Genomic DNA, 60,948 nt, shown 5'->3' on the forward strand with positions numbered 1-60,948 from the left:
CAATGTAACAAATCTGCACATGTACCCCCTAAATCTAAAATAAAAGTTGAAATTAAAAAAAAAGAAATCATGAAAGTCCCTACTCTGTCAGATTCTTAGTTTTCAATGTACACAAACACACCAAATGAAAGTAAAGAGTCTGGGGTATTAAGATACAGTAATGGACGTGCTCAGTTAATATCCCCAGGACAGTTACGTGACATGTTCAGTACTTTTGCCAAGGGGGTAGAGCCTTAATCACAACAAAGTGGTGGGGTACTAAGCAGACAAAAATAAGATAGAGTAGGATTGTTTAGCAGTGCTGAGTCATGAATTTTTAGAGATACTAATCTTTTTTTTTTGCCATTCTTTACACTTGGCTGCTTTTGTACATAAATGGAGAAGATAGATGTGTAAGTTTATTCAGCCGTGAGTATTTGCTAGACTGTACAATCAAAAGGAAAGTGGGGCAAGAGATTTAAGATTGCTTGCAAAAGAGTTATTTGGAATATGAGCTATTTAATTTGAAGAGAGACATGAAGAAAGAGTAAATACTGGAGACTACTAAAAGATGTGAGAAAGCAGTAGGGGCATTAAGTTAAAAGTATCAATGTGTTAAAATGATATTTCCATGGAAGTGTGAGTAAGTTAGTCAGAAGAAATAAATATGGTAATTAATGAGTAGAATATATGAATTTGTGACTTTGGAAATTGAGGAGTTTCAGATGATGGGAAAGACTGTACTTTGGCAATAGGAACATAAAGTCGAGAAAAGTGGCAACAGAGATGAGGCAATAAAGGATTGAGAAGCAAATTTGTTGAGTGGTACAACAAAGCAGATGTCAATGCTAACAGATATGAAAGGATTTGGAGTGAGGCAGAAAACTGGGCCAGGAGGTACTAGTAATTAGTGACTGAGGGGGAAAGTTCAGAAAGTTTAGAGATGACACCAGTATTAGTCTTTTTTTCACACTGCTATAAAGAACTACTGGAGACTGAGTAATTTATAAAGGAAAAAGATTTAGTTGATTCACAATTCTGCATGGGTGGGGAGGCCTCAGAACTTACAATCATGGCAGAAGGCAAAGGGGAAGCAAGGGCCTTTTCATATAGCAGCAGGGGGAGAGAGAGAGAGAGAGACAGAGAGAGAGAGAGACAGCAAGGAAGTACCCCACTATAAAACCATTAGCTCTCATGGGAACTCACTCACTATCATGAGAACAGCATGTGGGATACCACCCCCATGGTCCAATTACCCCTCACCAGGTCCCTCTATTGACATGTAGGAATTACAATTTGAGATGAGATTTGGGTGGGGACACAGAGTCAAACGATATCATTCCACCCTGGTCTCTTCCAAATCTCATGTCCTTTTCACATTTCTAAACCAATCATGCCTTCCCAACAGTCCCCCAAAGTCTTAACACATTCCAGCATTAACTCGAAAGTTCAATTCCAAAGTCTCATCTGACAAAGCAAGTCCCTTCTGACCATGAGTTGTTAAAATCAAACAAGTTAGTTACTTCCAAAATACAATGGGGGTACAGGCATTGGGTAAATATTCTCATTCCAAATGGGAGAACTTGGCCAAACCAAAGGGGCTGCAGGCCCCATGCAAATCTGAAACCTGGCAGGGCACTTATTAAATCTTAAAGCACCAAAATAATCTCCTTTGATTCCATGTCTCACATCCAAAACACAATGATGCAAGAGGTGGGCTCCCAAGGCCTTGGGCTGCTCTGCCCCTGTGGCTTTGCAGAGTACAGCCCCCCGCAGCTTATTTCACAGGCTGGTGTTGAGTGCCTGCGACTTTTCTGGTGCACAATGCAAGCCGTCGGTGGATATACCATTCTGGGGGTCTAGAGGGTGGTGACCCTATTCTCACAGCTCCACTAGGCAGTCTCCCAGTGGGGACTCTGTGTGGAAGCTCCAACCCCATGTTTCCCTTCTGCATTGCCCTAGTAGAGATTCTCCATGAGGGCTCTGCTCCTGCAGCAGACTTCTGGCTGGTCATCAAGGCATTTCCATACATCCTCTGAAATTTAGGCAGAGGATCTCAAAGCTCAGCTCTTGTCTTCTGCACACCTGCAGCCCCAACACTTGGAAGCCACCGAGGCTTGGGGCTTGCATCATCTGAAGAAACAGCCCAAGATATACTTTGATCCCTTTTAGCCACTGCTGGAGCTGGAGTGACTGGGACACAAGGCGCCATGTCCCAAGGCTGCACAGAGTAGCAGGGCCCTGGGCCCAGCCCACAAAACCATTTTTCCCTCCTAGGCTTCCAGGCTTGTTATGGGAGGGGCTGCCATGAAGATCTCTGAAATGCTCTGGAGACATTTTTTCCCTTGTCTTGATTATTAACATTTGGCTCCTTGTTATGCAAATTTATGCAGCAGGCTTGAATTTCTCCCCAGAAAATGGATTTTTCTTTCCTATTGCATGGTCAGGCTGCAAATTTTCCAAATTTTATGGTCTGCTTCCCTTTTAAACATAAGTCCCAACTTCAAATAATCTCTTTGTGAACACATATGACTGTGTGCTTTCAGAAAAAGCCAGGTTATATCTTGAATACTTTGCTGCTTAGAAATTTCTTCCACCAGATACCCTAAGTCATCTCTCTCAAGTTTGAAGCTCCAGAGATCTCTAGGGCAGGGGCAAAATGCTGTCAGTTTCTTTGCTAAAGCATAACAAGAGTGACCCTTTTTCCAATTCCCAGTAAGTTCCTCATCTACATCTGAGACCACCTTCATTGTCCATATCACTATCAGCATTTTGGTCAAAACCATTCAACCAGTCCCCAGGAAGTTCCAAATTTTCCACACCTTTCTTTCTTCTTCTGAGCCTTCCCAACTATTCCAACCTCTGCCCGTTACCCAGTTCCAGTCTCTTCCACATTTTTAGGTATCTCTATCGCAGTGCCCCACTCCCAGTACCAATTTTCTGTATTAGTTTGTTTTTACACAGCTATAAAGAACTACTGGAAACTGGGTAATTTATAAAGGAAAGAGGTTTAATTGACTCACAGTTCTGCATGGCTGGGGAGGCCTCAGGAAATGTACTATCATAGCAGAAGGTGAAGGGGAAGCAAGGACTTTTTTCACATGGTGGCAGGAGAGAGAGAGAGAGGGTGTGAGAGAGAGAGAGAGAGAGGAAATGCCACACTTTAAAACCATCAGCTCTCATGAGAACTCAGTATCACAAGAACAGCATGGATTAAACTGCCCCCATGATGCAATCAACTCCCACCAGGTCCCTCCTTTGACATGTGGGGTTTACAATTCATGATGAGATTTGGATGAGGACACAGAGGCAAACCATAACAGCAGCAAACATTCTGGCAAGTGGTAATGTTGAAAAGAATGAGTTTTCAGGAAGGGGATTTTAAAGGAAGGAAAGAAACAGAATAATAATTTGAGAGAAAATATGAAGATCGGTAAGGACATTGATTCCATGTCCCAAGACGAGTGGGTGTATGTTAACAGACAATCTCAGTTTGAGAGGAGTATAGAGAAAGCAATATCCACAAAAGAGAGAGCAAAGTTTGCCTTATGTGAAGGAGTTTGTAATTTCTTGAGAAGAGGATGAAGATATAAGAAAGTTTGTTGCTCAATGACCATGGGTTCCAGAGATTTTGAGACAGAAGGAAGAATCTCATAGAGAAATAAGATTAAACATTATTGCTGGGCGCAGTAGCTCATGCCTGTAATCCCAGCACTTTGGGAGGCTGAGGTGGGCAGGTCACTTGATCCCAGGAGTTTGAGACCAGCCTGGGCAACACAGTGAGACCCCATCTCTACAAAAAGTGCAAAAATTAGCTGGGTATGGTGGCTTGCAGCTGTAGTCCTAGCTACTTGGGAGTAGGAGGTGAGAGGATCACCTGAACGTGGGAGGTTGAGGCTGAAGTAAGCCATGATCACACCACTGCTCTCCAGTCTGGGTAACAGATTGAGACCTTGCTTCAAAGTAATAATAATAGTAATAATAAATAAAATAAAGCATTATTGGATGAGAGCTTGGAAATGTATGATCTAGTAGATCTTGGACTTCCTTTAGTGACTGAAATCAACAGGGAAATGTTACACAAATGATGTTGGTCCAATAATGTCAAGTGTTAGAATGGAATCTTGGGTCTGGCAACGTAGCCCTCCAGGCTCGGGGGTGGTGGCAGGAGTATAGGTGACTGAAGGCAACGTTCTGCTATCTATTGGATAATCGTTGTAGCAGGAGCTCCAAACAACTGCTCTGCCAGGCTTCAGATTTAAGGCAAAGAAATAGTAGACTACGTAGGAGTATAGTAGAACTCTACTTACCAGAAACCCCAGGGCTTGAAGGGGGAAGGGTGAAGGCTGACTTGATGAGGCGATTGGCTAGATTGGATGGTGGATTCCACTAGTTTGGCAAGGGTGGCATGAGAATCAGATAGCAAAGTTTGTTTATAAAGAAGGAAAATGTTATACATTGTGTTAAAAGAATTTTCACCTACGTAATTAGTAATTAAACCATTTTTCAGACTTGATTCAGTCATCATGTATGACTTTTTCGTATTATATGTCTAGTAGATAATGGATCTAAGAATATTGTTTCAGGGCCTCATGTAGGATGTCTACAATATAAACATACTGTGCTTTCTTTGATGTATTTGCAATTCAGCTGAAATGATAAATCTAGACATAAATCAATAAATGTTAATTCCCATAAGATCCAACTGGGAATAAATGTGACCAGAAGCCAATCATTTTTGACTTTCTAATGACAAAAGTACATTAGTAAATGCTGAATGTCCAATTTTATAATTATGCCTTTAATGCTACAACTGCTAATTTAACAGTTATAACCTGAAAGTCCTTTTGGTACTCAAATACTCTGTGGTCATATTCTTCTTATTTTCTGAAGAAATAAGTCTGCTAGATACCATAACACCTAAAATTTACATTTAGAATGATGACACATTCTATTATTCTTAAATTGCCTTAAAGTCCAGTTCAATTCTAGCTTAGCTAGGACATGGAGAAGATAGTAAATCAAATAAATAATATTCTTATGATAATTTTCAAAGCTTTCCAGTTCTAGTTCGAAGTTAGTAGAGGCACTGCTTTGAAGAAATCAGCATGGCAGAAACTCTTTTTTTGAGAACAAAGAGTAATTATTTGGCCTGAACTCCTAATTCCTAACTTTTATACTGTAGTTTTAGGAAGATCTGATTTCAAAGAAATGACATACAATTGCATATCATGCCTCCCCTTGGATGACACTGCAGGAAGAAAGTCAGTAGGCCCTGTCTTCCCTCTTCCTTGCTTTTTTCCTTGCAACCACCTCCCCACCAGCTTCAGCAAGTACATCTTAATTTATTTTACATATTGCCTTCATCTTTGTTTATAGTAAAGGTTCAAATGTTAAAAGAGGTTAAGTCACTGCCAATAAAATAATTTAGAGAAAAAATATGTATTTTACTAATTAATAAAATTCAATAATATTTCCCCATATAAAATATTTTATAACTTATCATATGTCATCTCGTTCTTTCTAGTCTAAAATATCTTGTCTCCTCTTTTGTATTATATATGTAAAAATCTAAAAAAATTAAATCAAGGGATATTTAAGGTAGATTATTATCTCTGTCTAATACCAACTTAAATTTTGTATTTTATCTCATCTTATTTCTATGTCTTTTAAAAAGAAATATTTCTTAGGGAATAAAGAATGACAACAATTGGGCCGGGCACTGTGGCTCACACCTGTAATCCTAGCATTTTGGGAGGCTGACATGGGCAGATCACCTGAGGTCAGGAGTTCAAGACCAGCCTGGCCAACATGGTGAAACCCCCGTATCTACTAAAAATACAAAAAATTAGCCAGGTGTGGTGGTACATGCCTGTAGTTCCAGCTGCTCAGGAGGCTGAGATAGAAGAATTGCTTGAATGCGGGAGGTGGAGGTTGCAGTGAGCCAAGATCGTGCCATTGCACTCAAGCCTGGGCAACAGAGTGAGACTCTGTCTTGTGGGAAAAAAAAAAAAAAAAGAATGACAAAAATTGAGTGCCTTTTATAAAACAACAAAAATCCAAACTGATGGATATGAACAATATCCTGAAATTACAGGTTACCATTTGCTCTGCAATGAAGCATACTTGCAACAGTTTTATTTGATAAATTTTTTTGATATATAATTTTTGCTCTAAGACTTTTAAACTATACATTAGTCTAGAAAGCAAAAGAAAATATTAATAAATGGGGATAAAACAAAATCCAAGGCTAAAACAATCATTTGATTTTTCTCAGATCATCATTACCAAATAAATAATCACCATGTCTTCTGCTTGGTATGCAACTAAACAGATTTTTTTTTCTGATTGCTTGGAGAGATAACATCAATTCCTGAGATTTACAGGTTTGGATTTAGTTATACTGTCAGTGTAACATATGTCAACAGGAATTATTCAGTCTGCATGAGGGAATTTAGGAGGAGGCCTTGAGAGAGAATAACATGATCAAAGTGAAAAAGCATAGAGAACTGGCAGAACAATATTAATTATTTTATGACATATTTTTGGAGACTAATGGAAGGTAGAGTTGGATAAGTAATTTGAAGTCAAACAAGAAGGGCCTTGTATGTCATAAGTGGAGTTTGCAATTATTCGTAAGTAACTGACCTTACTAAACCTTATTTTTCTTAATTCTCATCGTTCTAAGGGTAAGCTGCCCTTTGATTAAAAAGTTTCTACCGATGCTCTTTGTCAAGTATGTATTTATTATTCTTAACATTTACAGGGAATTATTCAATGCACTTTGCATTTAATAATGTATTTAATGGCATTCTAGCTATCTATTACTGCATAACAAACTGCTGCAAACTTATAAGATTGGCCTAAAACAAAAAGCAAATTTACTCACAAACCTGTGATTTGGGCAGGGATTGACAGGATGGTGCTTCTCTAATCCACAAGCTTTCAGTTGAGGTGACTTGACTAGGACCGGAATATCTATTTTTAAGTTGGCTGACTCACATGGCTAGCAAGATGGTGCTGGCTGTTGGCTGGAAGATCAGATGAGGCTGTACAGTAGGAGCTGCAGTTCCACTGCACATGAGCCTCTCAACAGGGCTGTTTGGACTTTCTCTGATAGGAAGTATTCCAAGAGACAGGAAGTGGAAGCAGCCACAGTCTTTAAGATTTGGGGCCGGGCGGGAGGCCGAGGCGGGCGGATCACGAGGTCAGGAGATCGAGACCACGGTGAAACCCCGTCTCTACTAAAAAATACAAAAAATTAGCCGGGCGTGGTGGCGGGCGTCTGTAGTCCCAGCTACTCGGAGGCTGAGGCAGGAGAATGGCGTGAACCCGGGAGGCGGAGCTTGCAGTGAGCCGAGATTGCGCCACTGCACTCCAGCCCGGGCGACAGAGCGAGACTCTGTCTCAAAAAAAAAAAAAAAAAAAAAAAAGATTTGGGTCCAGAAACTGACATGGTATAGTTTGGATCACACAAGCTTGGATCATACCAGCTAGGGATTCAAGTATCTTCTGTCTTATTGCTTTACTATTCTTCAGTGGGCTGCTTTATCAACATGATCCGAGATGGCTCACCGCCAGGACATCTGTGTTCTACCCCTTGGGAAAAAGGGAAGAGGAAGTGACAAGCAACGAGATTCCTTTTAATGCTGTGACAAACAAGTGAACAAATTATTTCCACTCATATGGCATTGGCCAGAACTCAAACAAGTGTGGACCTAGAAAAAAGGAGGAAACTGTAGTGTTCCACTATTGTGTCATATACCTAGGCAGAACTTGGAGGGTTTTATTTATAAAAGGAAGAAATAGAGAGCAAATATTGGGGAATTATTTTTAGCAGCTTCTGAAATAGTAGTTAATCCCAACTTGATTGAGATTTAGTTTCTCTCTCAAAAGAATAAGGATTTAGGATGTAAATAAAATTCTATAAGAGAAACTGCATTACTTATACATTGAAATTGAGGGATGAGATTCATTACTGACTAATTTTTGACAATACATCTTGAGGAAATACTGTGATTCTGTGACAAAAAAAATTAATGTGCAGAAATGACACAGCCCCTAGTAAATTACTGTGATTTTGTTGATAACAGTGGACTAGGTAATGACGCAGAGTTTGAAGGAATACCTCAGAGAAACCTTTGTTGGTAGAGAGAAGACAATCACTAGGAGGAAAGAAGAGAGAAAATAAATCCATGTTAGAATTTTTAAATTAAACTAAAATATCTGAGTTCCAAAAGAATACCTAATATGAGGATGTTGAAAGGCTACACTTTAAAAGTTTCTGTCTTTGACCAAAGGAAGGAAGGAAGCTCTTCCTGGAAAAGGAAAGGCAATCCCAATGGCATCAGTTTAGGCCACAAAGGCAGAGAGAGCCATGATCCTGTTAAACTGGCATTCCACTCCATCTTCTGTAAATACCATGGCTTAAGATTCAGGCAGCAGATCTCTATTTTGGAAAAATAGATGTTCATCTTCTTAGTCGTTATACTGCTACTTTCAAATCAGCAATTGCTATGAGAGAAAAAGTGCCCCCAAAATACTGAGGTAATTTCTCTATTATGTCTTGGCCCCGTAATGCTTAAATGTCTCAGTAGTGCACTGCTGCCTTCCAACAAATTTTACAAATATTTTTCAAATATTTGTAGTGCGGCCAACAAGAGGGTTAAGCCAAAATAATGCAGTGCACCACTGATGGAGGAACTCCTATTCTTATGATTTTAAATAATGCATTTTTGAAAATGTGGAATATGACACGATGAATTGTCAGAATATTAGTTTGATTTGGTTCAATGAAAGTATAGACAGATTTCTATTGCTAGATAGATAACTGAAGCCATTGAAAAAGCAAATAGGGTAAAACATTAATGATTGATGAATTTAGATGATTCAACAATTGTTAAATGGGGATGTTTGTTCAAATATTCTATATGAATACTTATCATAACAGAACGCTGGTGGGAAAATGTATAATAGATAGAAAAGTAGGCTTTACCATCTTGCTGTTCTTTAGAACCCAATGTGGGTTAATACATAAATATATCACAGGAACCGGACATTTGCTCTGTTCACTTGCAACAGCACACAGTTTATTTTTTTATAGACAGAAGAAAAAACATGACTGTACAACTCAGTCTTTCCTTAACCTTATTCAGGCTCAATCTTTGCATCAGAAATTTGTGGTGTGATACCATAGGAAATCTGCAACATTGCCTATTAGACCTTTATGACAAAAAATATTTGTAAGTCCAATTCAATATAATAATAAGACATCTGAGCTTGGTTCAAGGTAAAGTTTCTCTTTCCCTCCAACACTGATCTCCTGAAATGGAAGATGGAGTGGGAATAGGGGATATGGTGGACTCTTCTTTTATCCCTGGCAGCTTTTCCCACTCACTGTCCCCTCCAACTTATTATGGCCCTCAACTCCTTTGGGGCCATAGTAGAAGAAGAAAAGTTAGGGTGATACATTTGTGGATAGTTATTAAAACAACTCAGCCCTTTGGAACCTGGTGCTTTCACTGCATTCCAATGCCTTGCTGACTGTTCTTTTTCTAATTAGAATATGCTGCCTTTTGGACAATGTACTTTTTAGTTGGGCTTCAAGACAATTTATCTCTCCTTTGTCTCTGACTATTTTCTCTGCCTGTTTCTCTTTATGTTTTTCTTTAATTTCTCCTAGTCATAAGCCAGACAGGTCTGGTGAAATAAATATCAAGGCTTCCATGTAATCTCTTTTTTTTTCTTAGAAAGAAACATTTAGTACAGATTTAATGAACAGAGCCATGTCTGTGTTAGAAGTGGCAGAGAGACAAGATGGTGGATCTCTGAGCCATTATCCCTCAGTCTCAGGGCTTACATACCCCACAGGAGGGGTGGTTCAGAAGGGATGTGTAGGACAGTTGAAGTACAATAACTTCAAGGTTGTTTAACCTAAGGACAGGATTGATGGTAAGTACCTGCTCTTACACAAGGAGCAATAGATAACCCAGAAATCTTAGAGGCCTTCCTGCAGTTAATCAGAAGCCAACAAGGCAGTTTAGCTTCCAAGACGGAGTTACTTTGGCCTCCACATTCCACCCATCTAGTCCAGCTCTTACAATCTCACACGCCCTCCTCTTCTAAGATGATCCCTGAAACTTTAGGGAAGGTGCTTGATACTATATAGCTTTAGCAGCAGCGTGTTGGCAATGAAAAACGAATCGGGGCCCAGTGAGATTCCAAATGGGTGAGATTCACAGGCTCTGTTGAATCATCTCTAGGAAACCATGACTTCCATTTTCTTGGAAGAAGTAAAACAATGAGAGATACATAACAATAATAATTTGAATGGTAGAAATACTATGCACAGAGGATTACAATAAAGAGAGAATTTGTATGCCAGAATAACAACAAAAAGGAACCCATTCCATTAAGGAGCCAACTTAAAGCCTTACAAGGAAAATTAAAACCTTGTTCTTCTTTAGAGACTTGTTGCAGCCAGGAAATAATTCAGTCAGGATTTAGCCCAGATTGTAGACAGATAATAAAAATTCAGAAACAGTGGTCACGGCTAGAATCTAAATTTTTCTTTCTCCAGTTTTCCCATTTCTACCAATAATAAATGAAAGCAGGCCAATTTATTTGCAAAATAAATTTTGGTCTCATTATATTTGCCCTGGTCATTTGCATGAAGTACAGCAAGAATAGTGATCAGCCATTTAGAAGTCTTTTAAGTTGGTTCCGATGGAACTTTTATAAGGAGTTTTAGATTTGACTTTGTGTGTGTGTGTGTGTGTGTGTGTGTGTGTGTGTGTGGGATGGAGTCTCCTTCTGTTGCCCAGGCTGGAGTGCAGTGGCACAATCTCAGCTCACTGCATGCTCTGCCTCCTGGGTTCACACCATTCTCCTACCTCAGCCTCCTGAGTAGCTGGGACTACAGGCGCCCGCCACCATGTCCAGCTAATTTTTTTGTATTTTTAGTAGAGACGGGGTTTCTGGCCCTCGATCTCATGACCTTGTGATCTGCTCTCCTTGGCCTCCCAAAGAGCTGGGATTACAGGCGTGAGCCACCGTGCCCGGCCTAGATTTGACTTTTTAAAGGCCTCAAGGCCAGAAGCCAAGCCAAGGACTCACCATTAGACTGTGCTTCTTATACATGTACAAATTCCATGCTTCTTGGGGTCCCCAAATATCCTGAGGCTCCTGGGCCTTTTTGAAAGTGACATTCTTTTTACTTACTACAAGTCAGAAACCTTGCATGGGAATCACTTAGACAAGGTACTAGGCCAACCTTTCCAAGGGGCTTTTTATTGGCTCTATAAAGTTGGCCTCAATTCCTCAGTCTGGTCATATCTGAAAATATGCCATTTAAGTCAAAGTCTTCGTAAAATAACTAGTGTCTCGTTTTATCCTGTTACAAAATAAAACAGATTCTTAATGAACTTATGCAAATAATTATATTTCTCTAAAAGAAGAATACTCATGAGTAGTTTCCAAGTTTTGGAGATCTTGGATAGAGAGAAGGTAAATTTTGCTTGCAAAAGATACTGTGCTCAATCGTGGTAAGCTATAAATAGCTCAAAAGAAAAAGGTTTTCTTGACGCTTTTTCAAACAGAGTAGCAGCTTCCAAACAGGATGTCGTTTGTTCACCTTTAAATTGTCATCCATAAATCAAGTGGGAATTGAATCACAGGGGAAAAAGTCCTAGGGGAAAAAGTAGCTCCCTGATTCTTAGAATCTCCTCCTTGTGCTCCCCAAGTAGCAAGATCCTATACAAATCATTTCCATTCTATCATGGAAGTCTTCTGTGCACTGCTGTTTTCATTTGCAGAGGGGTATTTTCCCATAGCAATGCCGTAAATGCCCCGAAAGTGGCAATTCTCTCCTCTAAAGCGCTAGTAGTCGCTGTTGGGAGGCACTCACAGGCTTTTGCCATCAGTCCTAGTGAACATTCCACAAAGGGCTATGAAGTGGAGGATTCATCCCTACCAGCACTCTCAGCTTTCACCCTAAACTCTAGGCTTGGACAATCTTACTAGCTCCCATTTAGCACGTTCAGTTAATAGTGCTCATAGGGCGGATTTATATGTCCTGTTTTACGGTACTAGATAGGGGAGACATTCCTCCGTCAGACATAATATCCATTTCCATGAAACATTTAGGTAAAGGATACACAACTACTTTACGTAAAACCTGCTTAAACATTTCAACTTTCATTTTACAATCCTATCAACCTTTGCATTTTATGTTTTGGTTCCAGGAATTCATTTTTTTCACCCGCATATCATTTTACTCTCTTGTAAAAAAGGATTTAGATTTCCAGTAGGGGGATGAGCCAAGTAGGGGTACTTTGTCAATCTTTTCTTGATTAATCCACCCAAGTAATCTCTTTGAAGCCCTTCTTATTAGACTGGAGGGAATGGGGAATGAAGCTCTACCCATCTTCCCCAAGAAAAGTGGTTGTGGTACTCACAATGCCTGACAAATATCTGTAAGGAAATGTTTTCTATAACTTCTAATTTTAGTCCTTTTGCTTGTCTGACTTCCTTTATACTTTGTACAGGGGAGTAGTAAGGTAAGGGTAGCAAACATTATCAACGAGCCCTATATTGTTCAAACACCTTGATTTGGAATGTGTCACAGAATAGCCTGAAAAACTTAGAAAAATTCTCAGGAACTGAGAGGGAATGCTCAAGTTTAAAATACTGTTACAGGAGCAGTGCGGTGCACTTGCCTGTAATCCCAACACTTTGGGAGAATGAGGTGGGAGGATGGCTTGAGGCCAGGACTTTGAGACCACCCTGGGTAACATAGTAAGGCCTCATCACTACAAAAATAAAAATAAAAATAAAATAAAATAAAATAAGGTTAAGATTGTACTTGGAATAAAACACTTTTATGCTTTTTTAAAGTTTTTGGTAATATTCGTATTCAAGATTTCCCCCTCAGAATTGAAAACTGTTACCTGCCTTCTTCCTAGACATGAAGCCAGCTGTTTCAATAGATAGCAAGTGTAAGTAACAAATTCTTATTTTTTTATTCAACCCCAGATAATTTCTTCTACATTCTGCTACTAAACCTAAATTTTAAAATCATTTTTAGTTTTTAAATTTCCGGTGTATCCGTCTCATGAATTTTAAACATCGACTACTATTTTTTGTAATGTCTCTGAGATATAATTTACATCCATACAATTCACCCACTTAATGGGTATAATTTAATATTTTTTAGTATAATCACAGAGTATTACAACAATTACCACAATCAACTTTAGAATATCGCCTCAAAAAGAAACCCTGTACACTTTGGCTATCAGCTTCTAACCTCTCTCCCTCAGCTCCAACCCTAACCAACCACAGATCTACCTTCTATCTCTATAGGTTTGCCATAGTCTGGACATGCCATAAAAATGGAATCATAATATGTGGTCATTTGTGACTGGCTTCCTACACTTAGCAGAATATTTTCAAGGTTCATCCATGTTATAGCATCTGTTATTACTTCATTCCCTTTTCATGCCCAAATAATATTCCATTGTTTAGATATACCACATTTTGTTTACCCATTCATCAATTGATGAGCATTTAGATTGTTTCCTCCTTTTGGCTAACACAACTAATGCTGCTATAAACATGTGTACAAGTGTTTTTGTGGACACATTTTTAAAAATTTATCTTGGGTATGTATCTAGGAGTAGACTGCTGAGTTAATGGCAATCCTATCGTGTAACTTTTAAAAAAACTGCAGGTTGTTTTCCAAATTGGCCAAACCATTTAATATCCCCACCAGAAGTGTATGTTGCTTCCAATTTCCTTGACATCATTTGTTATTATCTGACTTCTTGATTATACCCATCTTTGAGGGTGTGAAGTGTTATCTCACTGTGGTTTTGATTCATATTTACTTAATAATTAATGATGTTATACATCTTTTCATGTGCCTAATGGCCATTTATATATCTTCTTTAGAGAAATATCTATTTGAATCCTTTGCTTATTTTGAAATTGTCTTATTTCTCTTTTTTTGTGTGTTGTAAAAGTTCCTTACATATATTCTAGATACAAGTCCTTTATGACCTATGCAATTTTGCAAATATTTTTTCCCATTGTGTGAGTTCTATTTTCCTTTTTTAATAGTATCCTTTGAAGCATGACATTTTAAATTTTGAGAAAATCCAATTTCTGTACTTTGTATTTTCTTGCTTGTGGTTTTGGTGTGATATCTAAGAATCCATTGTCAAATCTGTGGTGATGAATATTTTAAATCTTAATTTTTACCTGTGTTAGTAGTCATATTTTTAATAGATACTTTAAAAAAAACCTTTTTTTTTTTGAGACAGAGTCTCACTGTGTTGTCCAGGCTGGAGTGCAGTGGCACCATCTTGGCTCACTGCAACCTCTGTCCCCCAGGCTACTTAAAAAAACCTTCTGACCAAAAATATTTTAACTAAAAAATGCTGTGTGAAATACAGGAATATCTAAAGTATATTTCTAATACTTCCTGTGTAGTATTTTCCCAAACTATGGTACATCAAAAAATAATAAAGTTGTTGCATGAAATCAGCATCATGACCAACATGGTCTTTATACCCATCTTCTATTGCATTGTTCTTTAGTGACAGTTTTGATCACTCTCTTCTGAATATAAAAGTAATATATGTTCAAAATGAAAAATGTAAAATTTGGGAAAACATGAAGAATTTGAAAATATCCCTCCCTCCCTCCCTCCCTCCCTCCCTCCCTTCCTTCCTTCCTTCCTTCCTTCCTTCCTTTCTTCCTTCCTTCCTCTCTCTCTTTCTTTTTCTTCTTCTTCTCTCTCTCTTTCCCTTCCTTTCTTCCTTCCTTCCTCTCTCTCTTTCTTTTTCTTCTTCTTCTCTCTCTCTTTCCCTTCCTTTCTTTCTTTCTCTGAGACAGAGTCTTGCTCTGTCACCCAGGATGGAGTGCAGTGGCATGATCTCGGCACGCTGCAACCTTTGCTTCCCAGGTTCAAGTGGTTCTCATGCCTCAGCCTCCCAAGTAGCTGGAATCACAGGTGTGCACTACCCTGTCTGGCTATTTTTTTGTATTATATTAGAGACAAGGCTTTGCCATGTTGGACAGGCTGGTCTTGAACTCCTGGCCTCAAGCAATCCACCTGCCTTGGCCTTCCAAAATTCTAGGATTACAGGTTTGAGCCACTATGCCCAGCCTATTTTAATTTTTTAAACCTAAACCACATAGAATTATTAAAGCCATCATTTTTATTTCTCTCACTCTTTCTTCTATAATCATTTATACACATCCAGATAATTCTGTATATGAAATTTTGTAACCTAATAATTTTCACCTTTTTGTATGTGTACATCACCTCTTGACTAGATTAGAAACTCCACAGAAGGACTGGTTAAAACTTCAAAGTCTATTCTTTCGGCTGGGAGCGGTGGCTCACGCCTATAATCCCAGCACTTTGGGAGGCCGAGGTGGGAGGATCACGAGGTCAGGAGATCGAGACCATCCTGGCTAACATGGTGAAACCCCGTCTCTACTAAAAATAACAGAAAAATTAGCCGAGCATGGTAGTGGGTGCCTGTAGTCCCAGCTACTCGGGACGCCGAGGCAGGAGAATGGCGTGAACCTGGGAGGCGGAGCTTGCAGTGAGCCGAGATCGCGCAACTGCACTCCAGCCTGGGCGAGAGGGAGACTCCTTCTCAAAAAAAAAAAAAAAAAAAAATTCAAAGTCTATTCTTTTATAGCAGATAGTGCATTTAATACTTTAAGGGGTATTTAGTATTGGATAGGTAGCTAGACTTACCTTAGAGGATTTATAAATATTTATTAATACTTGCTACAACCACAAAAGTTGACAGCTTTTGCAGGTTTTTAAGTGATAATAACACGAAGATAGTGACTAAAATAACATCTACATTTCCTCTTAAATAAAGTTAATTCAGAAAGTTTCAAAGTTATCCTATAATTTGAGACAAACAGGAGGGATTAGATGAATTAAGTACTGAAGCGAGAACATTTACTGTTTCTATGGACATTTATGAATAAAATTCCCCATATTGTGATTTGCCCAGGAACAATATAAGTTTCTCCTGTGGTTTGAATGTGTCCTCGAAAGTTTATGTGGAAACTTAACTCCCAATGCAACAGTGTTGTCAGGTGGGATCTTTAGAAGGTGATTAAGTCACGAGAGCTCTACCTTCTTGAATGGATTAATGCCATTATCATGGGATTGGATTGTTATCTCAGGAGTGGTGTCTTTATAAAGGATGACTTTGCCCTCCTCCCCGTCCCCGCCACTCTGTCTCTCTCTCTTTTTCTCTCACTCCCATGTACATGCTCTTTTGCCACGTGATGCTTTCCACCATGTTGTGATGCCTTCCACCACATTATGATGCTTCGAGAAGACCCTCACCAGATGCAGCCCCTCAATCTTGGACTTCTCAGCTTTTAGATTTATGAAACAAATAAACTATTGGTTAGAAGTTACCCAGTCTGTGATATTCTGTTATAACAATGTAAAATGGATTAAGACACCCTCCTATTAAGTGAAACATTGTTCTCTCAGCTTACAAATTTCTGAAACTCTAAAAATCCAGACTTCTAAATAAAGATGAGTTAAACAACACCTGAAAGAATAAAAGAAGTAACTACAGAATTGGCTACATAATGGCTACTTTTAGCATAGATGGATGTTTGAAGAATATATTCAGGAAAATTATGCGTGCTTCATTCACATATAGGATATTCAAATTTCCCTTCCTGACAGATTGCTCGAAATGATGGTGATGATATCTTCGCTTTATATAGGAATTTACACTGAAATTCAATAGCATCCCCTGTTTTTGCATAGAGTTTTCCATTGTTTCTCCATTTTAACTGTATGTTATTTTTGTTCATGTTTTCTTCAGATACCACACATGGATCTGAAAGAAGAAATGGTAAAATAAAATAAATAAATAATAATACATCTTTAACTTTCATAGAATAGTGAAATTGCATTTAAGAATATTTTGGAATTAAAATGATGAAAAATATTAATATTTATTTAAAAAATAATATTTATTGAGTTATTCTTGGTACTGTTCTTAGCACTGTGTATGGGCTACATATGAGGAAATGAATGTTAAGAGATTTTCTCAAGGCTTCACAGTTTAGTGAGTGTTTTGAGCCAGAATATGGATCCTGCCAGTATGAGTTCAGAACCTGAGCTCTTAATTGCTATATTTTACTAAAAATTCTACCAGCATGAATGTTGTTTGTTTAGATATCCCTTTTTATAATGTAATTATTTGTGAATCTTAACTTTTGTGAAACCTTGATTTCTGTAAAAAAAAAAATTATCTTCTTCCCTGACCACAGCTATCACTCATTCTTAAAATCAGCATTATATATATATTTATACATATCTTATATATAATATATAATGTATACATATATTATATGTATATTATATATTATATGTATATTATATATTATATGTATATGTATATTATATATTATATGTATACATATATTATATGTATATTATATATTATATGTATACATATATGTATATTATATATTATATGTATACATATATTATATGTATATTATATATTATATGTATCATGTGTATATAAGTATATGTGTTATGTATTTATATGTGTATACATATATGTTAAAATATATATAATATATAATATATTTATATTACATATACACATATGTATATGTAATTATACACTTGTATGTATATTAGACTGCTTAACTCTCCACATCCTTGCCAAGTCTTTATGTTATATACTTTTTTCTTTTTGCTGATTTCCTAGTTGAACATTGACACTTCATTGAAATTTTATGTTCCTGTAGACAAGCATTTTTTCATGTTTGCCATACGTTTTTCATTTTGTTTATGTACCTTACATAATTTTTATACTGAATTTTGATTGATTTGTAAAAATTCTTATGTGTTAAGCACCTGAGAATATTCTCCATAAATTGAGAAATTTTGAAATTATCTTCAACCCCTCTTTCATTTGGTTCCTGTTTTTTACCTACTAGTCAAGACTCTAATCTATCTCTGCCAGGGCCTTAAACAATTTCCCCATATTGCATGTTTTCTCAGTGTAAAATAACCACATGTTCTTAGTCAACTGATAATTTAAAACTACATTGCACCGGGCGTGGTGGCTCACGCCTGTAATCCCAGAACTTTGGGAGGGTGAGGCAGGTGGATCATGAGGTCAAGAGTTCGAGACCAGCCTGGCCAACAGGGTGAAACCATGTCTCTACTAAGAATACAAAAATTAGCCGGGCATAGTGGCATGTGCCTGTAATCCCAACTACTCGGGGGGCTGAGGCAGGAGAATCGCTTGAACCCAGGAGGTGGAGGTTGCAATGAGCTGGGATCATGCCACTGCACTCCAGCCTGGGTGACAGAGCAAGACTTTGTCTTGAAAAAATAAAAATAAAAAAAGATGCTACGTCAAAAAACTGCCATTAAAAATATGTAATGGCTCCCTACTTCATTCAATACCCATGAACCATCCAAATAAATTTATGTCTGGTTTTGGAAAAAATTATTTCTTTTTTTTTTTTGATGGCGTTTCACTCTTGTTGCCCAGGCTGGAGTGCAATGGTGCAATCTCGGCTCACTGCATCCTCCATCTCCCAGGTTCAAACGATTCTCCTGCCTCAGCCTCCCGAGTAGCTGAGATTACAGGCACGTGCCACCCACACCTGTCTAATTTTGTATTTTTAGTAGAGACGGGGTTTCTCCATATTGGTCAGGCTAGTCTGGAACTCCCGACCTCAGGTGATTCTTCCTGCCTTGGCCTCCCAAAGTGCTGGGAGTACATACAGGTGTGAGCCACCATGCCTGGCTGGAAAAAATTATTTCTTCAGAGCTGTCTAATCTTACTCTCCTATCTCATGGGAAATAAAATTATTTTACATTTCATAGTTAGATCATGTTTCTTTGAATTTTCTAGATATCCATGATGGGTTTTTTTGCTTGTTTGTTTTTGTGATTGTGTGTTTGTGTTTGTTATTGTTCAAAATACTGTTTCTTTTTGCTAGAATGCCCTTCTCACAAACTCTGATTGTCGACATGGTACACACTTTTTAGGTTACAAATTTTGTTCTTACTTTTCTTTTGGAAATGTATTTTATGATCACTGGCCGTGATAATTTCTGCGTATTTTAACTTATTGGACCATCTAAAACTTTGCTGTACTTAAAATATTAGATAATGGCATTTTTATCTATCCATCAATCACTCCAAGTTAAATCCTGGAAGTTATCTTTGAAACCTAGTTTTTCTTCATTCTAGCAAAATTGTTCAGATGATACTTCCGCCTTATGCTAACTCAACACTTTCTGAGTTCAGTTCCCACACAATTGTAATGATATCCTGGGAGAGGGGCTCACACAGAGTAGTGGTTTGAAGCACTGTATAGGCCATAGTGGCATTGGGGTAATTTGTTACTATAGAAGGTGGAAGAAAGAGACATCATCAGAAGGATGAATTTTCAAGACTATAACAAACTTCTGGTCTAGCCCTGTGAATCCAGGCATTGGGCGATAGTGAGAACTGTTGCAGGAGCACATCCTTATTATCATGGTGTCCCTTTTGGACACCAGAAAACAGAGGGGTTTATGGAAATTCCAGTTTTCTTCCACTTATTATAGAGTAAACTGACGTTCATGCTTTTCCCATAATTGGTGTTATTAATTCGCCCCATATCTTTGCATTTTGTCCCTTTTAGTTTGTCATGACCCATAAAAGAATCTCCTTTTAAGCCCTAAAGGTGAATCTCCAAATTTTCATAAGGAGTCTACGATGTTAATTTTTTAATGCCACAAAGTGCACATGAATTTGTGGAAACTTAGTATGTATATTGGCATTATTTTGTAGTAGAAAAAAATAGGATGGAAAGAAGGGGTAGTGAAGATTTGGAAAGCGGCTCAGTAACTCTTCCAGATTTTCTATCTCTCCTGCTAGATATTCTGCCAACATGCAAGTAAAAAGCCATGTCAGTATTAGTCAACTAGGTGTTCTACTAGGGAAAGCTTTCAGGTTTACAAGTAGAACCTTATATAGTATTAAATGACAGCTTTCCTAGACCAGTTGTTTTTCAAGTGGTCTCTGTGAGAAGTTCTCAGGTGGATGCTTATAACATGAAACGATTTAATGTATGGGAATAGGCCCCATAAATAGCTTTGGACTCTATGGAATTTCATAATGCACCTTATCACGTGTAGGTCTTTAATATTTTATTCATAGTTTTTAAATAAATTTTTCTCACTTTGCTTAAAGCAAATTTTTCAAATGTTTCTTTGTATGTATTTACATTTGACAGGAAAGATTTTGACTGAATGAAACTTAAGTAAGGGTTATTCTATGAAATTAGTCCATAAAAATTACATTATAAATATTAAATCTCAGATTCCAAGAGAATATTAAGCACTCACCTAGGCATCTTGGTGGTTCTGACCACTGTTTATTTCTGCATGTTACATTTACAGAGCCCTGGAGTTTATAGAAGGACTGGCAACGGTACACCACTGTTGACCCTGGAGGATATACTGATAATGGGAATGAGGTGATATCTCCATTGTTAATAGATGGAGGGGGCCCACAATATGCAGTAGACTCTGGAAAATAGCGTTTATTTGTTGAGACATTATGTTAGTTTAAACAAAATAATATAATAAAGCACCATGTATCATATCTTTAATATAAGGTGTCTGGAAATTCAAATAATTAATTAAAGTATTTCTGTCATAAAGTCTGATTCAAAACGTATTGTAGCTCCTTTCATGTTAAAGTGAAATTCATATAAAATACCGTGAATACTTTTTATTTAAGGCAGGAGAGACAGGTGAGTAAACTTCTGGTCTAGGTTCCTCCTCCACCCTTTAATATTCAATTGTTACTTAAAGAGGAAAGGTAAAAGTAAATAAGTTTCTTACCGTTTCCAGTCTCAGGGTAATTATTACTTTATGCAAATAGCATATGCCAACTGGCATATGATCATAAACTTGTAGTTTTACTGAAAGTGAATTGCAGACATACTCTTCTGCGTTGACTTTTTTGATACCAAACAATATTGTAGGCATCTTTCCCTATCAATAAATGTTTCAACTTCATGGTAATGAAGAGATTTTGGGGAAAACTAAAAAAAGTAACAACTTCATGCTAAGATTGGCTGGAATACATTCTATTGTACTGACTGATCTCCCTTTATATATCTCCAAGAACATAAATATGAAATCACTAAGTAATCCTATCCCAAATGGCTTGTACCTCCTCTTTCATTGAGTTACTGTCCTTGCTTTCTCAGATTGACTTCTTCATGATGACACTAGATTCTTTCACCTTTAAACTAGTAAAAGACTGTTCTTCATGAATTATCTCCTTTCTTCTGTAACATCAATGTCTCCCTTTCCACTTAATCATTCACCAACCTACAAACATGCTGAAAATGTCACAATTCAATAAGGTAAAATTTCACTTTATCCATATCTTCTATCGGTAACTGCCTCATTTCTCTATTCCCTTTCGAACACATTTCCTTGTTTCTCATCCTCCATGATCTTACTTTATCACCCCACATTCTTTCTTGAACATACTGCAATTACTTACTCACCCTCTATGGAAATATCTCTAGGCAAAATTACCAATGGTTTTTATTTAGCTAAATAGATTGTTCAATTATCAGGCACCTTGTCCAGCTTTAAGCACTCTTTGACATTATCTGATGTATTGTCAAGTAATATTTTGAAATACGTGCTTTTGAAATGCAGCCATGTAGCACTTAATGACAAGAAGATATTCTGAGAAATGTGTCATTAGGCTCTTTTTTCCTTGTGTGAGCATCATGGAGTGAGCCTACACAAACCTAGACAATGTTGCCTACTACACACCTAGGCTATATGGTGCAGCCTATTGCTCCTATTGTCCCCAAACCCCTGGCTGCAGACCAGTACCCTCTGTGGCCTCTTAGGAACTGGGCTGCATGACAGGAAGTGAGAGGCGGGCGAAAGAGCATTACTGCCAGCATTACTACCTCCTGTCAGATCAGCCAGGGCACTAGATTCTCATAGGATCTTGAACCCTATTGTGAACTGCACATGCAAGGGATCTAGGTTGCATGCTCCTTATGAGAAGCTAATGCCTGATGATCTGAGGCAGAGGAGTTTCATCCTGAAACCATCCCCCAACCTCCTCAGTCCATGGAAAAATTGTCTTCCACAAAACAGGTCCCTGATGCTAAAAAGGTTGGGTATCGCTGTCCTAGGCCACAAACCTGTACAGCATGCTACTGTACTGAATACTATAGGCCATTGTGACATGATGGTAAGTATTTGCATATCTAAACATATTTAAACAGAAAAGGTACAGTAAAAATATGATAGAAAAGATTTTTAAGAAGATGTAGAAATTTCAAACTTGTTTCTTCTATGAACACTGTTGGAGATAACTCTTAGAGAAACTTTTTTAAATGACAGAATTGGTTACTTAGCAATTTAAGGCTTTGGGGTACAGTGCAATAGATTAGTCATAAGTTCTTTTTTCTTTCTTTAGATAAAGCAAAGGGGATTAATAACCTCTTTTTAAGTGAAATTACTTAGAAATAAACTACTAACCAACACAGCGTGGTAATGATTGCCATCGTCCATTTTTACATACAATTTCTTTTGCTTCTGGAAGTCGATAGTTTTCTTTACAGAGAACAGCTACTTTTTCTCCATCCTGATAATTCACTGTGGTTGTCATATTCTGAGCATTAGGTATCTGAGGTGGCGGTGGGCAGAATTTTTCCCTTTTTTCTACAAAATATTGGAATTAAATTATATGATTAATAAAAGTTAAGAAAAAACAGCTCAATAGGGTACTGTTTCAGGAAAATGGAACATTCAATGACACACACACACTATGTCTCTCTATCACTTTCTCTTTCTCTCTCCCTATATATAAATGTTATAATAACAAATATTTTTTGTGTCACTATAGTTTACAGTTTAAAAAGCGATTCTTTTTGTTATAAGCATTAGTTTAAAATTTTTCAGATGCTCTCTTGTATCTCCTGTTCATTATTCGTGTCAATTCTCTTGTATAATTTACAAATAAATTCCTTTAATTTTTTCTAACTAACCCATATGATTCAAAAAGTTATGTATATTGAATTTAAACAATTTAAAACTAAAAATAAAAATGACAACAATCAGAAATAACTATGACTTCCCCTAGTAACTGAACCCTAGATTTCAATAAAGGATTTCCATGACTTGCATTTTCTTGTAAAGATGAGAATGGCTGGTAATGAACATAACTGGAATGCCTCCGTTGCACTAGGAATTAAATTCTTTTTTGGTTGCTTGGCTTATTCTTAGGGAAAAGTTTTAAATGGTCAACTTGGATGCCAAAGCATTTTCTAAACCTCCTGACCTGGGCTCATGCCCTTACAGTGATCTCCTTCATCTCATGTTTTTCCAGAGTGGTGGCTACTGTCTACTGGCACTTCCCTCCAAAATGGTGGGAATTGAACAATGAGAACACATGGACACAGGAAGGGGAACATCACACACTGGGGACTGTTGTGGGGTGGGGGGAGGGGGGAGGGATAGCATTAGGAGGTATATCTAATGCTAAATGATGAGTTAATGGGTGCAGCACACCAACATGGCACATGTATACATATGTAACAAACCTGCACGTTGTGCACATGTACCCTAAAACTTAAAGTATAATAATAATAAAAAAAAACTCTGTGAAAAAAAAGTTATTACATTGAAAGTGATAGATATTTTTTTTTCCTCACTATACTATATTCATTTAAAAATCAAGATGGAAGAATGCATATCTACTCTTTCCTGGTTTAGCTAGATTAAAAAATATAATAATTATATACAACAGATCTTTAATAAATTATTTGAACAGAACCTAAAGTCAGTATAAAGTAAGTCAAAACATACATATTGTCTAAAATAGGAATTTTATATTGGATTTTCCTTATTTTTTCAAGGTCAGAAAGGCAAAATAGTGCAAATCTAAACAGAAACTGTTCCCGTGGAAATCTAGATAGCTGTCTGGGACTGGGGCCCACTGATGCATATTTTATGTTTTATATGACTCATCCTACTTATTTACTGGTTTAAGAAACGCGCGAACTTAAAGTACTTAATTCCAGATGCATCTTATTCTACTCAACCATTAACAAGACCAATCTTTTGTGATCAGTGTTGTTTCAGTAATTAACTGCAAAAGAAAATAAAATTAGCCTGATATTATTATTGTTAGTATACATTTTTGATTAGCAAAGTTTGGTCATGAGCTTGAGGAAAGTCTATGAGGAGCACATGAAAAGAGGATATCAGGCACATTTGATAGATAGATGGGTCAGTTTTCAATATTATTTATTATTTAGAAGTTCTACTTAGATGTCTTTATTACCTCTTTGTTTATTACCTCTTTGTTTAGGTATTTTGTAAACATTTTGGAAACTAAACATTTTTGTTGTTTATGAATTTCTGTTTGGTGGTTTAAGTAGTTTTATTTAAATACATAGTCACAAAGATGAATACTTATTGAGTATAATCAAGACTCTTTTGAATGAGCATCAAGGCTTGTGCTGCCAATGTAGGGACTCAGCAGTTACCTGCTATCAGCCTCCTAGATGTCCCAGTGCTGGGAAATAGGGAAGCTGAAGGTGTCTGTAATCTCAAATATACAAGTTTCATCAACAAAGTCCCAACTAAGTGAGTTAGATGTTCAAATATCACACATATACTGTTGTTTTTATATTTTAGGTAAAAGGAACATTACACATAATGAACTCAGTTGCCCACCTTACTTTCCTTTTAGAATTGGACATTCTGTTTAGAAATTTCTGCCTAGTGTAGACAGAGTCTAGTTGAAACAGCACTGATATAAAAATCCGGAAACAAGTTCTAGTCTTGATTTTGACCAAATAACTTCTTGAAGCCATGTATTTCTCATGCATAAAATGAGAAACGTTGTTATCTTTCTCAAGAACAAGCAAGGTGTGTAACAAATATTTGCCACCAAATAACGTTCTTACCTAATTTCCAGACTACTAGCTACCAGCTCTTCTCAAAACTTTAAATAAGGCTTCTTCCTTATTTTGATACCTATGACTCATAGTATTTTCCTTCTCTTTATGCTTGTAATTTATTTATTTAAAAAATTGAACTCATATTATTATTATTTCCTGTATTTCAGTTTTCACCTACTCTTTGGTTGTAGAAATGTTTATTTGTGTATGCACACCATTCTCGATTAGAGTCAACTCATTTAGACAGCTCTGCTTATTAATCTTTTCAAAACATTAGTTTCATGTCTTGGATTAGTTGGAAATACAAGGTTCTATTTCATTTTCTTCTGCTTTTACTTTTATTATTTCCTTTTCCTCCTAATATCTGAATTCATTTTTCCCCCTAGCTTTTTAGGATATACATACACACACACACACACACACACACACACATATATATATATATACACATATACACATATATATACATATATAAACATATTGTTTATATTATTGGCAATATCTGTTCGTTTATACATATACATACATATGTATATATATGTATAAACATATGTATATATACTTTTTCCTAAAATAGATAAATATATGTATATACTTTTTCCTAAAACAGATAAGTTTAAGACTATGAATGCCGCACCATTCTAAATTTTGGTTAGGTTGCATCTTATAGGTTTTACTATGTGTCCTTGTAATTGTAACATAGTTCTTAATATTTTAAACATTACATCACTTGGTTATTTGGAAGTAAATTATTTCCTTACCCAAAATGAAGGGTAAGGAAATGGATAACTTTTTATCCACTTTTAATGTTATTTGTTTGTAGTTACAAAAAGTGATCTATAGGGCTTTAATATTTGAAGTTGTGAGAATTATTTTGGACAGAATGACTGGCCAATTTAAGTAAACATTTCATGGACACATAAAAGGCTTCAAACTTCTTTCAACTATCAGAATATTTCTCTTCCTCAAATAGAAAAAACATATAATAAAATCAAATATTTTATAAACATAAAAATGTTCCAGTTGCTTTAAACAAATTGTAGTTATCTTTTTGAAATCCTTATGTATTTAAGTTTAAGAATATATTCCAGTATTTTTCCTCACAATTTCTAATGACATCACACTTTTTGTTATAAATTAGTATTTTATCTCATTAATGTATATTTTATATGATTTCTTTCAAATTATGACCTTGTGTGTAAACTCCTATCCTTCCTGTGGTTGAAAATTTCTTTATTTTGGAATCATTAGTGAATTATATTGGTATATAGAATGACGGGTTGCCAATTACTTTCACTAAGCACTTTGAAGAGATTACACTATTTTCTTAGGCTTTTGATATTGGTGATGAGAAGTCTGCAGCCTATCTTCTCTCTTTTATTGTCATTCTTTTATAAGCACTTTGTTTTCTCTAGTTCTGGTATATTTTAATTTAATATGGTGCCCCATTTTATAATTACTTTAATTTATAATCCTATTACTCAAATTAAATGATTTGAATATAAGCCTTTGAGGAATGTGAGACTCATTCTTAGGGAAATAATTGATTACTCAAATATATTTTCTTTCTCAGCCTACTTTTTACTCAGCCTACTATCTGGTCCAGAATTGGCAATATCTGTTAGTTTTGTTTCACAGTGCATAATTGGGGTTTTAATTGTTTCTTAATGTCATTGAAGATTAAGTTTTGTTCTTTTTTTACAGTTCTTTATTTCTTTTTTTCTTTCAAGATTTTGTGAGACTGTAACAGAGTAAAAACAGCTTTACTCTCTCATCTTTACCAGAAAGCCAAGGCTTTTAAAGAATAACATTTGTCTGGGAAGAGTATTATAACTAGTTTCTAGCTTTACTATTAGTATAGAAATTATATGCCACAATAAATATTTAATTTAAAAACATTCTAATTTCAAAATAAGTTTTCTTGTAAAGAAGCAACAGGATCAACAAAATGTTTTAAACAAATCTTACCTGTGCAGTCTAGTTTAGGATTCCATTTCCCATTTATGCAGACTGAGTGCCTGTATCTGAAGATGTCTAAACATCTGTAACGTATTCTAGCATTATGATTAAATTCATTCCCAGATGGCTTGAATAATGTTTTTATATTAATTCCTGCTATTTTGCACCTCTTAAGTTGGTGTGTTGCTATAAAAAATAATATTTAATAGAAACTAAACAATTATGTCAATAAAATATCTGCAATATTAATAGCATAATTATGTTTGATGCTTTTAAGCAACATCACGAAACTTATTCTTGATCTCATTGCATAAAATAGACAATGCTGTTGGAAAAAGAAAAAATAAAACAAAAAACTGTATCCCATCTTTGAACGACAGGAAAGTAGGTCAGAAAGTTTTCCGGGAAATGAAAGTGCAAGATGAGTTTTCCTGGTGGGAGTTTTGACTGAAGGCTAGTTCTTAGGAAGCTACAAATGAATTGTTAGAGGCTCCGAAAATGTACACGTGTATGATTGTTTTGCACTAAACTATCTTAAATATCTTCAAAACATTTAAATAATAAAAAGAGGCAATACATGGGTAAGTCTGTAGGAAGCAAAGCATCAGTAAGAGATAGATCTGGGTCCCCCTTGAGGTTCAATGACTCTCACATTTCAAAAGCTCAGCAAAAACTCAGACTCAGTAAGTCAGAGTATTCTCAGGGGAAGAACTCACTGATAATAACACAACTGAGCTTCAGAACATGCATTCCTAATAAGCCTCTTGCTTGTCTAAGTAGTTCTCATTGTTACATTTCTTTCCCGTTTCCCATAAACATGTAGACAGTTATGGAGCCTTTTCCTTAGTGTGTAAAAGGATGGGATAATGAGACATGGAGTGTGCTCTGCTACTTCTATGCTTACAGGTGTTTTTCTTCAATAGTTTCTATTTTTAATTCACCCCACATGGGGCTAGAGGTTGATATTTGTGTACTCCTTGCATAAAAGTTGATGACCATGAAGATATACGATCTACATTTTCCCATAACAGCGTTCTCGCTCCTGGTAGTGGAAAACATTCCTTCACAATAGGTCATCACGGATGGCCACTGACCAAGTATTTGCCTGGGACAACGGGTGGCAACACCTACAGTAACTTTTCCCAGCAATGAGTGGGCCAATTGATAATCCAAAAGTCCAGGAGACGGAGAGAGAGATGGTTCTGTTTCAGTTTCTGTAAGGAGGAGAACAGCAGCAGAAAGTCTGCTTGTCTTTAAAGTTCAAATTTAGAGGCTTTAATGTATCGAGTTTGCTAGAGATAGGACAAAAGAGGCCAGGATCTGAGGGTGTCGGGAAAAAAACCTGCAAGTACTTAAGTGTCAAGGCTGGAAGTCCTGAGGCTGCAAGGTAAGAGTAGAGCACAGAGGCTGATAGACTACTTACTACTTACTACTTCTGTGGAGGAAACTGGCAAACTAACCAGAAAATTAGGAATAGAAATAAGAGAATTATGGGGACAGAAAGAGCAACGATCATGCCTAGTTCCTGGGTCCTATTTCCCTACTCTTCTTCTCTGGAGGGACTCCAAACACTCCGGAATTTAGTAGAACTCAAGCTACATTGTTATTTTTTAGGTTGTTCTATCTGGAACATGCTGAGGTAAAGACTGAGTTAAAGCAATGAAATAAAAGAAATCAAATTGCCATCATTTGTAGAAATACAATATCCAAATTAAATATTAGAACTAATACAGAAATTCAACAAGGTTACTGGAAACAAAATTAATGTACGCGATTAAATCACATTCTTGCATATAGAAAGTATAACTATTCAAGCATATAAGTTAATAAAAGTTTCCATTCATCATACCAGAAAAATCCCAAATAAACTGGTGAAGAAATCTGTGCAGTAATAACAAGAAATTCATAAAACCATATGGCAAAGTTTAATGTAAGACCTGAATAAATGGATTGACACATTTTACTTGTGAAAGGAAGAGTCAGTGTCAATAAAATTGTAATTCTAGCCAGATTTATACACTTTATACAATCCAAATCAAAATTATAAATAGTCAAATATAAAGTTTAGGAATGTTTTCTCACCAACGCACACAGGAAGCTCTGTCCATATTCCATTAATACAGGTAATCATGTTATTTCCAATCATTGTATATTCATTTCTGCAATTCACCTCCACTGAAACTCCATGTTGATAGGGAGGGACAGACGGCTGAACATAACCATACTCGAGTTCAGGTATATATCCACACGTTTTCACTTGTTCTAAGAAAATGTAATAAAATGAGTGCTTACTCTGAAAATATTTTAAATCTATTTACATGTGTATTTATATATAAGTGCAAAGTAATAGTAACTGTTCTGTTTAAATGTTAATATTTATTTACCAACACAAGTGGGTAAAGTTGTCCATTCTCCATCCACACATTGTATTTTCTTAGGCCCGTTTATTATAAAATTAGGATTGCAATCATATTCCACTACTTCATTGTGTCCATATTCCTCTTTTCTTATCTCCTTAACTTCACCATTGGAGAGATGAGGAGGTGGACCACATGATCGTACTTGTCCTATTATAAAGAAACCATAAATAATGCTTAAATGGTCTTAGAAGTATAGCAAAATGTGGAGTTACTATATTTTTGACTTAGAAATTAATTTCCTTTATACTGCACTTCTATTTTTGGGGATGTGTGTTTTTTGCAGTGTACATAGTGTATTGACTGCATTCATTTCCTCAAATATTGACACTTTTCATGATGAACAATTTTGAGCAAATGAAAGGAGAAAGAATGCATAATGAACACTTATAAACTGATTACCTAGATATAAAAATGTTACACTTTGCCCCATTTACTTATTTTTTGTGAAGTAATTGAAAGTAAATGATGGTGAGATTTTAGTCCTAAATTCTTCAGAATGCTATCTCATAAAGACATCTGCCTACATATACAAAATATCTTATTACATTTCACCAAATTAATAATACTTTCTTAGTACAGCCTTATATTCTCTCTATATTTAAACATCCTGATTGTCCACTTTTCCCAATATTTTGTAAGCTGTTTATTATAATCAGGATATTAAGCTGTACCCTTGAAGATTTTTAAGTAGGTCAATAATCTGAATGTTATATAAAAGTAAATAGTTATCAAATATGGGATATAATATACATATGCAATGTGTAGTTATAACTTTTATTAATATCTATAAATACTTTGATATGGTTTGGCTGTGTCCTCACCCAAATCTCATCTTGAATTATAACTCCCACAATTCCTACATGTTGTAGGAAGAACCTGGTGGGAGGTAATTGAATTATGGGAGTGGATCTTTCCTGTGCTATTCTCGTGATAGTGAATAAGTCTCATGAGATCTGATGGTTTTTTAAAGGGAGGTTTCCCTGCACAAGCTCTCTTCTCTTCTTTGCCATCATTCGAGATGTGCCTTTCACCTTCTGCCATGACTGTGAGGTCTCCCCAGCCACGTGAAACTGTGAGTCCATTAAAACTCTTTCTTTTGTAAATTGCCCAGTCTTAGGTAAGAATGTCTTTATCAGCATTGTGAAAATGGACTAATACATACTTAAAGTAATGTGATAAGCCATTTTTGATAAAAATAGTGCCATCTGAAGCAGGTACAAATCATCATTGTTTTCTAATAAATAATTCATATATGCAATGACTTATTAATTACTTACTAAAATATAACATTGTTCATACAATATTTTTAAAAAGTATAAATTTTTTATTGAGCTAGATGGAAAAATCCTAAGATGTCTCAATTCCAACTACTATATTATGACCTACAAAATCCCATTATGTATTTTAAAACACAGAAGTAGAATTACTCCTTGATTAAGAACACCTAAATAATCTATGCAACTCAGTTACTATAGAACTGCACCCTTTCTCCTTTGCCATTTCACCACTTTGTCAGATTATAGATGTAATATAAGCTCCAATAAAAATATATAGGCATTATTATAAAAATCAAATTCTTGTTTCATCACTTCTAAAATAAATACTGACCTTTGCATGTTGGAAAGTTAGGTGACCACCCAAATTGGTAACATTGAACTGAATCTGGTCCAACTCTTGTATTGTTTTTTTTGCAGGAGAATTTCAACACATCTCCAACTTCGTAGCTTTCTTTTATTGGCTGAACATCTACATTTCCTTCTAAAATTGGAACATGACATTCTTTTTCTAAAAATAAAGTTAAATGAACATATGTGAATTTTCACTGCAGAAACAAATTTAATGTGTGCTATATAAAAATAAGATGCAAGGGGCTTCATATACAGAGGAGTGTAAAATATATTCTTGCCTATGAGAAAACATATAAACTAATTATTTATACCCAACAAGTATATCTAAGACCCCTCAGGCAAATTGGGAAACTGTGCAGCAAGGTAACATTTTCTACGAGAATGTCTTCAGGATTGTAATAGGAAAGTCCTGTGAAGTTACTCATACAGTAAATTACTTAACTTGTTTAATTAGCGATATGAGTTTTAATTTTGTTGTTTAATAAATAAGTTTAATAACATTATTTGTTTATAATACAGAATAGGAAGATTTTTTTCACACTTAAATCACAAAAAGTTCCTTTAAGTAACAAAATAAAATTGCAACATATTTAATTACTTTTTGTAAAATAAAAAAAATGACGTATAAAAAGTAGATATGTGGGCCTGATGTGGTGGGTCATGTCTGTAATCCCAGCACTTTGGGAAGCCAACGTGGGTGGATCACCTGAGGTCAGGAGTTGGAGACTAGCCTGGCCAACATGGTGAAACCCTGCCTTTACTGAAAACACAAAAATTAGCCAGGCACGGTGGTGGGCGCCTATAGTCCCAACTACTAGGGAGGCTGAGGCAGGAGAATCACTTGAACCCAGGAGGTGGAGGCTGCAGTGAGCCGAGATTGCACCATTACACTCCAGCCTGGGTGACAGAGTGAGACCCTGTCTCAAGAAAAAGTAGATATGTGAAACACCCAAACAGGATACAACTAATAAATGTTAAGTTGAAGGGAATATTAAAAAGCAGATTATTCCCAATTTTACAAAAGGGTAACTAAATATCAAAGACTTTTAAAAAACCCATCTAGGTTTTTTGAATCTTTCCCTTATACTCAACTCTATCACTAATATGTTTGTAAAAACTAACTCATTATGAATATATTCTGATTCAATTAGAAATAGATATGTTTATGAATATGTGTGTAGTTTTCTCATTTAATAATCTTTCATTAATGGTTAGTTTATAAAATTATATATTAATTCTTATGTAAAATAAATAATTGGCATTCAAGACAAAAGAAATAATCTGAATATATCAAGCATACACGAAAATAAAATTGAAATATGTTCTAACAATAATCTCAAACTAGCAAGTTTTATGTACTGTTATTGGCACTTTAATGTATTGATCACAGTTTACTTGAGCAAATCCCAAGAGAATGTGCCTTATTTCACTAAAATAAAATGTGCACCCCTAAGTCTCTGTTTTTTATTCCAGTATTTTGCACCACAGTTCTTTATTGGTTGTTTATAGTCTTTTATTATCTAATTGTTAAAAACAAAATGCCATTGAGAATAATTGATCTTGATTCCATTCCAAGATGGCCGAATAGGAACAGATCCAGACTGCAGCTCCCAGTGTGATAAATGCAGAAGATGGGTGATTTCTACATTTCCAACTGAGGTACCTGGTTCATCTCACTGGGACTAGTTGGACAGTGGGTGCAGTCCATGGAGGGGGAGCCAAAGCAGAGCGGGGCATAGCCTCCCTGGAAAGTGCAAGGGGTCCAGAGATTTCCCCTTCCTAGCCAAGGGAGGCCATGACCAACTGTACCTGGAAAATCGGGACACTCACAAACAAATACTGTGCTTTTCCAGTGGTCTTAGCAAATGGCACACCAGGAGACTGTATCCTGTGCCTGGCTTGGTGGTTACCACACCCACAGAGCCTTGCTCACTGCTAGCGTGGCAGTCTAAGATTGACCTGTGAGGCAGCAGCCTGGCAGGGTGAGGGGCATCTGCCATTGCTGAAGCTTGAGTAGGTAAACAAAGCAGCTGGGGAAGCTCGAACTGGGCGGAGACCACTGCAGCTCAGCAAGGCCTGTTGCTTCTGTAAACTCCACTTCTGGGGGCAGGGCATAGCTGAACAAAAGGCAGCAGAAACTTCTGCAGGCTTAAATGTCCCTGTCTGACAGCTCTGAAGAGAGCAGTGATTCTCCCAGCACGGTGTTTGAGCTCTGAGAATGGACAGACTGCCTCCTCAAGTGGGTCCCTGTCCCAAGTGTAGCCTAACTGACAGACACCTCCCAGCAGGGACCAACTGACACCTCATACAGGTGGGTGCCCCGCTGGGATGAAGCTTTCAGAGGAAGGATCAGACAGCAATATTTGCTGTTCTGCAATATTTGCTGTTCTGCAATATTTGCTATTCAGCAGCCTCTGCTGGTGATACCCAGGCAAACAGCATATGGAGTAGACCTCCAGCAAAATCCAACAGATGTGCAGCTGAGTGACCTGATTGTTAGAAGGAAAACTAACAAACAGAAAGAAATAGCATCAACATCCACAAAAAGGAAATCCACAACAAAACCCCATCTGTATGTCACCAACATCAAAGACCAAAGGTAGATAGAACCACAAAGATGGGGAGAAACCAGAGCAGAAAAGCTGAAAATTCTAAAAACCAGAGTGCTTCTTCTCCAAAGGATCATAGCCCCTCACCAGCAATGGAAGAAACCTGGACAGAGAATGACTTTGATGAGCTGACAGAAGTAGGCTGCAGAAGATTGGTAGTAACAAAATTCTCTGAGCTAAAGGAGGATGCTTGAAACCATTGCAAGGAAGCTAAAAACCTTGAAAAAAGATTAGATGAATGGCTAACTAGAATAAACAGTGTAGAGAAGACCTTAAGTGACCTGATGGAGCTGAAAACCATGGCACAAGAACTACGTGACGCATGTACAAGCTTCAATAGCTGATTTGATCAGGTGGAAGAAAGGGTATCAGTGATTGAAGATCAAATTAATGAAATAAAGAGAGAAGAGAAGTTTAGAGAAAAAAGAGTAAAAAGAAATGAACAAAGCCTCCAAGAAATATGGGACTATGTGAAAGACCAAATCTATGTTTGATTGGTGTACCTGAAAGTGAGGGGGATAATGGAATCAAGTTGGGAAACAATCTTCAGGATATTATCCAGGAGAACTTCCTTAACCTAGCAAGGCAGGCCAACATTCAAATTCAAGAAATGCAGAGAACACCACAAAAATACTCCTCGAGAAGAGCAAGACATATAATTGTCAGATTCACCAAGGTTGAAATGAAGGAAAAAATGTTAATGGCAGCCAGAGAGAAAGGTTGGGTTACCCACAAAGGGAAGCCCATCAGACTAACAGTGGATCTCTTGGCAGAAACTCTACAAGCCAGAAGAGAGTGGGGGCCAATATTCAGCATTCCTAAAGAAAAGAATTTTCAACCCAGAATCTCATATCCAGCAAAACTAAGCTTCATAAGTGAAGGAGAAATAAAATCCTTTACAGACAAGCAAATGCTGAGAGATTTTGTCACCATCAGGCCTGCCTTAAAAGAGCTCCTGAAAGAAGCATTAAAAATGGAAAGGAACAACCAGTACCAGCCACTGCAAAAACATGCCAAATTGTAAAGACCATCTATGCTAGGTAGAAACTGCATCAACTAATGGGCAAAATAACCAGCTAACATCACAATAACAGGATCAAATTCACACATAATAATATTAACCTTAAGTGTAAATGGGCTAAATGCCCCAATTAAAAGACACAAACTGGAAAATTGGATAGTCAAGACCCATCAGTGTGCCGTATTCAGGAGACCCATCTCACGTGTGGAGACACACATAGGCTCAAAATAAAGGGATGGAGGAAGATCTACCAAGCAAATGAAAAGCAAAAAAAAGCAGTGGTTGTAATCCTAGCCTCTGATAAAACAGACTTTATACCAACAAGGATGAAAAGAGACAAAGAAGGCCATTACATAATGGTAAAGGGATCAATTCAACAAGAAGAGCTAAGTTTCCTAAATATATATGCACCCAATACAGGAGCACCCAGATTCATAAAGCAAGTCCTTAGAGATCTACAAAGATACTTAGACTCCCACATAATAATAATGGGAGACTTTAACACCCCACTGTCAATATTAGACAGATCAATGAGACAAAAGGTTAACCAGGATATCCAGGATTTGAAATCAGCTCTGCACCAAGCAGACCTAATAGACATCTACAGAACTCTCTACCTCAAATCAACAGAATATACATTCTTCTCAGCATCACATCGCACTTATTCCAAAATTGACCACATAGTTGGAAGTAAAGCACTCCTCGGCAAATGTAAAAGAACAGAAATCACAACAAACGGTCTCTCAGACCACAGTGCAATCAAGTTAGAACCCAGGATTAAGAAACTCACTCAAAACTGCACAACTTCATGGAAACTGAACAACCTGCTCCTGAATGACTACTGGGTAAATAACAAAGTGAAGGCAGAAATAAATATGTTCTTTGAAACCAATGAGAACAAAGACACAATTTACCAGACTCTCTGGGACACATTTACAGCAGTGTGTAGAGGGAAATTTATTGCACTAAATGCCCACGAGAGAAAGAAGGAAAGATCTAAAATCAACACTCTACAATCACAATTAAAAGAACTAAAGAAGCAAGAGCAAACATATTCAAAAGCTAGCAGAAGGCAAGAAATAACTAAGATCAGAGCAGAACTGAAGGAGATAGAGACATAAAAAACCCTTCAGAAAATCAATGAACACGGGAGCTGGTTTGTTGAAAAGATTAACAAAATAGACAGACCGCTAGCAAGACTAATAAAGAAGAAAAGAGAGATGAATCAAATAGACGCAATAAAAAATGATAAAAGGGATATCACAACTGATCCCACAGAAATACAAACTACCATCAGAGAATACTATAAACACCTCTATGCAAATAAACTAGAAAATCTAGAAGAAATGGATAAATTCCTGGACACATACACCCTCCCAAGACTAAACCAAGAAGAAGTTGAATATCTGAATAAACCAATAACAGGCTCTGAAGTTGAGGCAATAATTAATTGCCTACCACCCAAAAAAGCCCAGGACCAGGTGGATTCACAGCCGAATTTTTCCAGAGGTACAAAGAGGAGCCGGTACCATTCCTTCTGAAACGATTCCAATCGATAGAAAAAGAGGGACTCCTCCCTAACTCATTTTATGAGGGCAGCATCATCCTGATACCAAAGCTTGGCGGAGACACAACAAAAAAAGAGAATTTTAGACCGATATCCCTGATGAACATTGATGCAAAAATCCTCAATAAAATACTGGCAAACCGAATCCAGCAGCACATCAAAAAGCTTATCCACCATGATTAAGTGGGCTTCATCCCGGGGATGCAAGGCTGGTTCAACATATGCAAATCAATAAACATAATCCATCATATAAACAGAACCAAAGACAAAAACCACAAAATTATCTCAATAGATGCAGAAAAGGCCTTCAACAAAATTCAACAGCCCTTCATGCTAAAAACTCTCAGTAAACTAGGTACTGATGGAACATATCTCAAAATAGTAAGAGCTATTCATGACAAACCCACAGCCAATATCATACTGAATGGGTAAACCTGGAAGCAATCCCTTTGAAAATCAGCACAAGACAGGGATGCCCTCTCTCACCACTCCTATTCAACATAGTGTTGGAAGTTCTGGCCAGGGCAATCCATCAAGAGAAAGAAATAAAGGGTATTCAATTAGGAAAAGAGGAAGTGAAATTGTCCCTGTTTGCAGATGACATGATTTTATATTTAGAAAACCCCATCGTCTCAGCCCAAAATCTCCTTAAGCTGATAAGCAACTTCAGCAAAGTCTCAGGATACAAAATCAATGTTCAAAAATCACAAGCATTCCTATACACCAATAACAGACAGAGAGCCAAATCATGAGTGAACTCCCCTTCTGAATTACTTCAAAGTGAATAAAATACCTAGGAATCCAACTTACAAGGGATGTGAAGAATCTCTTCAAGGAGAACTACAAACCACTGCTCAACGAAATGAAAGAGAACACAAACAAACGGAAGAACATTCCATGCTCATCGATAGGAAGAATCAATATCATGAAAATGGCCATACTGCTCAAGGTAATTTATAGATTCAATGCCACCCCCATCAAGTTATCACTAACTTTCTTCATATGAACGTTAAAGTTCATATGGAATCAAAAAAGAGCCTACATTGCCAAGATAATCCTAAGCAAAAAGAACAAAGCTGGAGGCATCAGGCTACCTGACTTCAAACTACACTACAAGGCTACAGTAACCAAAACAGCATGGTACTGGTACCAAAACAGAGATATAGATCAATGGAACAGAACAGAGGCCTCAGAAATAATACCACACATCTACAACCATCTGATCTTTGACAAATCTGACAAAAACAAGAAATGGGGAAACGATTCCCTATTTAATAAATAGTGCTGAGAAAACTGGCTAGCCATATGTAGAAAGCTGAAACTGGATCCCTTCCTTATACTTTATACAAAAATTAATTCAAGATGGATTAAAGACTTAAATGTTAGACCTAAAAACCATAAAAACCCTAGAAGAAAACCTAGGCAACACCATTCAGGACATAGGCATGGGCAAGGACTTCATGTCTAAAACACCAAAAGCAATGGAAACAAAAGCCAAAATTGACAAATGGGATCTAATTAAACTAAAGATCTTCTGCACAGCAAAAGAAACTACCATCAGAGTGAACAAGCATCCTATAGAATGGAAGAAAATTTTTGCAATCTACCAATCTGACAAAGGACTAATAGCCAGAATCTACAAAGAACTTAAACAAATCTGCAAGAAAAAAACAAACCCATCAAAAAGTGGGCAAAGGATATGAACAGACACTTCTTAAAAGAAGACATTTATTCATCCAACAGACACATGAAAAAATGCTCATCATCACTGTCATCAGAGAAATGCAAATCGAAACCACAATGAGATACCATCTCACACCAGTTAGAATGGTGATCATTAAAAAGTCAGGTAACAACAAATGCTAGAGAGGATGTGGAGAAATAGGAATGCTTTTACACTGTTACTGGGAGTGTAAACTAGTTCAACCATTGTGGTAGACAGTGTGGCATTTCCTCAAGGATCTAGAACTAGAAATACCATTTGACCCAGTGATCTCATTACTGGGTATATACCCATAAGATTATATAAATCATGCTGCTATAAAGACACATGCACACATATGTTTATTGCAGCAGTATTCACAATAGCAAAGACTTGGAACTAGCCCAAATGTCCATCAGTTGTAGACTGGATTAAGAAAATGTGGCACACAGACACCATGGAATACTATGCAGCCATAAAAAAGAATGAGTTCTTGTCCTTTGCAGCATCATGGATGAACCTGGAAACCATCATTCTGAGCAAACTATCACAAGGACAGAAAACCAAACACTGAATGTTCTCACTCACAGGTGGGAATTAATCAATGGGAACACTTGGACACAGGGCGAGGAATATTACACACTGGGACCTGTTGTAGGGTGGGAGGTAAGGGAGGGGTAGCATTAGGCAAAATACCTAATGTAAATCACGAGTTAATGGGTGCAGCAAACCAATATGGCACATGTATACCTAGGTAACAAACCTGCACGTTGTGCACATGTACCCTAGAACTTAAAGTATATATATATATAAAAAGAAAATAATCGATCTTGGCCAATGTAGGGTTTTCCAGCTGCTTTATTCATATACGGTTATTCCATGGTGTTGTAAATGGAATAACGGCCCCCAGAGATGGCGCTGTACTAATCCCTGCAACATGGATTACCATAACTTGCAAGATGTTACCTTACATGAAAAAACAGACTGTGCAGCTATCACTAGGAGTCTAGTTGCCCTGAAACTTTATTAACTTTCCACAGTGTTCGTGAGCTACCATTCAACCTTGGACATAGAGTGTTCTGCTGAATTCTTCCACTTTGGAGACTCTGACTTCATCCATCTACTCTGATAACCTCAATACGTTGTCTTGTGCTTTTGGAATAAGCAACGGGCAGAAAGGGAAAGGTAGCAATATTCTGAGAACTTGAACAATAAGATATGTGCTTTTTCTGATTAAATAAAATGTGCTAAGTTTTGAAATAAGTTTATTTTGGCAACTTAGTTTCTAAATGTCATTGCCCACTAAATGGAACCAGGGCTTATTGGAGGTATGGCTGATTCCAGTTCCAGGGCAGTGGAAACATGAGTTAAGGCTGGGACATTTTTTGTGTCAGAAAGCAACCAAATTGTTCAAAGACTAACAAAATCTTACAGACTGTACACAGAGCTAGCTTCTACGGGTTACAGCTGGCCAAACTTAATTTGTCAAGCTTCTAAAATATAATTGTTGGGCTGACATTAGCCATCATCTCTCAAAATGAAGAGGGCTTGTTCATGACATGAACAGGTATGGATAAGAGAAAGCATGGAAATATTTATACCATAATTGAAGCCTATAAATTTTGAACGCTTTTCAATCACTGGAATTTTCTAGTGTTAGTAACATCTGTTATTTTATTTTTTTTGCAAGTGTTAATAATGTTTTAACCCCTTGTAATTGAAAGAGACCATGACGTAACTGTTTACTGAAAAACTATCGCAGTTCTAGCTGTTTTAAAAAGACTCCGTTTCTAGAGGTTTAAATTTCATTTTGTTTTACTTTGTTTTGTTTTTCTAGTGGGGAAGGGTCTCACTTTGTTGCCCAGGTTGGAGTGCACTGGTACAGTCATAACTCACTGCAGCGTTGAACTCCAGTTTCAGCCTTGCCAGTGGTGGGGACTACAGGTGCACATCACTGTGCCTGGCTCTAGAGGTTTAAATTTAAGAGTTGAAGATGTGGAATAATATTTGATAACATAACATCTTTTGAAAAACATACCACAGATTCTATTTCTTTTTTTTTCTTTTATTTTATTATTATACTTTAGGTTTTAGGGTACATGTGCACAATGTGCAGGTTTGTTACATATGTATCCATGTGCCGTGTTGGTTTGCTGCACCCATTAACTCGTCATTTAGCATTAGGTATATCTCCTAATGCTGTCCCTCCCCCCTCCCCCCAACCCACAACTGTCCCCAGAGTGTGATGTTCCCCTTCCTGTGTCCATGAGTTCTTGTTGTTCAATTCCCACCTATGAGTGAGAACATGTGGTGTTTGGTTTTTTGTCCTTGTGATAGTTTACTGAGAATGATATTTTCCAGTTTCATCCATGTCCCTACAAAACACATGAACTCATCATTTTTTATGGCTGCATAGTATTCCATGGTGTATATGTGCCACATTTTCTTAATCCAGTCTATCATTGTTGGACATTTGGGTTGGTCCCAAGTCTTTGCTATTGTGAATAGTGCCGCAGTAAACGTACGTGTGCATGTGTCTTTATAGCAACATGATTTATAGTCCTTTGGGTATATACCCAGTAATGGGATGGCTGGGTCAAATGGTATTTCTAGCTCTAGATCCCTGAGGAATCGCCACACTGACTTCCACGATGGTTGAACTAGTTTACAGTCCCACCAACAGTGTAAAAGTGTTCCTATTTCTCCACATCCTCTCCAGCACCTGTTGTTTCCTGACTTTTTAATGATCGCCATTCTAACTGGTGTGAGATGGTATCTCATTGTGGTTTTGATTTGCATTTCTCTGATGACCAGTGATGATGAGCATTTTTTCATGTGTTTTTTGGCTGCATAAATGTCTTCTTTTGAGAAGTGTCTGTTCATGTCCTTCACCCACTTTTTGATGGGGTTGCTTTTTTCTTGTAAATTTGTTTGAGCTCATTGTAGATTCTGGATATTAGCCCTTTGTCAGATGAGTAGGTTGCAAAACTTTTCTCCCATTCTGTAGGTTGCCTGTTCACTCTGATGGTAGTTTCTTTTGCTGTGCAGAAGCTCTTTAATTTAATTAGATCCCATTTGTCAATTTTGGCTTTTGTTGCCATTGCTTTTGGTGTTTTAGACATGAAGTCCTTGCCCACGCCTATGTCCTGAATGGTATTGCCTAGGCTTTCTTCTAGGGTTTTTATGGTCTTAGGTCTAACATGTAAGTCTTTAATCCATCTTGAATTAATTTTTGTATAAGGTATAAGGAAGGGATCCAGTTTCAGCTTTCTACATATGGCTAGCCAGTTTTCTTAGCACCATTTATTAAATAGGGAATCCTTTCCCCAATGCTTGTTTTTATCAGGTTTGTCAAAGATCAGATAGTTGTAGATATGCGGCATTATTTCTGAGGGCTTTGTTCTGTTCCATTGATCTATGTCTCTGTTGTGGTACCAGTACCATGCTGTTTTGGTTACTGTAGCCTTGTAGTATAGTTTGAAGTCAGGTAGCATGATGCCTCCAGCTTTGTTCTTTTGGCTTAGGATTGACTTGGCGATGTGGGCTCTTTTTTGGTTCCATATGAACTTTAAAGTAGTTTTTTCCAATTCTGTGAAGAAAGTCATTGGTAGCTTGATGGGGATGGCATTGAAAATACAAATTACCTTGGGCAGTATGGCCATTTTCATGATATTGATTCTTCCAACCCATGAGCATGGAATGTTCTTCCATTTGTTTGTATCCTCTTTTATTTCATTGAGCAGTGGTTTGTAGTTCTCTTTGAAGAGGTCCTTCACATTCCTTGTAAGTTGGATTCCTAGGTATTTTATTCTCTTTGAAGCAATTGTGAATGGGAGTTCACTCATGATTTGGCTCTCTGTTTGTCTGTGATTGGTGTACAAGAATGCTTGTGATTTTTGTACATTGATTTTGTATCCTGAGACTTTGCTGAAGTTGCTAATCAGCTTAAGGAGATTTTGGGCTGAGACAATGGGGTTTCCTAGATATACAATCATGTCATCTGCAAACAGCGACAATTTGCCTTCCTCTTTTCCTAATTGAATACCCTTTATTTCCTTCTCCTGCCTGATTGCCCTGGCCAGAACTTCCAGCACTACGTTGAATAGGAGTGGTGAGAGAGGGCATCCCTGTCTTGTGCCAGTTTTCAAAGGGAATGCCTCCAGTTTTTGCCCATTCAGTATGATATTGGCTGTGGGTTTGTCATAGATAGCTCTTATCATTTCGAGATACGTCCCATCAATACCTAAATTTATTGAGAGTTTTTAGCATGAAGTGTTGTTGAATTTTGTCAAAGGCCTTTTCTGCATCTATTGAGATAATCATGTGGTTTTTGTCTTTGGTTCTGTTTATATGCTGGATTACATTTATTGATTTGCGTATGTTGAACCACCCTTGCATCCCAGGGATGAAGCCCACTTGATCATGGTGTATAAGCTTTTTGACATGCTGCTGGATTTGGTTTGCTGTAGTTTATTGAGGATTTTTGCATCAATGTTCATCAAGGATATTGGTCTGAAATTCTCTTTTTTGGTTATGTCTCTACCAGGCTTTGGTGTCAGGACGATGCTGGCCTCATAAAATGTGTTAGGGAGGATTCCCTCTTTTTCTATCAATTGGAATAGTTTCAGAAGCAATGATACCAGTTCCTCCTTGTACCTCTATGCACCCAACACAGGAGCACCCAGATTCATAAAGCAAGTCCTGAGTGACTTACAAAGGGACTTAAACTCCCACACAATAATAATGGGAGATTTTAACACCCCACTGTCAACATTAGACAGATCAGCGAGACAGAAAGTTAACAAGGATATCCAGGAATTGAACTCAGCTCTGCACAAAGTGGACCTAATAGACATCTACAGAACTCTCCACCCCAAATCAACAGAATATACATTTTTTTCAGCACCACACCACACCTATTCCAAAATTGACCACATAATTGGAAGTAACGCTCTCCTCAGCAAATGTAAAAGAACAGAAATTATAACAAACTCTCTCTCAGACCACAGTGCAATCAAACTAGAACTCGGGATTAAGAAACTCACTCAAAACCGCTCAACTACATGGAAACTGAACAACCTGCTCCTGAATGACTACTGGGTACATAATGAAATGAAGGCAGAAATAAAGATGTTCTTTGAAACCAACGAGAACAAAGCCACAACATACCAGAATGTCTGGGACACATTCAAAGCAGTGTGTAGAGGGAAATTTATAGCACTAAATGCCCACAAGAGAAAGCAGGAAAGATCCAAAATTGACACCCTAACATCACAATTAAAAGAACTAGAAAAGCAAGAGAAAGCACACTCAAAAGCTAGCAGAAGGCTAGAAATAACTAAAATCAGAGCAGAACTGAAGGAAATAGAGACACAAAAAACCCTTCAAAAAATTAATGAATCCAGGCGCTGGTTTTTTGAAAAGATCAACAAAATTGATAGACCGCTAGCAAGACTAATAAAGAAGAAAAGAGAGAAGAATCAAATAGATGCAATAAAAAATGAAAAAGGGGATATCACCACCGATCCCACAGAAATACAATCTACCATCCGAGAATACTACAAACACCTCTACGCAAATAAACTAGAAAATCTAGAAGAAATGGATAAATTCCTCGACAAATACACCCTCCCAAGACTAAACCAGTAAGAAGATTCTATTTCTTGATAGGATGGAGTAGCTGCTATCAACATATCATCCCACTGAAAAAAAATTTAGAAAATTTTACAAAATTTATTTTCAGAATGCTGGAAATCACCCAGTACAGGACTGTGATGACTGAAAAAAGGAAAAGACCCTCAATACTTCAAAATAATAAAACAAAGTCAATGACAGCCCAGCTGTTTGTTGGGAAGCCTTTTCTAGACTGTGCAAGGAGGGAGAACCCAGGAAGAACTCAGTGGTCTTCTTTAGTTGAGACTAGAGAAGTCAGTCTTGGTGACTATGGTGGCCAGAAGTTACTGGACATAGTAGCAGAGAGAAAGTATTATGAAGAGAAAGACTATGGAAGTTTCCTTGAGTTTTTGGTTGAATACTGAGCTGTGTAAGCATAGGATGGAATTGCATTGGGCCAGGCAAAGAACAATTACTGAAGAGCTATAAAGATGAAGAATTACAAGAGTTCACACAGACTGTGAGTGCCATCATTTATACCACAGGCTTCCGAAAGAATCATTTTCCAAATTCTAAGCCGCTCACAAATACACATAACTCTCAGAAGTATGGACTTTTTACAACTTAGAAAATGATTTATTGACTCAAGCATATTAATTTAAATAAAGATAAATATTAAAAACTTTCTTATAAGACATTTTAACTGTAATTGGATTTATTTGCACTTTAATACCTCAGTTTTGTAACCATTTATTGTCAACTAACCTGATAATATAAACAACAAACAGGTGTTACATTAATGGATTATCTTCAAAGTGTATTCTTCTCTAATATTTCTTCTTATTACATACATTTGATTTATATAGGTAGGCAAACTATGTTATTGCACATCTACTTAAACAAAATTGGAACTGAAAATCAAATAAATAATGATAGAAGCCACTAGTGGTGAAACCTATATTTAACCTATATTTAATCTATAAACCATGGATTTATTTCTTTAAATAATTAGCAAAACTGAGAGAGCAGTATTTTGCTTACTAGTGAAGCTGCATTTGGGAGGAGTGGACCAGCCCCGTTCTACACATGAAATGTTTTTCTCATTGTTTTGAAGGCTGTATCCTGTGTTGCAAATAATTTGTACAGTATCACCTTCCAGATGTATTCGTCCTGAAGATTCAGAATGACCATTTTCCACAAAAGGAAAGAAACACAGTCCTAAGGAACAAAAATTGATTAATGTACAAGATGGAAGTAGCAAAAAAAAGTGCATTTTAAAATATTTCATTAAGAAAGGAAAACTTTGAAAACTGACATCATGTATAAATACTTTCAAAAGAAAATATTTGGGTCATGCTACTGTATAAATGATGAAATAAATTTTTTATTCCTATATATATATATATATATATAAGAAAGTTAATATTTCATGTTGTTGCTGTATGGTTTTTATAATAAAATATCTTGTGTTTATAAACTCTTCTAGGAAAAAACAATATCTTCATATAAATATTTCTCCCAATTCTCATAAATGTTTCTTTCAAAAGGAGAAAGATCATTACTATCTCCTTTGTTGCCTCATCTATTCTCTCTCCCATTGTTTTTCTTTTTTAATACACCTGTTGTCATTGGAGTCTGGTCTCCACATTTTTTGGAGGATTAATATAGCTACACTTTGAAGGACCAAACAAATGATTTATTGAAAATATAAAAGTTAAAATACCAAACGTTACCTTGCAATATGCAAGAGAATGGTAAATTCAAAACAGAGTATCTATACAAAATGACTTATTTTAAAGGAAAACTATGATCAGGCTGCTGCCAAATGAATATCTGTAAAGAAATATTAGCAGTCAAATATATTAATCATCAGTTTAAAAAAATTAATATATTTCAACATGTAGAGCATTTCCAGGTAATGCAAGACAGTTGATATATTTATTCTTCACTGATTCTCATAGGAGGCACCTCAAAATAGGAGGACTACATCTCCCATCTTTCCAGCTCCTCTGGTCACTGCCCCTGTAATTATCAAGACCTTATGATCTTGTCTGGCATATCCTTCTCTATTCACTGAATGACATCCATTTAATGAACAGGGTATTTACTCACTGAGACACTTTGGTGTTGGTGACCATCCTTCTTCTGTGCATGTTATGCGAGTCCAAAAGGATTTTGAAGGAGACACAAAATTATATTCACAGGAGTAATAGAAAACTTCCCCTGTAGGAACTTGGGAAAATGGCTTATAATTTTCTTCATCATACAGAAATCCATGGTGTATTTTTGGAAAATCACAAAATGTTGCTGGGAAAAATAACACAAAACTGAAGAATTAAATAAAAAGCTACATCACTGAATCACTAGATTATATTTTAATCATCTGATTTATAGTTTTGTTTTTCCTTCAGCTTAAATGCCTTTAGCTTAAATGCTTTCCAGTGTACTAATTTGGAATGAAGAAAGATCACTAAATAAGAATACAAGAGGCCGGGCGTGGTGGCTCACGCCTGTAATCCCAGCACTTTGGGAGGCCGAGGCGGGCAGATCACGAGGTCAGGAGATCGAGACCATCCTGACTAACACAGTGAAACCCCATCTCTACCAAAAATACAAAAAAAATTAGCCGGGCCTGGTGGCGGGCGCCTGTAGTCCCAGCTACTTGGGAGGCTGAGGCAGGAGAATGGCGTGAATCCAGGAAGCGGAGCTTGCGGTGAGCTGAGATCCTGCCACTGCACTCCAGCCTGGGCAACAGAGCTAGACTCCGTCTCAAAAAAAAAAAAAAAAAATAAGAATACAAGAGTATTTGAGGAGGTCTTTTTTGTTTTTTTGAGAGGGAGTTTCAGGTTTTACTCTTGTTGCCCAGGCTGAAGTGCAATCATGCAAATCTTGGCTCACTGCAGCCTCCAGTTCCTGGGTTCAAGTGATTCTCCTACCTCAGCTTCCTGTGTACCTGAGATTACAGGTGCCTGCCACCACACCTGACTAATTTTTTGTATTTTTAGTAGAGACAAGGTTTCACCATTTTGGCCAGGCTGGTCTCGAACTCCTGACCTCAGGTGATCCATGCGCCTCCACCTCTCAAACTTCTGGGATTACAGGCGTGAGCCACCACGCCAGACCGAGGAGGTCATTGTTAATGAATATAAAATGTATATTTTGGAGTGATATGAAATATGAACTCTTCTGCAACGTCTTCAAGAACAATATCCTCACACAACAACTTAAGAATGAAGGCAGACTGTAAAAGTGGCAAATCTCCCTGATCTATGTAGTGTACAGTGGAGGAGTGATGGGATTGTTCTCAGCTCTCAGATTTCTTTCTTTTTCTATTCTCATCAACTGTCATAGGTATTTCCACCAGAAAAATCCGTTCTATTTTTTTTTCTGGTGCAGTAAAAATGTTGGGTAGGTAATTTGATTTTTTGTTTATTAATATTCTGATTACTTTCTGGTTACAAAGTTTATATAGTTTCAGTGGAAAGAATTTAGAGAGTATAAGAAAATCACTAAGAACACCTCAACCAAGATAAAATTAGAGCTAAATTCTGGTAAATGCTGTATATATAAATGTTTATTATACTGCAGGTCCAAAACATCTGAAAAAGAAAAAACAATAAAAAGATAATAAACCAATAAAAATAATGCAATTAAAAATACAATATAACAATTATTTATATATATTAGATATTATAAATAATCTAGAGATAAATTATATGAGAGGATGTGCATAGGTTATATGCAAATACTACAGCATTCTCTCTTAGAGACTTGAGCATCTGTGGATTTTGGTATCTGCTGGGGGTGAAAAGAGTCCTGGAACAATTCCTTGAGGATACTAAGGATACTGAGGATACTGCCGGATATATGTACATAGACACTTACACATACATCCATACGCACTATGGTACAAGATATATTAAAACAATGTAGAAAATGGGTGAAATCTTCGTGCTTTGACTCTATTTTTTCTTGTGTATATATATTTTATATACATATATATGTGTATTTTTTATTAGACTTAATTTTTTATTTACAGTTTTTTTCACAGTAAAATGGAATGGAAGGTACAGAGATTTCCTATATACCACTTCCTCTTCCCTGCCACATGAATAGCCCCCTTCGCCATCAATATTATTGTCATTCAAAGTCCACAGTTTACATTAGGGTTTACTCTTGATATTGTACATTCTATGGATTTGATGTAATTTATCTTTGAATTGCCTTTTTAGCTCTAGATACTTCCTCAATATAATGTGCTCACTTTTTAGCTCAAGGCATTTTCTCAATATAGCGTTGCTGCATAAGAAATTGTTTTGTTTTTCACCTTATTTAGAAAAAGCATGCAGAAATTCAGCTGACAAATCAAGGGAAATTTCTCTTTTTTATCTACCTAGAAGTAATATTTCATGTTGCACAATATTTGAAATAATTCCTGTGGTATTTAGCCTTGTGAAACCTTAAATTTATTATCTAACTGTTTAAAAATTGACATTAGATAGTTTTGGAGAAGATATTGAGGGAAAGACTCCCTGGTGTCTTGATAGTATTAACCTATCATAACTCCTTTTAAATATCCTTTGTACCTCGAAAACTGCAAAATTATAGTACTTGATTTTCATACATATGTCCTTTTATATTCTTCGCTATCCAGAATAACTTTGTTCTCATCACCCAGTTGTATTCTACCTATCCTTCAGAACTTGCTCTACAACATTCATCGTATAACCATTGTGCACATCCGCAATGGTGCTAGGAGTGTTATCGTCCTTTTGCAAGCCTGCCGTTACACAACCACCCACTCCAAAAGCAGAAAATAATTTTCCTTGTCTCAACATTCTGATAGAGTACTGTGAATATATTTCTTCTGGGATATATATATATATATATATACACACACACACACACACACATATATACAGACACACAGTCATTTACCACATAATGACGTTTTGGTCAATGACTGATCACTTATATCACAGTGGTCCCATAAGATTATAATGTAGCTGAAAAATTCCTATCAACTGATGACCACCACAACATCACAGTCCAATGTATTACTCACATGTTTGTGGCAATGCTGGTATAAACAAACCTACAGCATTGCCAGTCATATAAACAACAGCACACACAATTATGTATAGTACATAATACTTGATAATGATAATAAATGACCATGGTACTGGTTAACGTATTTAATGTACTATCGTTGTTATCATTATTTTATAGTTCACTTCTTCTACTCATTTAAAAAGAATAACTGTGAAACATCCTCAGGCAGGTCCTTCAGGAACTATTCCAGAAGAAGCCTTTGTTATCATAGGAGAGGACAGCTCCGTGCATGTTACTGCCCTGAAGACCTTCTAGTAGGACAAGAGCAGAGGAGGAAGACAGTGATACTGATGATCCTGACCCTCTGTAGGCCGAGGTTAATGTGTGTGTTTGTGTCTGTTTTTAACAAAAAGGTGTAGAAGGTCAATAAATAAATAAAATATTTAAAAGATAAAATCTTACAGAATAAGGATAGAAAGTAAAAAATATTTTGTACATCTATACAAGGTGTGTTTTAAGCTAAAACAAAAGAGTTACAAGTTAAAAAATTTTCAGTTGATAAAGTAAAAAGCTTACCATAAATTAATTTATTATTGAAGAAAAGTTTTAAAAATATATTTAGTCTATCCTGGGTGCACCAAAAGCTCAGTAATTAGTACTAAAAAACTTATCCATATAACCAAAAACCACCTGCTCCCCCCAAAATATTGAAATAAATATATAAATAAAATAAATTTACTCTAGCTCAAGTATTCAGTGTTTGTGAAGTTTACAGTAGTATACAGTAATGTGCTAAGCCTTCATATTTGCACACCACTCACTCAGTGACTTACCCAGAACAACTTTCAGTCCTGCAAACCTTATTGATGGTAAGAGCCCTATACAAGTCTGCCATTCTTAATATTTTATATTGTATTTTTAATGTACATTTTCTATGTTTAGATAAACACATTCTTACATTTGTGCTACAATTGCCCACAGTATTCAGTACAGTAACATGCTGTGCAGGTTTTCAGTCTAGGAGTGACAGGCCATATAGCCTAGTTAGGTAGTAGGCTATACAATACAGGTTTGTGTAAGTACACTCTGTGTTTGCAGGAGGACGAAATTGCCTAAAGACACACTTCTCAGAACGTTTTCCTATCATTAAGTGATGCATGAGTGTACACACACACACACACACACACAGACAATCACCTATATATAAAGCCTTGCAATTTATTTGCCTATTTACATTTTGCTTTTCTTTTAGGACACTCTAAGTAGTAGTGAGGCGTGGATGGGGTTGTCATATTCTTTCCAGCTTCTTTTTTTTTTTTTTTTTTTTTGAGACGGAGTCTCGCTCTGTCGCCCAGGCTGGAGTGCAGTGGTGCGATCTAGGCTCACTGCAAGCTCCGCCTCCCGGGTTCACGCCATTCTCCTGCCTCAGCCTCTCCGAGTAGCTGGGACTACAGGCGCCCGCCACCACGCCCGGCTAATTTTTTTGTATTTTTAGTAGAGACGGGGTTTCACCGTGGTCTCGATCTCCTGACCTCGTGATCCACCCGCCTCGGCCTCCCAAAGTGCTGGGATTACAAGCGTGAGCCACCGCGCCCGGCCCTCTTTCCAGCTTCTTTGCTACAGCATGAAGCACAATATATTGCTTGATTAACGTTTTGCTACTGGAAGCATGCAGTTTTCTATTTGTACAAAAGTGTTGCTTTCTTGTGTTATTTCTGCTGTTTGGCCAGTTTCTAAGTAGACACCAAAAGTGTAACGCACACTTACAGGTCATTTAACACCTAGACAACTTTTAGATAGAATTTCACTAAAGTTTATCCTGGGACTGGACTGAAGCTTGAAAGTTTTGTGGGGTTAGGAATTGTCAAAATTCTACATATTATTCTCATAATTTTCACTTATCTTCCTCTGCTTCCACCCCCATTTAGAAATCCTTGTGTAATGCCATTTGTAACAGATGTTTAAGCCACTTAATAAATACCATAAACACAGACTTAAGAAAAATCAAATACACTCATGCAATCGCACTCTTGTGATTACAGCTCAGTACTAAAAGTGAAAACAAAATAAAATGAATTTTAGGCCCACAGAAATAATGTTTTGCAACATTTGTAAGGGCATATCTTAAAAAGAAAGCATTTTATTGTTCATATTTTTCTCTTATGTCAGGACTGAGAAGAAAGTGTTCGAAAATTTAAAGATCTGTAAACATTAGAAAGCAGTAAAGCAGTAAAATAAAAACTTTCTGGAAATCAAAGAGTATAGCACAATGATTGAAACTCCATGTACACACATAGTTTAATCACTATCCTAGACCTTGTTAGAGATTTTGTTTGCAATTCTTTTGATATGGTGGCTTTAATTTCCACATGAAATAAAATGGGATAGTTTATAATGTTATAAGAATCAGTTTATAGTATTAATACAGAAGTGATATATTATTTCACTTTTGAAATTTGTGGAAGAGCTCAGAAGAAACAATTTTTTGGCAGTTCACTCGTTTACATATAAAAATAGTATTTTCTATTGTTTCATTGAAATATATTTCTCTGTTGAATGATAATTAGACTGAAATGAGAATTCCTTCATTTTAATAACATTTAAAATTTAAATTATCAAATCTATGAAAATAAAATTCTAAAAACATATTGAAGGCGGCCAAATCTTTTTGGGGCTGATTTTTCTAGTCAGTGGCATTGCAGAGTTTATGCGGAATTACACTAATACTTCACCTTGTCACCTTTATTATAGCAGATTTTCTCTCCTTTGATTTCTCTTTACATTATCTGTTTGGTGACCATTTACCCTTTGCAAACTAGAGAACGGAGAGAATTAATTTCATTCTATTTTCCTGCTAATTGCATGTTGGAAAATATTTCCAGAAAATAGATGAATATTATTATACCCCTTCAAATTATCCTCAGCTATTTATTCATTTAAAAATATTCTTATGCATACACACACACAATCAATAAATACATTTGAAAAGGAACTAAAATATTCGGATCTGTTTTCAACTTACCTTCTCCCCCAACAGTGGATACCCATGAGATTAGGATTACGCTGAATAAGAGCAACATGCTTGGTAGTCTCAATCGTATACAACTAAAAATACTCCAGTGATGGTGGTGTTGCTTTAAATCTGCTTTCATTAACAGTTACGAGCATGACTTTGAATTTCAGTGTACTAACGGGAAGCTAGTTTAGTAAAGCCCTTTGTGGCAAACATCAAAGTTCATGGAGGGTTGTGTGAAATAAGCAAATACTGTCTAATCAGTGTCTTCACAATAATATTCTCAGCTCATTATGTAATATTTATCTGAGCAAAATAACTGCTGTTCAATTTCCTTGTTGTAGTCACCGGGTCTCTGAGTTTGAAATAATCAGAAATGGACTGTTTAGAGGAGAGAGGAAGCTCCCCACCGCTGCTCCCCCGGGTTTGTTTTTTTTTTTTCTAGCCAAGCGTTCAGCTGTTTCAAAAGGCAAGCAAGTGCAAGTCATCAGTCCTCATCTTAATACAACAATATCACTTTTGTAGTTGTAAATTCCTTTTAAAACTGGCACTAAGAATTAGGTACCTTCTTAACAGTTTTAATATTTCATAAACTATAAAAGGTCTAATCAAGAATTATTTTTGCCGGCCGGGTGCCGTGGCTCACGCCTGTAATCCCAGCACTTTGGGAGGCCGAGGCGGGCGGATCACAAGGTCAGGAGATCGAGACCATCCTGGCTAACACGGTGAAACCCCGTCTCTACTAAAAAATACAAAAAAACTTTAGCCAGGCATGGTGGCGGGCGCCTGTAGTCCTAGCTACTCGGGAGGCTGAGGCAGGAGAATGGCGTAAATCCGGGAGGCGGAGCTTGCAGTAAGTGGAGATCGCACCACTGCACTCCAGCCTGGGCGACAGAGCGAGACTCCGTCTCAAAAAAAAAGAATAATTTTTGCCAAGTAACGTTTCCTGAAATGTTTGAAGGAACAGAATTATAATTCAAAATCACTTTGTTCAGGTGGGACTTTGAGAATGGCTATGTCAGGGTCTTGGTATATTCACTCTCCACTAAAAGGCAGCAATAAAACTGGATAAAATTTTAAAAGTAACCATTGGTTGTCTCCGGAAATTGGCCAAACAGCATAATGTTGGGAAATATTTATTCCAGAAAGTCTCCATAAAATTCAGTAAAAGAGAGTGGATGCTTTCATCCACCTCTGTCTTGCAGCCCAATTCCGTGGCTCAGAAGTTGAACCCTGGATGGGCAGGCAGGCTATGTGGACTGGAAGCTCTGCTCCACTGCTGGAGAAGAGTGACTTTATAGCTTGCAAAGGTCCATGCCCGAGGATCCTATTGAATACAAAGAGATTACAGTGGGAAACAACCAGAGAAGACTAGTATGTCTAGAGGATACTAGCTAAAGCAAGCAACAAAGTGCCCAGCCTGTGAGAAATTTAACATTTAATGGGGAAATTTAGAGAAATAGACAGCCTAATGATCTCACTAAGAGGAAACTTACTGACGGTGGTTCAGAAGTCAATGGGAATGCACATAGCTACGTCCAATTAAGAAACCAGAGAAGTCCCTGTGAGCTATTAGTAGTCTCCACTATTGATTCTAGTCTATCTAAACCTTGTCATTTCCGATTACTACACTACCTAAAATATCTAAATATTAAGCATCACACTCTAGACCATTTCAACAATCTTTTTAGCTCACTTACTCTACTAAATTTGTTCCAAACATTCAATGGCCCTGACACTCTTTCACTATTCCCTTCCCTTCATTTTCTCTCTTCCCACCACATCTAAATTAGATTCCATGGCTCGTCACTGTCAGTCAGTCCCTTGCATACACTCTCCTGCCCATTCCTTCCTTTCTATCTGTAATCCAAGTCTTAGAAAACCTCAGTCCTTTGCAAATAAATTCTCTTCCTGCTCTGTCCCTGAATTGAAGCAGCAGAGTGTGTCTACAAGAAAAACAAATGCAACTGTGCTGACTTGCCTTGCTTTAAATTAATGATCATGGGCCTAAATAATTTTGACACTGCTTTTCCCCTCCCCTATTTTCATTATCTCCCTCCTTAACCACCAATCCTCATCTTGTGCTTTGCTAATGACTTCATTTATTTTTTCATCTAGATATAGAATCAATCAGAAGAAAACTACCTGCTGTTCACACACATCCTTTTCTGCATTGTCTCCTGCTTCACTGGATGTTGATCCTTACTCCTATCCTGTTATGGTCTCTACCAGATTTGATCCCATCTTTTCTATGCAAGGATTTTGCTCTTTCAATTATTCCTTATCACCTGTATCATTAATTTCTCCATTTTCCAAATTATTTCCACCAATATGCAAACATACCAAACATCTTTCATCATGAAGAGCAACAACAAAACCTCAAAAAATTGTTCATAGAACCCAAATCTCTTTCTAGTAATCTACTTCACTTCTCATTTTACAATACAATGACTCCAATATGTTATCTACAATCTCTACTTTAATTCATTTTTTCATTCCCACCACTACGCTTAAACCCCTCTTGTAACAGTCACCAATGTCTTCTTCAATCTAATCAAATCCATTGGTCAAAACTGAATACTCAGAAAAACTTCATGACTTTCCCCTTCCATTTGGAAATACCTGCTTCACATGGTCTATGGAACACCACATTCTCCTGGTTTGTCTTCTGTCTCAAAGGCTTCACCATCTCAGTCTTTTATTGGCTTCTTCTAATCTCCCTGACCTTTAAATATTGGTTTGTCTGAATCCAGGGGATGTTATTTATTTGCAAGCACAGAGTTAATTTTCACAGAGCTAGTGCTGATTTTTAGTTGAATTAACACTATCTTCTCTTGTCTATTTTTTTTGAAGCCCAGTATTCAGCAATTATTCTCCTTTTTATTTGCTGAATATTTCTTCTAATTCAGAAACTTAGATTACCCTTTTTTGTTTGTTTCTTGTTCTGAGTAATTTCAGGAGATTATGCCCTCTTGGAAACGTTAGCAACAAATAAAAGGAGAAGGAAACTATACTTGATAAGAAATAAAAGGGCAGGTTAGAAAATAACTTTGTCTTCAATTTTGTGGCCAATTTTATTTTGAAAGATGCTCACTCCACTGTGTCTCATCTCACTTGTTCTTCTGCCATGTGATTTTGCCATGATCCTATCAAGATTTAGAATCACATTTCCCTCATTTTGAAAATCTGTACTTTTTAGTGGCATGCTTTTGTTAACACAATACAGCGGTAGTGACTCTGCTAGATATTAGAGAGTTATGGGTTTATATTTTGGAAGACTATCTCTCTGACAGTATCTTGGAAGCCTTTTACCATTCAGCAAGAAGTTCAATCTGTATGCAGAAGCCATATGTAGGTCTTCTGGTTGATAGTCCCAGTTGGCCCAGACAATCAGCCCAGGTGTCATACATGTGAGTGACATTTGCAGATTCCAAATCTCAGTTATTTGAGTCCTAACCCATTTAAATCTTTTCACCTGAGGCTCAAATATTGTGGAACAGTTATAAGTCATCACCTCAGTGCCCTGCGTCAATTCCTAACAGTATCCTTAAGTACAATAAAATGATTGCTGTTTTATGCCAATAAGTTTCTTACACAGCATTATAAATCTAGGAAACTGGGACCTCTTTTTTTTTGTGGATTCCAGGTTTAGTGCAGGGAAAGTAAATTAAGTCTCAAACTGTTTGTTGTTACCAAAAATATGAAAGGGTTAAAAGGCAAATTACAGCATTCATATACATATGAAACTGGCTTGTAGAAGTTATTACTGATAAAATTTGAGATAGATATAAGTATCTCAAAGAAAAATTACTGAAATTGGTTGTAACTCTTGAATATTGAAAATTCTCATCCCCAAAAGTGCTATAAAAATAAAACATCCCAGCCTATATAATCCAAATAATTTTTGTTTTGAAATAATCTTAGATTCATATAATAAGTTACAAAAATAGTACAGAGAATGCCCATGTACCCTCTACCCAGCTTCCTGCAATAACTATAACTTCGTCCATCTCTTACATCTATAGTACAATAATTGAGACCAGGAAATTGACATTAGTACTCTACTACTAACTCAACTACCAACCTCACTGAATTTCATGATCTTTCCCATGAACTTGCCTTTGTGTTTGTGTATGTGTGTGTGTGGTATATTAATTTTACAACATGTATGCACTCATGTAACCATCACCACAATCAGTCATATGTAGAACTACTCAGTCGTATACAGAACTATTCTATCACCTCCAGAAAACTCCCGTATGCTGTCCTTTTATGGTCCCCACATTCCCCCACCCCTCATTGCTAGCCATCACTAGTATGTTCTACATAACTGTAATTGAGTCATTTTGAGTGTTATAGAAATTGGATTATACAGTAAGTCAACTTTTTGATTTGGATATTTTTCACACAGGGTAACGTCCTTGACATGTAGCCAAGCTGTTGCATTGTAAATAATTCATTTCTTTTAATTGCTGTGAAGTACTCCATTGTATGGATGTAATGTAACATGTTTGTTTATTCTTTCGCTCTTCTGAGGACTTTTGAGTTGCTTCTACTTTTTGGCTACTACACATAAACCTATGATGGACAATTTTGTGCAATGTTTTACTTGAACAGCAAACTTGTTCTCAAAGGGTCATATGTTTAGTATTTTAAGGTTGAGAACCACATGGCCTCTACCACAACTACCTAACTTTGTAGTTATAGAGCCAAAATAATCATAGACAATATATAAATAAAAAGGTGTGGCTCACATCCAATAAATCTTTATTAAGAAAATAGATAGCTAGTCCCTAAGATATAGTTTGCCATCTCCTGCCCTATGGTAAATAGTCAGGGGTGAGATTACTGGGTTTTATGAAAAGTGCTGCTGAAATCTATAAGAAATTATCTGTTTTCCGTAGTGGCTATGACATTTTACATTTCCGTGAGCAATGTATGAGAGATCCATTGTATTGCATTTTCACTTGCACTTACTATTACCAACGTGTTTCATTTAATTTTTTTAAAGCATTTTATTAGATACATAGTAAATCTCATTGTGGTTTTAATTTGTATTCCCTAATGGTTAATGACATTGAATAACTTTTCACATGTTTATTTTCCATCTGAATATCTTTTTTGTTAGATCTGTTCAAGGCTTTTGCACTTCTATTGACTGGATTGTTTTACCTGTGTTTAGAGCATTCTTTATATATTCGGTGTATAAGTCCTCTGTCAGATATGTTATTTGCAAATATTTTTTCCTAATAAGTAGCTTATCTTTTCACTCTCGTAGAATGTCTTTCATGGAGAAAAAGTGTTTAATGTTGATAAAGTATTATTATTATTTCACTCTTTTATGGGTCATCCTTTAGGTGTCCTGTTTAAGAACAATTCCATCAAACCCCAGGTCACAAAGATTTTCTCTTCCTCTACAAGTTTGATTGTTTTACATTGTACATTTAGATATAGGAACCATTTGGAGTTATGTTTTGTAAAATATGTGAGATTAAATCAAAATTAATTTTTTGGCTAAGAAAGTGCTAGTGCCCAACACAATTTGTTGAAAAGAAACTTTTCTCAACCACATACCACACGTTCTCACTTCTAAGTGTGAGCTCAATCATGAGAAAACATGAACACATAGAGGGGAACAACACACACTGGGGCCTAATGGAGGGTGAAGGGTGGGAGGAGAGAAAAGATCAGGAAAAATAACTAACGGCTGCTAGGCTGAATACCTGGGTGACAGAATACCCGGGTGACAGAATATCCTGTACAATTAACTCCCATGAAACAAGTTTACCTATGTAACAAACCTGCACATGCAGCCCTGAACTAACAAAAAAAAAAAAAAAAAAAAAAAGGATCTTTTCTCTATTGAATTATTTGTGCATCTTTGTTAAAAGTTAGTTGAGCATATTTGTGTGGGTCTATTTCTGGATTCTGTATCTGTTCTATTGATTTATGTCTATCCCTCCATCAATACTATACTGTTTTTAATATGGTAGCTATATTTTGAGGCCTCAAATTTGATTTGTGTGATCCTTTCAACTTTATTATTTTAAAAAAATGTTTCAGCCATTCTAACTCCCGCGCATTTTAATATAAATTTAGTATGAAATGATCTATATTTACAAAGAATTCTGTTGAAATTTTAATAAGGAATTATGTTAAGCCTACAGTACAATTTGAGAAAAATTTATTTATTTATCCTGTTTAGTATTCTAGCCCAAGAACACGGTGTTGCTGTCTATTTAATTCTTCCTTGATTTTCCTAGGGAATACTTCTTTTCATGTTGGCAAAAATACATTTTAGAAAGTAGGTATCAACTATTAAGGTTTTTGTCCATTTTAGAAATAATTCAAATATTTCTATGAAAAGAAATATTATATTTGGGGAATAGATAGTCCTCAAAGCTTTATGTCTTTCCTTCTCACTTGATTTTTGTAAAATGCTCCCAAATAATATAAGGGCTACATCTGTCATCTCTTCTGGCTCTTTTAGACCTTGCGCCTGTCAAGACACAGATCCCTTTTGAGGCATCTCTGTCTACTCACCGAATGATTTATGCAGATAATGATCAGGGCATTTACTTACTAAGACACTTCACTGTTGATACCCATTCTTTCTCTGTGCATGTTACATGAGTCTATAGGGGATTTGAAGGAGATACAAAGCTATATTCACAGGAGTAATAGAGTAGTTTTTTTTTTCTTGTGAACTGGTAAAGTTGGTTTATATTTATCTTGTTCATATAATCGTCCTTGTTTTATTTCTGCATATCTACAAATTTCTCTTGGGAGAAAAAACAAATAACTATCCTGCATTAAAGAATACACAACTTACATTTCAATGATGTCATTGATGCATTTTATTCATTTAAGTCATTACCACTTGTCATTAGTGATTAAGAAACAGAGAACTATATGTAACCCAGAATGCAAAAGTATTTAATAACATCATCGTTAAAGAAGACACTATAACATTTTTGGAGTCAAATCAAGTGTAAACTCTTTTGAAATATCTCCAAGAAGATAACAATACAGAACAACACAAAAATCAAGGTAAAGGATCTGAGTAGCTTTATACTGTAGTCCTCTCATGCCTAAGATTTACGTTGTTTGGGATAAGAGTACAGATTTTAAATCTCTATTCAATTCCATTCTCCTTTCTTTTCTTTGCCTGTCATGAAATCTTTTAGCAGAAAGCTGAGCCGTGTCTGTCCCCTGCTAGTTCAGCTAAGATACTACCTGGATAAGTTTTTTGTACTATTATTTTTCTGACTGTAAACATAATATACTTTCAGTGAAGAAAATTTAGAATGAACAAAGAATCATAAAACAAAGAAGCAAAAGCTCACCCCAAACAAAAAATCCGAGATATAATCACAACCGGATTATGATGAATAGAAAATAGGTATGTACATATGTATACATTTGCATAAATTGTGGTGGCAAAATATGAAAATAATTTAGAATTGGCATTGTCTCTAGAGAAACAGAATCATCTGTGTGGATATAACACATCATATAAGCAACATATAAATAAATATTAATATATAAAGAAAAATGTAATATATGGTAAAGAACTATAAATAATTTGTATGTAAACACATAGTTTATGTACATTACTCCACAATTAATGTTTATCACAGTTTTAAGATACCATTCGATAGGATGAAAATTTTTTTCAACAAGTTTTCTAATAAAGAGACCAAATCTGAAATATTTACTTTAGTAAAGAGAAAAACCAATCTTCAAAGACCTGAAGCTAAATCCTATTAAACTTTTAATTAGGCCAGTTGCAGTGGCTCACACCTGTAATCTCAATACTTTGGGAGGCCAAAGTGGGCAGAATACTTGAGGCCAGGAGTTTGAGACCAGCTTGGTCAACATGACGAATCCCTGTCTCTACTAAAAATATAAAAAAATTAGCCGGGACTGGTAGCACACTCCTGTAATCCCATCTACTTAGGATGCTGAGGCACGAGAATCTCTTGGACCCGGGAGGTGGAGGCTGCAGTGAACCAAGATCGTGCCACTGCACTCCAGCCTGGGCAACAGAATGAGGCCCTGTCTAAAAAAAACCCTCAGAATCTTTTAATTAATGTATTTATGCACATATTAAGTACAAACATTAAATTATTTCGAAAATTCTATATAATGTTACTAACTACAACACATTTTATTTTCATCTTTTTTGTTTGTTTTGTGTTCTCTGTTTTTGGTGCCCACTGTGTTTCATCAGTTAATAAGGTTTTGTTTTGTTTTGTTTTGTTTTTTTGAGGCAGAGTCTCGCTCTGTTGCCCAAGCTGGAGTGCAGTAGTGGTGGGCTTTTGGCTCACTGCAGCCTCTGCCTCCAAGGTTCAAGTGATTCTCCTGCCTCAACCTCCTGAGTAGCTGGGACTACAGGCACGCACCACCACGCCCAGCTAATTTTTGTATTTTTAATAGAGACACGGCTTCACCATGTTGGCCAGGATGGTCTTGATCTCCTGACCTCATGATCTGCCTGCCTCGGCCTCCGAAAGTGCTGGGTTTAGAGACTTGAGCCATCGCAGGTGATAAGTTTTAATGGATAATTATTTGACTTTTATCTCCTAACTGAGCAAAGAAATGAGAATAGGTTGTGATGTGCTGCTCACACTATTTTCCTCCAGGGATCACGTAAGATGATCATGTAAGAGTTTACCTAATCCATAGCCTCCTCCCTTGCTGAGAGCTCCAGCGTTCTCCAGCTGTACTCCATAAAGTCCCTGCTATACATCCCATCTTTACTTACAGAACATATTCTTCCTACCGATGCTCAGGACCAAACCATTTTAGAAATATATGTCTCATAGCAGAATTGTGCAAGTTTACTAAAAATGCTCTCAGATGTTTTATATCACGTTTTGTGCCCTGAAACTATTTATGAATGGTTGCTAATGGAAAACACTTTCATTTCCTTCTTCAGCCTTTTTTCAACTCAATCAGGATAACTTTTTGTTTCCAAAACAGTCCAGCTTTACACTTTCTCTTTCTTTGTCTCTCAATCACTTTCAATAGTTTTCTATTTTCTTGAATATTTGTGGATAGCTTTAAAAATCATTTAAGAACTGTATAGAAGATTTTACATTTCATATTATATTTGAAATCATTAGTATTATTTTGATTATTTTAATGTATGCTTAATTACTTATAACTTCTATAATATAATTTATTATCTTTTTGGATAGTGAAACTTCTCTCAGTTTTTCTTGTTGTAATGAAGTTGCAGGAAAATTAATTGTACATGATATTTTAAAAACTTATTACATAAATTTTAAGTAGTAAAAAGGAAATGACAAAATATTAGTGCATTTTTAGGTTTCTGGCTAAACCCTAGCATTT

The 60,948-nt window shown here is 36.5% G+C and overlaps 1 protein-coding gene across 3 annotated transcripts; it reads right to left on the bottom strand.

The window, feature by feature from the left end:
- Nucleotides 1-15,681: 15,681 nt before the first annotated feature.
- On the bottom strand, nt 15,682-51,767 carry CFHR5 (complement factor H related 5). 3 transcript variants are annotated; one of them, XM_055233867.1, is made up of 10 exons: nt 51,601-51,767; nt 45,639-45,833; nt 44,568-44,744; nt 30,995-31,171; nt 29,351-29,533; nt 29,049-29,228; nt 26,976-27,152; nt 22,579-22,761; nt 20,401-20,583; nt 15,682-16,871 (listed from the first exon to the last, which is right to left on the bottom strand). In XM_055233867.1, exons 1-10 carry the CDS (start codon nt 51,728-51,730, stop codon nt 16,675-16,677), a joined length of 1,782 nt encoding a protein of 593 aa, XP_055089842.1. In that variant the 5' UTR covers nt 51,731-51,767; the 3' UTR covers nt 15,682-16,674. The 3 variants fall into 3 exon arrangements, with proteins under 3 accessions (XP_055089842.1, XP_063469800.1, XP_063469801.1); XM_063613730.1 differs by lacking the exons at nt 22,579-22,761; nt 26,976-27,152; nt 29,049-29,228; nt 29,351-29,533; nt 30,995-31,171 and having other exon boundaries at nt 16,675-16,871; nt 51,601-51,658; XM_063613731.1 differs by lacking the exons at nt 22,579-22,761; nt 26,976-27,152; nt 29,049-29,228; ... (1 more) ...; nt 30,995-31,171; nt 45,639-45,833 and having other exon boundaries at nt 16,675-16,871; nt 51,601-51,658.
- Between the last annotated feature and the right edge of the window lie 9,181 nt (nt 51,768-60,948).

This window comes from Symphalangus syndactylus, chromosome 19 (assembly GCF_028878055.3).
Source record: "Symphalangus syndactylus isolate Jambi chromosome 19, NHGRI_mSymSyn1-v2.1_pri, whole genome shotgun sequence".
NCBI lineage: Eukaryota > Metazoa > Chordata > Mammalia > Primates > Hylobatidae > Symphalangus > Symphalangus syndactylus.

Bases quoted from the DNA above. Each gene is read 5' to 3' on its own strand.
- CFHR5 (XM_055233867.1), bottom strand. From the start codon at position 51,730: ATGAAAGCAGATTTAAAGCAACACCACCATCACTGGAGTATTTTTAGT. The intron at 27,153-29,048 runs GTGAGAAAACAT...TATTTTTTATAG, and splicing joins AGAGCTTCCTGTGTGCGTTG to CAACACACCAACTTAAGAGG. The intron at 20,584-22,578 runs GTTAGTAGTTTA...GCTATTTTCCAG, and splicing joins ATCATTACCACGCTGTGTTG to AGTCTACTGCATATTGTGGG.